At 41.7% G+C, this 72,089-nt stretch overlaps 1 protein-coding gene and 2 pseudogenes across 1 annotated transcript; 1 reads left to right on the forward strand and 2 right to left on the reverse strand.

Annotated features, from left to right (window-relative positions):
- Nucleotides 1-9,804: 9,804 nt before the first annotated feature.
- COQ2 (coenzyme Q2, polyprenyltransferase) lies at nucleotides 9,805-30,231 on the forward strand. Its single transcript, XM_055297158.2, is given in 8 exon segments — nucleotides 9,805-9,913; nucleotides 9,916-10,206; nucleotides 15,519-15,685; nucleotides 20,853-20,974; nucleotides 21,894-21,979; nucleotides 24,071-24,204; nucleotides 26,295-26,483; nucleotides 29,688-30,231. Coding segments are annotated over 8 exon segments (1,263 nt in total). The 3' UTR covers nucleotides 29,853-30,231.
- A 15,208-nt stretch (nucleotides 30,232-45,439) lies between these two features.
- LOC129491604 (aminomethyltransferase, mitochondrial-like) lies at nucleotides 45,440-46,589 on the reverse strand (annotated as a pseudogene).
- Nucleotides 46,590-61,197: 14,608 nt separating this feature from the next.
- Nucleotides 61,198-61,706, reverse strand: LOC129491605 (translationally-controlled tumor protein-like; annotated as a pseudogene).
- Nucleotides 61,707-72,089: the final 10,383 nt, after the last annotated feature.

The raw sequence follows: 72,089 nt of genomic DNA on the forward strand, positions 1-72,089 counted from the left end.
GAACTCCTGTCCTCAAGTGATCCACCCGCCTCAGCCTCTCAAAGTGCTGGGATTACAGGCATGAGCCACCACACCCAGTAGTGTTTTATTTTTGAGACAGGGTCTCACTCTGTTGCCCAGGCTGGAGTGTAGTGGTGCAATCATAGTTCACTGCAGGTTTTTAACTCCTGGGCTCGAGTCATCCTCCCGCTTAGCCTCCTAAGTAGCTAGGACCACAGATGCATGCCATCACACCTGGCTATTTTTTAAAAATTTTTTGTAGAGATGGGGTCTCGCTGTGTTACCCAAACTGGTCCTGAACTCCTGGACTCAATTGATCCTCCCACCTTGGCCTTCCAGGTGCTGGGACTTCTCTGGGAGTACAGCATGGTACAGCAGGAGATCATTTGATGTTACCTCTGTGCAGTGTTGCTAGTCGGCAAAAGACTTTAAAACCTGTGGGGACAGTGATTAGCCACCGCACCCAGTCTTTATTTAAAGTTATTAAAAATGGCTGGGCACAGTGGCTCACACCTGTAATCCTAGCACTTTCGGAGGCCGAGGCGGATGGATTCACCTGATGTCAGCAATTTGAGACCAGCCTGGCCAACATGGTGAAACCCCATCTCTACTAAAAAATACAAAAATTAGCCGGGTGTGGTGGTGCACACCTGTAGTCCCAGCTACTTGGGAGGCTGGGGCAGGAGAATTACTTGAACCCAGGAGGCAGAGGTTGCAGTGAGCCGAGATTGTGCCACTGCACTCCAGCCTGGGTGACAGAGCAAGATTCCATCTCAAAAAAACAAAAGTTATTAAAAAATATATGTGAATGCTCCTAATATGGCCAGGAAGCAAGGAAGCAAAGGGTATATTATGATTTTTAAGAAGGTGCTTAGCTGTATATTTATCTTTCAAAATGTGTTAGAAGATTTTAGAATTCTTTCTTTCACGTGCCATCTCTACAGGCTCCCATCAGAAAAAGTGTACTGCCATTACCGTGAAACTGGTTGTAAAAGAGAAACTATCTATTTGCACCTTAAAAGAGAGCTAGATTTTGCTGCTTTTCTTCTTTCGGTTTTCTTTGTCAGCAATAATACGTGAGAGGACAGATTGTTAGATATGATAGTATAAAAAATGATTAATGACAATTCAGAGGTGAAGAGATTCTGTAAACTTAAAATTACTATAAATGAAATTGATTTATCAAGAGGATAAATTTTAGAAAACACTCAATACCTTATAACCATCTGTTAATGTTTACTTTTTCTCTACCTTTCATCCTTATTTCAGTTGGGAAGCTTTTGGCTGCAAGTAACAGAAACTCCTGATTCAAATGGCTTAAACCATAAGGAAATGTATATTCCCATGTAACTAGACGTTCAAACAGGCCAGGCTCCAGCACTTCAGTATGTCACCAGGGATCTGGGTTCTTCCCAGCTCTCTGCTCTGCCATCTTTAGTGTTGGCTTCATTCTCAGACTCTGGTAGCATGATGGCTGTAGCTGTTTCATGGGCCCCTTCAAACCACATAGCAACCAGAGGAAGAAAATGAGCCATTTTTTTGAGTCTCCTTCATAGACTTGAATAACTCTTTTTCAGAGCTTCTCACAGCAAACCTCTCCTCATGTCTTATTGTTCAGAAATGGGTAATGTGGCCATTTCACCAGTCACTGCCAACAACAATGAGGTTCCTATAATTGTCTCTGAGTAACCCTTTGGAATGGAGAGAGGGAACACTGCAGTTCTGTGCTTTTTACCAGTGACAAAATGTAATTATTTTCCCCTCTTAAGGATTAATATTCTTTAAATTTATGCCTGTTATGAATAAAGTGTCTTTAAAAATTTTTATTTTAATAGCTTTAGGAGTACACACTTTTTGCTGGCAGGGGAATTGTGTAGTGGTGAAGACTTGGCTTTTAGTGTACTTGTCACCTGAGCAATGTACATTGTACCCAACAGGTAATTTTTCCATTCATTACCCGCCTTCTACCCTCCTCCCTTCTGAGTCTCCAACATCCATTATACCACTGTGTATGTTCTTGTATACCTATAGCTGAGCTTCCACTTTTAATTGAGAACAGGCAGTATTTGGTTTTCCATTCCTGAGTTACTTCCCTTAGGATAACAGCCTCTAGTTCCATCCAAGTTGCTGCAAAATACATTATTTTATTCTTCTTTATGGCTGAGTAATAGTCCATGGTATATATATGCCACATTTTCTTTATCCACTCATCAGTTGATGGACACTTAGGTTAATTCCATTCAATTTCATTCAATTTAAGTACATTTGTAAGGAGCTAAAGCTGAAAATTAAATTTTAGATCTTTCAATACTCTTAAATTTTATATGTAAGTGGTTTTTATATTTTCACATTTGAAATAAAGTTAATTTTTATAACCTTGATATTGTATGACTATTCCTTTAGTAACGCTAAAGCCTACAGACTCCTACATTTGGAAGCCTTGTTTTCCTTCATTGCTTTGTTTATACCTGGAAACAGGATATAGAACCACTAGTGTGTTGTTTCACCCCTTGTTATACTATCAGGTATCAGAAGTGGGGGTTTTCCAATGCACAGTCTGAGACAAGGACTTGGGGTCAGGTGGGTTATTTGGGAATAAGGAATGAGAGATCAGGGAGTGTGAGAGGGAAGAGAAGAAAAAAAAATATTAATTTTTGCTGTTGAGTTTGCTGCTGTGGGCAATGAGCGTTCAGTTCCACCAGCACTACCGAGAATTGTAGGGGATGCCTCCCAAAATTTGTCTCTTATTATTCTCTTATTTCTCATCAGCTATCATTTTATAGTCACATTATTGTCAATTACAATTTCTATAAAGAACTCCAGTTTCATATAAAATTGTTTTAAGGCTGGAAGCAATTATAGTTAATGATTGTATTTGTTAAGCTTGAAAGTCACTTTAACGTCTCATTTGGGAGTCAAACGATAAATGTTTTCTTTTCTTTTTTCTCTTTTTTTGAGAAAGGGTCTCTGTCATCCAGTCTGGAGTGCAGTGGTATGGCATGCTCATGGCTCACTGCAGCCTAGGCCTCCTGGGCTCAACCCACCTCAGCCTCCCTAGTAGCTGGGACTACAAGTGCATGCCACCATGCATTTTTGTATTTTTTGTAAAGATGATGTTTTGATATGTTGCTCAGGCTGGTCTTGAACTCCATGGCTCAAGCAATCTGCCTGCCTCAGCCTCCCATAGTATTGGGATTACAGGCATAAGCCACCACACCTGACCAATAAATATTTTTTAAACCTAAAACACCTTCTCTAGGGCCAACCACAAAAATCAGATGAAACATAGTAGAGATGAAAAATATGAATGTAGAAGTGCTTCAAACATGTAAATCTACTAAAATGAAGGGTACATGTAAAGTGGAATGAATGTTCTGGTTGATGCAACATTTAAACAAATATTTGTGGGATGAATGAATTTATTCTCCATCCACTAGGTGCAACATTTCTGCATTAGGGTTCTCTAGAGAAGAGAAACAGTACCAATAGGATATATATAAAGATATAAAGAGATTTTTTTTTTTTTTTTTTTTTTGGAGACAGAGTCTTGCTCTGTCACCCAGGCTGGAGTGCAGTGGCACGATCTCGGCTCACTGCAAGCTCTGCCTCCCGGGTTCACACCATTCTCCTGCCTCAGCCTCCCGAGTAGCTGGGACTACAGGCATCCGCCACCAAGCCCAGCTGATTTTTTGTAATTTTAGTAGAAACGGGGTTTCACCATGTTAGCTAGGATGGTCTCAATCTCCTGATCTCGTGATCCGCCCGCCTCGGCCTCCCAAAGTCCTGGGATTACAGGTGTGAGTCACTGAACCCAGCTGATTTATTTTAATTAGTTCAAGCAATTATGGAGGCTGCTGAATCCAAAATCTGCAGGGTAGGCTAGCTGGCAGGCTGGAGACCCAGGAAAGGGCCGATGTTGCAGTTGAAGTCCAAGTCCAAAGGCCATTTGCTGGGAGAATTCCTTCTTGCCTGAGGTAGGTCAGTCTTTTGTTCTATTCAGGCCTTCAACAGATTGGATGAAGCCCACCCACATTATGGAGGGCAATCTGCTTTACTCAAAATCCACCAATTTAAATGCTAATTTCATCCTAAAACACCCTGTATTAGTCTGTTCTCATGCTGCTAATAAAGACGTACTGCAGACTGGGTAATTTATAAAGGAAAGAGCTTTAATTAACTCACAATTCCACATGGCTTGGGAGGCCTCACAATCATGGCAGAAGTTGAAGGAGGAGCAAAGGCACATCTTACATGGTGGCAGGCAAGAGAGCTTGTTCTGGGGAACTCCCCTTTATAAAACCATCAGTCCTCATGAGACGTATTCACTATCATGAGAACACAGGAAAGACCCACCCCCATTATTCAATTACCTCCCACTGGGTCCCTCCCACAACACATGGGAATTATGGGAGCTACAGTTCAAGATAAGATTTGGGTGGGGACACAGCCAAACAGTATCATTCCACCCTTGGCCCCTCCCAAATCTCATGTCCTCACATTTCAAAATCTATCATACCTTCCCACAGTCCTCCAAAGTGTTAACTCATTTCAGCATTAACTCAAAAGTCCACAGTCCAAAGTCTCATCTGAGACAAGGTAAGTCCCTTCCCCCTATGAGCCTATAAAATCAAAAGCAAATTAGTTACTTCCTAGATATAATGGAGGTACAGGCATTGGATAAACACACCAGTTCCAAATGAAAGAAACTGGCCAAAACGAAGGGGCTACAGGCCCCATGCAAATCTGAAACCCAGCAGGGCTGCCAAATCTTAAAGCTTCAAAATGATCTCCTTTGACTCCATGTCTCACATCCAGGTCACACTGATGCAAAAGGTGGGTTCCCATGGTCTTAGGCAGCCCCAGCCTATGTCTTTGCAGGGTGCAGCCCCTCTCCTGACTGCTTTCATGAGCTGGCATTAACTGACTGAAGCTTTTCCAGGTGTGCAGTGCAAGCTGTCAGTGGATCTACCATTCTGGGGTCTGAAGGATGGTGGCTCTCTTCTCACAGCTCCACTACGTGGTGCCCCAGTGGGGACTCTGTGTGGGGGTTCACACTGCACGTTTCCCTTCTGCATTGCCCTAGCAGAAGTTCTCTTATGAGGGCTCTGCCCCTGTAGCAGACCTCTGCCTGGACATCCAGGCATTTCCATACATCCTCTGAAATCTAGGCAGAGGTCCCCAAACATCAGTTCTTGACTTCTGTGCACCCTCAGACACAACACCACGTGTAAGCCACCAAGGCTTGGGGCTTGCACCCTCTGATGCAATGGGCTGAGCTGTACGTTGGCCTCTTTTTGCCACAGCTGGGATGCAGGACACCAAGTCCCAAGACTGCACAAAGCAGCAAGGCCCTGGGCCAGGCCCACGAAACCATTTTTTCTTCCTAGGCCTCCTGGCTTGTGATGGGAGGGGCTGCCGTGAAGACCTCTGACATGCCCTGAGACATTTTCCCCATTGTCTTGGTGATGCACATTTGGCTCCTCATTACGTATGCAAATTTCTGCAGCCCCCTTGAATTTCTCCTCAGAAAATGGGTTTTTTCTTTCTATCATATCATCAGGCTGCAAATTTTCTGAACTTTTATGTTGTGCTTCCCTTTTGAACACAAGTTCCAATTCCAAACCATATCTTTGTGAATACATAAAACTAAATGCTTTTAACAGTACCCAAGTTACCTCTGGAATGCCTTGTTGCTTAGAAATTTCTTCTGCCAGATGCCCTAAATCATCTCTTTCAAGTTCAAAGTTCCGCAAATCTCTAGGGCAGAGGCAAAATGCCACCAGTCTTTTTGCTAAAATATAGCAAGAGTCACCTTTGCTCCAGTTCCCAAGTTCCTCATCTCCGTCTGAGACTACCTCAGCCTGGACTTTACTGTCCATATCACTATCAGCATTTTGGTCAAAGCCATTCAACAAATCTTTAGGAAGTTCCAAACTTTCCCACATCTTCCTGCCTTCTGAGCCCTCCAAACTGCCTGTTACCCAGTTCCAAAGTCGCTTTCACATTTTTGGGTATCTTTACATCGGCACCCCACTATACCAGTACCAATTTACCGTATTAGTCTGTTCTGACGCTGCTAATAAAGACATACCTGAGACTGAGTAATTTATAAAGGAAAGATATTTAAGTGACTTACAGTTCCACATGGCTGGGGAGGCCTAATAATCATGAAGTTGAAGGAGGAGCAAAGGCACGTCTTACGTGGCAGCAGGCAAGAGAGCTTGTGTAGGGGGACTCCCCTTTATAAAACCATCAGATCTTGTGAGACTTGTTCACTATCTTAAGAACAGCATGGGAAAGCCCTGCCCCCATGATTCAATTACCTCCCACTGGGTCCCTCCCATGACAGGTGGGAATTTATGGAAGCTACAATTCAAGATGAGATTTGGGTGGGGACACAGCCAAACCATATCACACCTTCATAGAAACAACCAGAATAATGGTTTACTTGTCTAGTTTTTTTGAGACAGGGTCTTGCTCTGTCACCTAGGCTGGAATGCAGTGGTGTGCACTGCAACCTTGACCTCTCGGGCTCAAGTGATCCTCCTACCTCAGCCTCCTGAGCAGCTGGGACTAAAGGAGTGCACCACCATGCCCAGCTAATTTTTTTAAAGATTTTTGTAGAGATGAGGTCTCACTTTGTTGCACAGGCTGGTCTTGAACTCCTGGGCTCAAGCAATCTTGCCTCAGCTTCCCAAAATGTTGAGATGACAGGCATGAGCTACCAACCTGAGCTTCATCAGCTTCTTAACTAATATCCCTACTTATCTCACTGCTTGCCTACAGTTTACTCTCAACCCAGTAGTGAGAGTAGTTATTTAAAATATAAGTCAGTATGAGACAAGAACTATGAGAGAAAAATAAAATAAAATAGAAGTCAGGTCATGTCTCTGTTCTTCACAGTCCTCCAATGGCTCCCTCTTATTTCACTTAGAGAAAAGCCAAAGTCCTTACCATGGTATATAAGACCCCACACAAACTGGTCCCTAGTCCTCTCTGCTCTCATCCCTGATCTCTCTCCCTTTTTGCTCACTCTACTCTATCCACACTGGCCTCCTTGCTCTTATTAAGAAAACACTTCAAGCTTGCTCCCATCTTAGGGCCTTTGCACTAGCCATCCCCTCTAAGAGTATCTAGTGATATTCTTCCCTCAGATCTCTCATAGCTACTCCCTTACCTCCTTCAAGTCTTTGAGAAAGTGAGATCAGGGCTGCCCTACCACCCCAATTACCATATTAAGTATACATACAGCCTGTCCCTACTTTTCCCCATTACTCTTCTTTTCTCCATACCACTTACCACCTTCGAACATACTGCAAAATCTATTTGATTACCTTTCTCAGTCCTTGTGATGTGGGGAGGGGTTGTCTTGTTTCCAAAGCCTTGTCAGTCATTGTAATTCATTCTTCTGGCCACCATAAAAAAAGATGAAAGAGGTTTGTTGTTTGTTTTTTTGGGACAGGGTCTCTCTCTGTCACCCAGGCTGGAGTGCAGTGGCATGATTATGGCTCACTGAAGCCTCAACCTCAGGGGCTCAAGCAATCCTCCCACTTCAGCCTCCCAAGTAGCTGGGACCACAGGCATATGCCACTATTCCCAGCTAGTTTTTGAATTTTTAGTAGAGATGAGGTCTCACTATGTTGCCTAGACTGGTCCTGAGTTCCTGGGCTCAAGCAATTCTCTCACCCTGGCCTCTCAAAGTGTTGGGATCACAGGTGTGAGCCACAGTACCTGGCCAGAATAATTTTTGACCAAACGTTTTGGCACTATGGCCTAGCCAAATTGACATGTAAAATTAACCATTTCAGTTCCTGTGGGTAATAGGTTTAAAACAAAACGAGTTTCTGCCCAATCCAAAATGAGGAATCAGAGCCTTACAGGCCCTTTTAGGGAAAGCCTAGTCCCTGCCTTTTCTGAAGAGTTTGCAGCAGTTAAACGGCTTTCCCAAGGGCGTACTGTGCCTTGGCATTAGTCTAGAGGAGACTCCTGAAAGTTACTCTAAGTGACTGTTCTCTTGTCCTACAAATTAGCAGAGTGACATGTGGGTACCCATCTCAGTTTCCTGTGCACTTTAATTGGACCAAATATCTTAGGATTGAATCACCTTTGGGCAGGGTCAGCATCAGCGGTACCTGTGCAGTCACCCAGGGCCTACGCTAAGAAGGACGTTGTACTTGGTTTAACGTCCTGCTGTTGCCATCTTGAAATTCTTAATATATTTTTTTAAACAAAGAGTTTGGACCTAAACTGGAAAGTCATGGATACAATACATGACTGATATTACACCCTTTTCAGGTGTAGGTCAGATCTAAATCATCTCCAATCTAATGACTAGGAGTGTTACTAAACTGCCTGTTGGCCTTTATTCTTTGCAGGCAGGAGAAAGGCTAGGTACCCCCCGCCTCATTACACCAAAGTGGCCAGATATCCAACTTGCTGTACTTGAGCCGTGCAAGAAGTCACAGAATCATTGTACATGTTTTACAGAAAGGAGCCTAAAGACTAAGTCAACTTCCTAGAATATTAAAATCCAGGTGAGTCACTTGCCTAGGGTTACTCAGTGAGAGGTTAAATGAGTTGATACATGTAAAGTGCCTGGCACACAGCAATATACAGAGTTGCTTATGAGTAAGAGTGCTGACCATCTGAGGCAGGAGGATCTCTTTAGCCCAGGTGTTCAAGACCAACCTGGGCAATATAGTGAGACCTCGTCTCTACGAAAAATAAAAAAATTAGCCAGCCACGGTGGCTCGTGTCTGTGGTCCCAGATATTTAGAATGCTGAGATGGGAGGATCGATTGAGCCCAAGAGGTGGAGGCTGCAGTGAGCCGTGATCCCTCCACTGGTCTCCAGCCTGGATGACAGAGCAAGACTCTGTGCTGACCAGACTTTTCAGCTTCAGGTTCTTATCATCACACATGTTGGTTGTCTGCTGATTACAAAAACTCCTTTGAAGGGCTGTCAAATTTAAAATTTTCACTTGTGTAATGAACATCCCTTAACCCTGAATGCGATTTTAATTTACAGTCTTGTATGTGGCCACTTGGTGCCCTTTTTGTTTTAAAATGCTAAATGTGTATGCAAATTCTTCTTTTGGATTCAGTAGGTTTTTCAAAGATTTTTTTTTTTTCCTGGTACAACTGTTCCATATGAATAAACACTATTCATTTTGTGGAGACAGCTGATAATAGGGTTAAATTATAGGGGGCCATTGTTTTGAACTAAGTTCCTGCACTAGGTCCCAACAGATCAGACTGAGAATCAAGAGTCACCCATGCTAAAGTTCCAAGTCACCAAACTAAAACTAAGTTGTATCTGACATTCTGAGAAGTCAGGAAAGAGAGACAACAGCCAATTTTCCAACCAGGCCGTTTCAAAATGCAATCGTCATGACAATTAAGTTTCTTGTTTTAGTCCTTAACCTGGAGTAACCTAATGTTAACCAATCCGTTATTTCTCTATTGTTGTTTCCCTGTCCCCGCGGCGCAATGAAAGTAATTTGAAGTGACCAATCCGCTTTTTGTTCTCTGCTTCTGCTTTCTTCAGCCCTTTTTCTGTCTATAAAGCCAACTTCCTCCGCTCGACCCTTTGGAATACTTATTCTATTTTATGGAATAAGGTGTTGCCCGATTCTATTTTTTGTTTTTTTCCTCAGAGACCCCGTTCTGAGTGTGGCCCAATAATGGAACCACAAAGTCAATTGAGATCGAGTTGTAAAAAATTACAACTAAATTTGCTGTGATTTTTTTGCCAATAGAAATTCCTTTTTCATTAAGTATTCCTCCCTTAGAGTAAGCGACCACGATGACCCCTGTTTCACAAGTAAGGATGAGGCAAGGTTCTGCCCACACCGCGGCCCAGCCTGGCCGACTTGGATTGCATCCTGCGAATGCCACTGCGCATGCCTGCCGAGGATGACGTCAATCCGAGCTCGTCCCGGCCTCACCAGCGCCATGCTGGGCTCGCGAGCCGCGGGGTTCGCGCGGGGCCTGCGGGCTGTGGCACTGGCGTGGCTGCCGGGCTGGCGGGGCCGCTCCTTCGCTGTGGCGCGCGCCGCTGGCGCGCCCCACGGTGGTGACTTGCAGCCCTCCGCCTGTCCCGAGCCGCGCGGGCGCCACCTCAGCCTGTCGGCGGCGGCGGTGGTGGACTCTGCGCCCCGCCCCCTGCAGCCGTACTTGCGCCTCATGCGGTTGGACAAGCCCATTGGTGAGTGCGGGCGGGCGGGCAGCCCGGGAATTTGCAAGTAGCAGCCTCCGAGTCGGCTCCGCGGAGCTGTCCGCGGCGGCCGGCCGGGGCGTGATGGAAATGAGAGCCTGAAAGCTTGGGCTTGGCTGCCGGCTGCCGTGCGCTCTGGGGCGAGTCACCTCGGGACACGCAGTCGGGACAGTCTCCTAAAGGACCCGCCAGTTTCACGTCTGTCTGCATCCTGAGCACCTGAAGCGGGCAAGATAATTCTCATTCCACAAATAATTGTTTAAATGGTGACTCAAGCGGAAGGTTCCGTTCTCGTGGCCCTCCTTCATTTATTAGAATGTTTGATCCTCTCCGCAATCTTATAAGGCCCACAAAGACAATAATTAAGACAGTTAAGACGCTGAGGAAACTAAGGCTCCTCGTCAGAGCCAGACCTGAAGAACTCTGTTTTGATGCTGAGTCGGAGCTCTTTTACCTGCATCACCCATAAGGCAAAGATTTAATTCATTTGAACGCAGCAGGGACAGCGCTTACGGATTGCTTGTCAGCTCACAATCGCTCCCGACAGGAAGATTTCCCTAACCTTCCTATTTTAATTAACTCCTACCAACCTCACTTTCTATCGCTTTATCCGCAATTTTTCTTAATAGCACTCACCACTGACCTTGTGCGCTTGTTGATTGATTGGCTTCTCCAGTAGTGTTAAGTGAATTAATAAGTTCCTACTACATTGTCCGGCCATAGAGATAGAAAAAGCTATGGAAACTCTTTGCTTTCAAGGAACTCTGGTCTAGTTGAAAAAAGACTATCTGGTGAGCTAGGAAAATATGGATCAAATATGAGTGATGCAGATAGGAAGTGCTACAGGAAAAAGAGAAATTACTGTGGATCCCTTGCTGGAAAGTTTCGAGAAGAAGTTATACTCCAAAGGACAAGTTGATTTTGCAGAGGAGGGAAGAGATCTTAGTGCGGGAAGTATTTTTGCAAAGACCCAAGGGTGGAGTGTTAGAACACTAAGAATACAAGCCTGACCTGGAACACCAGGTGGGTGTGGAAAATGGGAAACGAGACTAGATAAGAACGTATCTGAAGAAGCTGGATAGCGTGGAGGAAGAAGTGAAGGATGAACTCCAGCCAATCTAGATGATGACATTTGCCTTTGCAGTGTATGGAGATGTATTCAAAGGCCTAGGTATATTTACTCCACTTTTGCCCATACAAGACCCGAATTAGGCCTTGCTTTTGGTATTCTAGATTTATTCACAACCTATTTGGGATTAGAGCACTAAGTTATAACAATCAGCTATCAAAGCATAAAAGCCTACTGAATGATAGTTACAGCCGTGCCATCATTGGGTGGCTATGTATGACCCCTATGCGTTTTGGGGCCGGATTCACGTTGAGAAGCATACATTTCCAAGCCCAGTTCCAATCTGAAGCCTGACTGTAATTCTGTTCTGGGAGTCTGTGGCATGGAGTGGCAGTGTAGCCTTATAGATGAACATCTGCCATTATTCCCATTTCCCCAGTTAAACCTCTGGCTTCTATCTTAATGGCTGGACCTTCCGCCATGTAACAGAAGGCAACAAAGGGGTTATGAGCAAAACTTTGGAGCCAGACCTCTCGGATGTGAACCTCCACCCTGCTCATCTGAGGGACCTTGGTTAAATTACTTCACCTCTCTGGGCATCCGTTTTTCATCTGTAAAATGAAGATACTATTAATGATAATATGGACTTTATGAGGTCATGAAAATTCATTAATATATGTTAAGTGCTTAGAACAGTGCCTGTCATAATACGTGCTGAAGAAATAGCCATTATTATCTTAGAAGTGGGGAATGGAGAAAATTGTACTTACAGATTGTGTATGTTAGGAAGATAACAGCCTGCATGGTTTGGTTCTAAATAAGGTGATCATTACAGAATTTTTCAGAAAACTAAATAGTACTATGTTAGAATTCACTCAACAAATGTATTTTGAACCCCTACCATACGCCAGAAACAATAATTGACAGGAGTAGAATTCCAGGTTTGATAATTCTTTATTTAAATTCTTATTTTGTGGGATAATTGTATGTTCATTGTTTTACTTTGTTGAAGTTATATCTTGTTACCTTCACTGATCAATAGTAGGTTTCATTGTTTTTGAGAAGGCAATACGGTTTCTTTCAAATGGGCTGACTACCTTATGCCAGAAATTTTCAGCAGGTGGCACTCTTTCCACCAAATTGGAAGTGTAATTTTTTGTTTTACCACATTTATGGGTGATTATGTTGTCTTAAAGATCATCTGTCTTTGATCTGTCCATCACCCCTCAGAACTTGCTCATTTTATTTCATCTCCCATAGAGTTTTTCCCTTTTCTACACGAAACATTTCTTTTTGCAATCTACTTGTCTCTTGTCTTTGCTACCTCTGCGTCTTTCTTCACAGAAAAGTATGGGGAATGAAAGTGTCATATGGAAGACAAAAAAAAAAATGTTGCGAGGAATCAGTAGGGACAAAAGAACAGGTGAAACTGTAGTGTATGGAGAGATTTAGGGAGTACAGAGTGACAGCATTGGACTTAGGACACAGACTGTAGCCAGACCGTCTGGGTTGGAATACCACCTTAGCCTTTTTTTACCTGTGTGGTCTTGGGCACAATTACTCCCTTTCTGCATCAGTTTCTGTATTTGTAAAATGGTTGTAATAAAAATAGTGCCTATCTCATAGGCTTGTTGTGAGAGTCAAAAGTGTTCTGTGAAACCACCTGGTACAGTAAGTGCCATGTATCTGTTATTATTGTTGTCATAACATCATTAATATTGTCATCTCATAACGACTCTGTGAGGTAGCTGTTCTCTTCCCTCATTTACAGATGAAACGAAGACTTAAGCCTCAAGATACTTTACTGTCTAGTGTCACTCAACTTACAAGTGGCAGACATAGAACTGAGAAGTCTTCTTACTTTCCCCTTCACTGTAGGAACCCTTGTCATCTGTAGGGGAGCTCTACAGATTCCTATCAGTAAGTGAATACAGTACTTTTAATACAGATTTTTGGCCAAGGAAGTTTTGTTCCTGACAGAAAACACTATAGGTGGTTACACGTCTTTCTGTCTAGAATTTTTTTCTTTTTAGTGGAACCTTCAGTTCTAATTGTACCAGGAAATAATAGCTGTGAAGAGGTATTCTTTCTTCTCTAGCCTAGGAGGATGGGATCAGCTATTCCTCTGTCCCTTGTGAACTATACTCATAGCTCCAGGGTAAAGAAAGTAGTTAAACCTACTGTGTTTTACTTAAACCACTCTGTTTATCTGTTTCCTCATCTGTAAGATAGGGTTATTAACAGTACCTACTATGTAAAGATGTTACTTGGGAGGCTGAGGCAGAAGTATTGCTTGAGCCTAGAAGTCAGAAGCTGTAGTGAACTATGACCTTGTTACTGCACTCCAGCCTTGGCAAGAGAGCCAGACCCTGTCTCTAATATAAATATATGAATAAATAAGTTTAATATAAAGATGTCGTTGAAGATTAAATAAGTTTAGACATATAAAGCATTTAGAACACTGCCTGACACTTTATGAACACTCCGTAAATGTTAGCCATTGTTACTGTGGAGTACACCAAGTATGAGTCTGTCCAGGACAACCTGAATTCAGGTCTGGACTGACCATTTCTCAAGGTTTTAGCTTGAGGCTTCTCCTTGACTTTTCTGTTGTGTAAATTTAGATCCCCTTTGGAAAAGACCCTCTGATTCCTCTCTCCCTCCTCCCAAAACTAGCTAACTAACTTAGATAGTTTTGTTTTATGCCTTTGTAGGACCCTGTTCTTGTCCTGTTGCTGGATTGATCTTTTATTGTTATTGCTTATTTAACTGCATTTCTTTTGATTTACGAGCTGCATGAAGGCAGAAGCCACCTTTCTCTTAGCCACCATTGTATTCCCAGTTCTTAGCACAGTTCTGGCACAGAGTATATGCTTCATAAATATGTCTAAATGAATAAAGCTTAAACTTAGTGAAGCTTAAACATGATTACAGGGACTTTAGTCATTTGACCATTTTTCTTCAGGGTCTGAACCTTCTTTAGCCCCAAATCCCTTTTCTCTTGTATCCCTCAATAGGGAAAGAAAGCTCAGAATTTATCTAATAGACAGCATATCCAAACATCAGTTGAAAGACTTTCTTTTAGAAGTAGAATATTAAAGTTCATATTTGAAGTCTTTTATATAATCTATTTGCTTTTGTCTTAATTTCATCTAGTTTATTGGTTAAGTACTAAGAACTAACCCCATTTGTACATGTAGCTGCAAAGTGCTCAGTTCAAAATAACAAAAAAACTAACAATTATAATCCCAGCACTTTGGAAGGCCAAGGTGGGAAGATTACTTGAGGCCAAGAGTTTGGGACTAGTCTGGGCAACATAATTACCTGGGCATTGTGGCTTGCACCTGTAGTTCTAGCTACTAGGGAGGTGGAGGCGGGAGGATCACTTGAGCTCAGGAGTTTGAAGCCACAGTGAGCTACGATTATGCCATTGTACTCCATCTTGGGTGACAGAATGAGACGCTGTCTCAAAAAAAAAAAAAAAAAAAACTAGACCATCTTAGTGTATTGTACTAACAATAGTAAAGGAAATTTTTGCTAGCTTTTTTGAGTAGGTAATGTGTGTATATGATACAATATTCAGAAGGTGCCAGGGTATAGAGTGAAAGGCAAGTCTCTTACCCCTGTCTCCTGTCCACGCAGTTCCCCTCCCCAGAAGCAACCATTATTATATGTTTCTAGTGTGTTCTTCGTGACACAGTCTTTGAGCATATTAGCATTCATGTATGGATGTTTTATATGTAGGTACATATATATATATATATATACACATATAAACACACAATAAACAATTTTTAAGTTGTCCTTCACAAAGGTAGGGCCATTTTGTAACCCATTAGAAATACATAAGAGTATTCAGCTCCCTAGAGTGTGTTGTCAGATGTTGGGTTTTGCCAGTGATAGGTGAAAATTTTTATCTCCATGTAGTTTTCATGTGTGTTTCTCAAAGCTGAGTATCTTTTCATATGTATAAGAGCCATTTGTATTTCTTTTGATGTGAATTTTTATTATGTGTTTTGTCTATTTTTTAATTGGACAGTTGATCTCTTTCTTCTAGGCACTCTGCATAGTAAGAGGTCCTTTGTGATTCGAGTTCAAATTTATTTTCTCGGTTTTGTCATTTTTTTTTTTTACTTATAGTGTTCTTTATTTCTTTGGTATGTGGTGTTTAAACAAATGAAGACAGTTAACTGACTTAAATTTGTACCTTTTTTGTCTTTTTATTTTTGCTTAGGAACCTGGCTGCTGTATTTCCCATGTACCTGGAGCATTGGTTTGGCAGCTGAACCAGGTTGTTTTCCAGATTGGTACATGCTCTCCCTCTTTGGCACTGGAGCTATTCTGATGCGTGGAGCAGGCTGTACTATTAATGACATGTGGGACCAGAACTATGATAAAAAGGTAATTTCATCCTGAAAAGGAATAGAGAGGCTCTTCTCAATTCTGCAGAATAACATAGTGGTATCACTTTTGAATGCCATATAAAGCAACAAGATCATTCAGTGACCACAGAAATCCAGCATGGAAAGTGCCAGGATCAGTTGAATAGCTGGTATTGCAAAGTGCAGAGTACAATACTTCCTTTCTCAACGCAAGAGTGGCCCCAGGGGCAAGGTGTGTAATTTATTATTATAAAGTGAATTGAGAATTTGGAAGACTGAGGGTGAGGGAGTTAAAGGTTAGGAGTGAAAGTGAAAAATCCATCCTGAACCTTCAAGTGTCAAAAGATCTGTCATCCCTTCCTCTGAGATGCATTTTAGAGCCCTAACTATTCTTACGTAAATCAAGTGAATCAAGGCAGCCCTTGTTAGCGTTTCCTATCATTGTTTCTTTTAAAAACATAACTTTACCAATTTTTTCTCCTTAGAAAAATAATACATGCTTGTTCTGAAAAATGTAGATAATATAGAATTGTAATCAATGAAAAGTGCAAATCATCCTTATCTCCTCCTCTTATCCCCTAGAGAAAACTTCAGTTAAGAACTTGATGCATTATTTTTCTCTGGATTTTTTTTTGTACCTGTTCTGATGCGTGTGTATAATTATTTCTTTGTTCTTCAACAGACAGTTATTTTCTCAAGGAAAGGGGCCATCTTATTTGCCTTTTTATCTTAGCAACTATGCCATAATTAGTACAAGATCATTAAATGCTTGAGTAAATAATCAATTGAAATTTGATTTTAAAAGAAACCCACACTGAATTATAAAAAGTGAATAATCTTATATAAACTTATATGAAGTTAACAATCACTCCTAGTTTACCTTTTATGTAGTCTGAATTTTCCTTACGCAAGGCATACCTGTAATAATTTTTAGTTAATAGAATAGTGTTACGTGTGTGTGTGTGTGTGTGTGTGTGTGTGTTTGAGACGGAGTTTGACTCTTGTTGCCCAGGCCTGGAGTGCAGTGGTGCGAGCTTGGCTCACCGCAACCTCCACCTCCCAGGTTCAAGTGATTCTTCTGCCGCAGCCTCCTGAGTAACTGGGGTTTCAGGCATGCACCACCATGCCCGGCTAATTTTGTATTTTTAGTAGAGATGGGGTTGCTCCACGTTGGTCAGGCTGGTCTTGAACTCCCGACTTCAGGTGATCCACCTGCCTCGGCTCCTCAAAGTGCTGGGATTACAGGCATGAGCCACCGCACCTGGCCATTAATATATTTTTTAATTCAAAAACATTTATTGGTACTTGCTATGTGGAAGACCCAGTGGCAGGTTCTAGGATTGCATCGATGAAATACAACATTCTTGACATTCAGGGTTTAGTTATTATAAAACAGTAGAAGTCTTTTGAGAATAGTGTTCACCAGAGAACTTGCTGAAGACCACTTACCTCAACCTAAGAGAGAGGGTTAGAGATAACTTTCCAGGCCAGGGTGACCTTTGAACTCTGAAAGAATAGGATGGCAAAAAAAGAATGGGCTAGAGGGTGAAGGTTTCTCTAGACAGAGGGAACAGCAGGTCCAGAGGCATGGCTGTGAGATGAGTATGTGTTTGATAGCAGCAACTACATGGTCTGCGTGTGGTTGGAGGATAGGGGGTGTAGTAGAAGAGTGGCAGGAGCTGTATGGTAAAGCATTTCTCTGACACAACTGGGATGCCTTAATTTGCCAAGAGATGCACACTGTCCTTTTTTTTTTCTTTAAAAATGTTTTTGTCTTTATGGATTTAGGGGTACAGTTACAGTCGGGTTATATGGATATAGTGTGTAGTGGTGAAGTCTGGGCTTTTAGTGTACCCATATGTAGTATGACCTAATGGGTAGTATTTCATCCTCCACTCCCCTCCCACCCTCCCACCTTTTGGAGTCTGCACTGTCTATTATTCCACGCTGTATGTCTCTGTGTACCCATTGTTTAACTCCCACTTATAAGTGAGAACATGTGGTTTTGACTTTCTGAGTAATTTCACTAAGAATAATAGCCTTCAGTTCCATCCATGTTACTGCAAATGACGTGATTTTGTTCTTTTTTATGGCCTTGTATTCCATGGTGTATATATACCACATTTTTTAATCTAGTCATCCATTGATGGACACTTTGGTTGATTCCACGACTTTGCTATTGTGAATAATGCTGTGATAAATGTATGAGTGCAGGTGTCTTTTTGGCAAAATGATTTCTTTTCCTGGGGGTAGATGCCCACTAGTGGGATTGTTGAATTAGTGGTTCTGTTTTTAGTTCTTGAGAAATCTCCATGCTGTTTTCCATAGAGATTGTGCTAATTTACAGCCCCACCAACTGTGTATAAGTGTTCCCCTTTCTCCACATCCTCACCAACATCTGTTTTTTGACTTTCTAATAGCCATTCTGACTGGCGTAGAAGATGGTATCTCATTGTGGTTTTAATTTGCATTTCTCTGATGATTAATGATATCTGACTAAGTCCCCAAAAGGAAACACAACAGAAAAAAAATAGACAAATGAGACTTAATTAAACTAAAAAGCTTCTGCATAGCAAAAGAAATAATCAACAGAACAAACAGACCACCTACAGAATGGGAGAAAATATTTACAAACAATGCGTCCAACAAAGGGCTAATGTCTAGAATCTACAAGGAGCTCAAACAACAAGAAAAAAATAACCCCATTAAAAACTAGGCAACACACATGAACAGACATTTTTCAAAAGAAGACATAACAAGCAACCAACAAACATACGAGATACACACTTTCTTGATTTGGAGGTTCACACATCCTGGTCAGTTTTATTCTCTACACTCTATGAATGAGGCTTCTGGCATATATCACTTCAAGATAATTCTTGAACATGTTAATAGTAGTTCATCACTTTAAAAAATTTCTAGCTTAGTATAAGCCTTCCAGAAAATGAAAAATAGTGCCATAAATTAGTAACAGTTTATGAAGCATGGGTCTGTTTAGATAAGTGAACATTTGAGATTAAATATTTGAAGGCAAACTGCAAAATTCTGAATTGCTTTATCTTATTTGGTAGACAGACTCTCCCCTAAACGTTTACATCCCACACTCTTGACTAGAGTTAAAACTAATTACATAGATTTTGACTTCTGCTTCCAGGAAGATGGAATAGATATATTTTCCCTATTCTTTCCACTAAGTATGACTAAAACGCCTGGACATTATACATAAAACAAACATAAGAGGACTGTGGAGAAAAGGTGGCAGACTGGCTAGGGACCTCAGGACCCAAAGAATTTGCTAGATTTTGTTTTTCTTCATATATCCCAGACTTGGAACTGAAGAAGCCAGAAATCTGGAAATGTCATTGGGCACAGACAGGAAAAAAATAAAAAAAAATTTAAAAAAAAAAAAAGCCCCTTGGCAGGGGCCAGTGGAAACCAGGTTGGGAATGTGAGCTTGTAACCCCAGCTGGTGGCAATTAGGCAGCATCTCCCACCCCCTTCTTTTGCCAGAGCAGTGTCAAAAAAAGTCAACTGAAATAAAAGGTTTAAATAAGATTCATAGTCTCATGATGTAATACTTAAATGTCCAGATTTCAGTTAAGAATCATTTGTCATACCAAGAACTAGGAAAATCTCAACTTGAGTGAAAAAAAGACGATCAGCAGATGAACGACACTGAGATGGCAGAGATGTTAGGATTTCTTAGAAAGATTTTTAAAGCAGCAATCATAAATATGCTTCAGTGAGCAATTACAAACATGCTTGAAACAAATGAAAAATACCCCTCTCAGCAAAGAAATAGAAAATATAAAGGAGAACCACATGGAAATTTTAGAAGTGAAAGATATAATAATTGTAATAATAATTCAGTGGATGGGCCCAACAGCAGAATGGAGGGGACAGAGGAAGGAATCAGTGAACTGGAGATAGAATAATAGAAATGACACCATCTGGAAAACAGAAAATAGACTGAAAAATTGAAGACCTTTGGACTGTAACAAATGATCTAATATTTGTTTCATGAGTCTTGGAAAAACAGGAGAAAGGGGTTGGGGCTGAAAAATGGTTGAAGAAATATTGGCTATAAAAGCCCCAAATTTAGCAAAAGACATAAACCTACATATTTAAGAAAGCGAGCAACCTCCAGACATGATAAACACACAGAATTCTCACCTCAATACATTATAGTCAAACTTCTGAAAACTAAAGAAAATTTTAAAATCTTGAAAGCTGTGAGAAATACGAAAAGCACAACCCATAAGAGGAAAAATTGAATTTGCACTTCATCAACAAATTTTTATCTGTTAAGGACCCTGTTAAGATTAAAAGGGCTGGGCACCGTGGCTCATGCTTATAATCCTGCCATTTTGGGAGGCCGAGGCAGGCGGATCACTTGAGGTCAGGAGTTCGAAACCAGCTTGGCCAATATGATAAAACCTTGTCCTTACTAAAAATACAAAAAATTAGGCAGGCGTGGTGGTGGATGCCTGTAATCCCAGCTACTTGGGAGGCTGAGACAGGAGAATTGCTTGAACCCGGGAGGCAGAGGTTGCAGTGAGCTGAGATTGTGCCAGTTCGTAAATATTTTAGGCTTTCTCTGTGGAAATTGAACATGTTATAGCTAAATAGCTTTGTTTCTTATTTATTTGTTTGACACAGGGTCTTGCTGTGTCACCCATGCTGGAGAGCTTGGTGCAATCATGACTCACTGCAGCTTCAACCTCCTAGGCTCAAGCAATCCTCCTACCTCAGCCTCCCCAATAGGTGGGGCTACAGGCACACATCACCATACCTGGCTAATTTTTTTTTTTTTTTTTTTTTTTAATAGAGACAGCACCTCCCTATGTTGCCTAGGCTGGTCTTGAACTCATGGCCTCAAACAATCCTCCCACCTCAGCCTCCCAAAGTGCTGGGATTACAGGCTTGAGCCACTGCACCCAGCCAGGAAGTTCCTTTGTTTTGTTTGTTTAGAGCTGGGGATGGGAGAAAAGAGATGAGTGATGGGAATTTTTAGTTCTTTTCAAAGCTATTTTAAATATGAAGTTTTGATTCCTGACAGTACTTAAAATGTTGATTTCTCTCTTCATTCATATTTGTGCCTACCGTGGGCCAGTCTCTTCATTAAATGTTTAAATAAATGATTGAGTCATTACGTGAAGCTAAGGTGTCTGTTTTTATGTTTGAAGGTTACAAGAACAGCCAATCGTCCAATAGCCGCTGGAGACATTTCCACTTTTCAGTCCTTTGTTTTTCTTGGGGGACAGCTAACCTTGGCACTGGGTGTTCTTCTGTGTCTAAATTACTACAGGTATATTAAACGTTTTCCACATCATGTATAAAATCTCTCCTTTGAAATGGAGAAAGTAGGAATAAGATGAAATATCTTTATCACAAAGTTGTTCATTTGCTACTTATTAAGCATCTGTAAGTTAGCAAGTGTAAGTAACTCACCACACATTTTTAAATCTGCTTCAAGAATGCTTTCAGCCAAAGGAGTTAAGAAATGAACATTTAATTTGTTTTGAACCACCTTCAGTATTTGTACTACATTCCCTAAGGGACACAAGGCAATTTCATAGGTTTTCTAAGTGTGTGCATGGATGTGTGTGTATACACCCACACATATATGTATAATTTTATTTATGTTGACAGTATCTCTAAAGTAGACTTCAAGCAGAGGTGATTATACTCATTTTGCAAAAAGAGGAACTATGTCTTTCCCAGGGTGGTGTTAGTAATCAATGACTGAAGAAAGAAGTGGGAGGACTCATTCCTATATCTCTTAAACAAGACAAAACGAAACTTTTGTGTTATCAGATTGCGGTTTACAAAGTGCTTCAATGGGAGAGAAGAAAGACAAAAAGAGTTACTTTACATGCCTTGCCCTGATAGCATCAATTACATGAAAATACCTTTGGAAGGTTAGAGTCATTGTGAAGATTATAATGAATTAACAAGTGTGATTCACTTAGAATAGTGCCTAATACATGATAGTACTGTATGTGTTAGCTATTATTTTGTTTGATTGTTTTATAATATTTAAAGTAGTTTTCTACTCATCCTTTATAATAGGGAAAGTCAAAGTCTAGGAAGATAACTTACATAAAATATAATTTAAGATAAAATATATTTTCCGATTAGTATTACTTACGTCGTTGTCTTAAAGTATTTCGTGGTTTCTAAGAGGTAGTGGTAATAATCACTTTAATCGTTTTTCCTCTTTTCAGTATAGCTCTGGGAGCAGGATCCTTACTTCTTGTCATCACCTACCCACTAATGAAAAGAATTACATACTGGCCTCAACTAGCCTTGGGTGAGCTTAAAATAACTAAAAGTATTTCCTTTGATACTTGCAAACTACACTTTTATGGAGAGATAGGTAAATAGGTAAAGATGAAATGACAAATCAGTCATGTAATTTTCCTAACCAATAGTAGATTTTCATATTTTAAAGGAGAGCAGTTAGCTATTTTTATTAGCTAAGAAATATTCCATATTTATTAGGGTTATCATCATCATCATTTTTTTTTCCTCTCCTCTCTCCCCCACTCCTCCCCTCCCCTACCCTCTCCTCTCCCCTCTTCTTCTCTGAGACAGGGTCTTGATCTGTTGCTCAGGCTGGAGTGCAGTGGCACCATCTCAGCTTACTGCAGCCTTGACCTCCCAGGCTCAAGTGATCCTCCCACCTCAGCCTCCTGAGTAGCTAGGATTACAGGCATTCGCAACCCTGCCTGGCTAATTTTTGTATTTTTTGTAGAGACAGTGTTTCGCCATGTTGCCCAGGCTGGTCTCAAACCCCTGAGCTCAAGCGATCTGCCTGCCTTGGCTTCCCAAAGTGCTGGGACTATAGATGTGTGCCATCACGCCTGGCCATTGCTTTCTGAAATGCTTTTTTAAAAATCTAGATATGTCATGAAAAAATGTTTGATCTAGATGCCCTGAAGAATTTGGAGAATGGGGTAGGAAGCACTCTGTGGCGGGAAAACAAGGGTTAAAGTGTATGTGATAGCTTAGACAGCTCGTATTCTGTGAAGCCTCTCAGGAAGAAGTTAGACCGTCTCTTCTGGGCTACCATAGGATTCTAATCCGGCACTTACTCATTTCAGCAGCATTAGTTCAACCAAGAATATGTTGAGAGCTTGCTATGGTCTCCGGTTAATAAATTGTGGCCCAGCATTTAGCATAGCACTTGGCACAGTGTAGGTATTGAATACATACTTGTTGGTGAAAAGAAAGGTAGTTAGGTAAGCAGGTATCAGAATCTGTTGCAAAAATATCTATTCCCATACTTTTCTATTCTATTCCTAGAATGATTCTAGTTCTTTGAATCATTTTTTTCAGTGAATGAAAGAAATAAAAGCAACTCAAGAAATTGATGTGAGCCTGATGTGCGGGAAAGTTGTGGTAGAATATTTATCTTTTTCTAAGATCCTCTCATTGAATGTTCTCTTTATTAAATTTGAAATTATATTCTCAATATAAGCATTTCCTATCTATAAGATAATATTAAGAAGCTGGTATATTTACTTCAAACATTTGCCGAACCCCTACATTTACTTTGTGCCAGCAATTGCAGCAGGCCTGGGGAAATAAAAATGACTAAAACACACTGACCATCTTTAAGGAGGTGGAGATGGAGATGACAGATAAACAGGTCATTGCAGTACAATGTGGCAGGCAGGAGTGCTATGGGACCACAAAGGAGAGGCACTTAATCAGTTAAGGAGGGGACATGAGTGGAAATAGGTAATATAGGAGGAGAAAAGGGGTTTCTGAGAAGAGAGATCTGGGACACATTGAGTTTAAGGTACGTGAGCAACTTGCAGGCAGAGAAGTCCAGCAGACGGTTCAGTATGCAGTCTGGAGCTTAGGAGAGTTATCAGGCTTGCAAGTGGAGATTTGAGAGCTGTCAACATGTAGGTGTTTGTTTACAGTCCTCAGAGATGTTGCCCTTGTGGAATAAATCAGTGTTCCTATGTATATTCATGTTTCTGTAGCTGATAGGGGAGGCAGAGTGGTAACAGAAAGAACATGGGTTTTTGAGTCAGATAGATATAAGTTCAGGTCCCAGCATCTACTGTTATTGGTAGTGCCGTGCACCATACTAGGTGGGATAAATCTTCTCTTTAAACCTCCTATTTACTTAATTAGGGGATTTTATTCTTTTTATTAGCTCTGTTACTTTAGTTGTTAATTAACCTCTCTGAGCCTGTTTTCTTTTTTGTAAAATGGAGCTAATAATTACCACCGAGAGTTGAAAGGGTTTAAGGAAGGAACCCACAGAAAGCAGCACACACAGAGTCTGATACCCAGGAGCACTGAACGTGCTCCGATGCCACTCCTTCCCTTTAGGATTCTCAAGTACATATAGACTTTCCCCCTTTTTGTGTTTTGCTGATTGCAGGCTTGACATTTAATTGGGGAGCGTTACTTGGATGGTCTGCTATCAAGGGTTCCTGTGATCCATCTGTTTGCCTGCCTCTTTATTTTTCTGGAGTTATGTGGACACTAATATATGATACTATTTATGCCCATCAGGTAAAGAAATTATCGTTTCTTAACTTTGGTTTAGCTGTTGCTGTTTTTAAAGAACCAAATTAAGGAGAAAGCATTTTTTCTAAAATTTGTTGTTGTTTTTTAAGAACTTTAAGAACCAAATTAAGGAGGAAGAATTTTTTTTTCTAAAAAGAAAGTCATTCACAGTTCCATGGCTCCAACAAAATTTTTTTTATGTTTATGTGTGTTTACCAAAATTCAACTCATTTATTTTATTTACAAGCAATAAAGTAGTATTTACTATATGCCAGGCACTGTTTTAAGTACTTTACAGACTTAATCCCCCAACAGCCTTTGAGGAAAGTACTTACATTATCCTCATTTAACAGAAGAGGAAATATGTGAAGAAGTATTTGTCCATGTCACACAGTTAGTGGGTGGCAGAACTGCGATTCGAACCCGTGTTCAGAGACTGCTTTTAACCACTACATTCTCCTGTCCCTCTAATCATTGAATTATGCAACTTTTTTACTTGGTACAGTTAGTGACATTCTCCCATATTTTTACCAATTCTTTGTCATTGTCGCTTTAAGACTATGGACTATGAGATAGTCCATGCCCCAATTTAACATGCCATAAATTTCAGGTACCATAATTGAAAAAAATTTCACAGTTTCTCTATTTTGGCTACTTAAGTTGTTTCTGAGTTTTCACAATTGTAAGTAATATTGTTCTAATCATTAATACTTCTTGAATAGGGGTTTTTCAGTTAAATTTTTAGAAGTAGTATTATTGACTTAAAGGATTATATGCATTTTTATAGCTTTTGATATTGCCTTTTTGATAAATTCCATTTTAAAAACTCATTTTTTTCTTTTACATTTGTAAACTCTCCCCCAGCTTTAATGAGGAGTAATTGACAAATAAAATTATGCGTATTCAAGGTATACAGTGTGATGATTTGATAGTACATGTTCTGAGAATACACTTATAAACTTTTCAACAAAGTTTTTCTCAGTATTTTTCTGAAATATGATTATGTATTCTCAATCATTTACTTGAAGAATATGTCTGGATTTCATTCGGTTTTCTTCCACTAAACCCCCTATGCCCTGCTGCATTTGTAGTATCATGAAAAGGCAGATCTGTAATCAGTCTTACTTCCAAAGTGAAACTTGACTTACAGGTTAGAAAAGATGCCTGTACTTTTTGCAGTAAGGTCTGGAATGAGTGCTTAGGATACCAGTACTCCAATTAGATTAACAACTTCAGGAAAACAGCACATACTCATTGGCACTTTTGTGGTTCACATGGTAACTATAGACACAGTTTGCACCCTGAAGGTGATTCTAGTATGAAAGGAAAAACAGAAACACCCACAGTCATTGTTATTTGGATTTGGGCCCCAAAAGAGAGCCTGTCAGGTTGCTGTCTGCCTGCCGGTAGGTCAGTGCAGAGAGTTCAGCATGCAGCCACTGATACCACATGACCATCATTATTTACAACAGTATATGGAGATGCTTACAGGTAAACTTGCTGGGAGAAACCAGGCAGCTACATGTGGCTATATCATCAAGACCTAGCTCTACCTAAACAGGATTTGATAGGAAAGGCAAGGGATAGATTGGGCTAGAAGTGGAAAATGAGTGGATGTGGTTAGGTGGTAAGTGAGCATTTTTCTACATCTGTGACTTTTGCAAGATTGAAACTAAAATGTATAGGAGATTATTGAGATTTGAGAACTCTGAGGTAGAGAGGAGCTATGGGAAGAATTAGAGCTTAATTTTAATCCCAACACTAAAACTATAGTTAAAAGTCATTATAGGATTATAACAAATATAATGGTATATATAAATGAAGCTGGATGGTGATTTTAGGAGTGGTGTTTAGCTTTGATTGGCCTGCACATTCATTACTGATCAGCCTGTTTCTGAGTTACTGTCATCTTTCACCGCTTATGGTATATCTGCATGTTCTTTAAAAGACAATTTCTTCTGAAAGTAGTTAGTGGTAATTGGTTGCACAACCTTGTGAATATACTAAAAAACACTAAATCTGATACTTCAAAATGTGAATTTTATGGTGTGTGAACTAAATCTCAAAAAACAGTTTACTTTTCTTTCTGATATTAGGACAAAAGAGATGATGTTTTGATTGGTCTTAAGTCAACGGCTCTGCGGTTCGGAGAAAATACCAAGCCGTGGCTCAGCGGCTTCAGTGTTGCAATGCTGGGGGCACTGAGCCTAGTGGGTGTGAACAGTGGACAGACTGCTCCCTACTACGCTGCCCTGGGTGCTGTAGGAGCCCATCTGACTCACCAGGTTTGACCTTTTTCTTATTTGTCCCTCATATTTCATTGGTATAAATTATAAAAGTTATTTAAACCATATGCCCTCTGTGTTTACCTGGCAAGGAACTTCTTAAACATCTGCTTGGCTTGCACTACCTTTAACAGACCCCCCTGCCCTCCAGCCTCAACTTATAAGAAAGCTAGCTATAGTATTTTATTTTATTTTTATACTTTTTTTGAAACAGGGTTGTCCAGCCTGTCATCCAGGCTGGAGTGCAGTGGTGCAATCACACCTCACTGCAACCTCTAACTCCTGGGCTGAAGCGATCCTCCCACCTCAGCATCCTGGGTAGCTGGGACTATAGTCATGCACCACCATTCCTGGCTAATTTTTTTATTTTTTGTAGAAATGGGGTCTTGAGATTTTGCCCAGGCTGGTCTCAAATTCCTGGCTTCAAGCAATCTTCCTGCCCTGGTCTCCCAAAAGTGCTGGGATTACCAGTGTGAGCTACCAACCTCAGCCAAGGTAGATTATTTTTTAAAAATAATATAGGCCTAAATCCAAATTTTCCCCTCTGATTTTCCTGGAATTACTTCTGATTCATGTCTGGAAAAATTTCAGTGATATCTGAAGCTTGTGGTTTGAGTTGAATTACTCTAAAAGCAAACTGACAGATAAAAGCTTTTAAAAAAAAAATCTGGGTTTCTAGTGATGGTTAGTAGACTAATTATTCATAAATTTGGTTTCTGCTGGCATAAAGACCAAGGCCAGATAAGACATGAAATGCGGAACATGTCAAAGTTCTGCCCGTAGAGAGCAGGAAGCTGTCATTTCAGGATATTCACCCACACCACATCCCCTACCTGTCAGAAACTTTTGTTGAGAATCTACATTGTTGACTTGTAAATGAATGAACTAAATCTAATTTTGATTAAATCACTTGCTAACAAATTGACTATATTTTTATATCAGTGTTATTGTTATTTTCATTAAACAGAATCAAAAAGGTATTCATGGTGGATCACCTGAGGTCAGGAGTTTGACCAGCCTGGCCAACATGGCAAAACCCCATTTCTACTAAAAATATAAAAGTTAGCTGGGTATGGTGGCAGGCACCTGTAATCCCAGCTACTCGGGAGGCTGAGGCGGGAGAATCACCTGAACCCAGGAAGCAGAGGTTCCAGTGAGCTGAGATCGTGCCACTGCACTTCAGCCTGGGCGACAGAGCAAGACTCCATCTCAAAAAAAAGAAGGTATTCATGAAGCTGTATTTAGATGACTGATTTTATACAGATTATTGCCAATTACTATCAGTATAGGCAAGACTCACATAACATGGTATGAAGGAAATCAGAATTTGATGTCTATAAAGTAAACCATATGCTGTGTCCCCTCCGCTGTTTTCCTCACTGTGAAAACTAAAATGTGAATTGGTGACTCTCCAGGATGTCACCATTTTTCCCTTCAGAATTTCTCAGCATCCCTTTTTGGTCATAGCTCAGCTCCATGAGGGCTGACATTGTCATTTGATTGTCTGGTCTGGATAATGGGTATATGTTAATATTTAAACACCTGAATATTAAATAGTACAGGAAGGCAAAAATTATTAAGACAATCACAAATATTATAAGGAATACTCGGCCAGGCGCAGTGGCTCACGCCTGTAATCCCAACACTTTGGGAGGCCGAGGTGGGCAGATCACTTGAGGTCAGGAGTTCAAGATCAGCCTGGCCAACATGGATAAACCCTGTCTCTACTAATAATACAAAAATTAGCTGGGCATGGTGGTGTGCACCTGTAATTCCAGCCACTCGAGAGGCTGAGGCAGGAGAATCACTTGAACCCAGGAGGCAGAGGTTACAGTGAGTCAAGGTGGTGCCACTGCACTCAAGCCTGGGTGACAGAAGGAAACTGTGTCTCAAAAACAAAGGAAGAAAAAAGAAATACTTGGAGCCCACTTTATATTTTAAATCGCATTTATGGTCCTCTGTCCAGTTTTTTGTTGTTGTTGTTGTTGTTTATTTTGAAACAGAGTCTTTCCTCTGTCACCCAGGCTGGAGTGAAGTGGCACGATCTTGGCTTAGTACAACCTCCACCGCCTCCTGGTTTCAAGCGATTCTCGTGCCTCAGCCTCCTTAGTAGCTGGGACCACAGGCACATGCCATCATGCCCAGCTCATTTTTGTATTTTTTTAGTAGAGACAGAGTTTTGCCATGTTGGCCAGACTGATCTTGAACTCTTGGCCTTAAGTGATCCACCAGCCTCAGCCTCCCAAAGTGCTGGGATTACAGGCATGAGCCACCACGCCTGGCCTCCCCGTCTGGTTTTCGATACAGTGTTTAAAGATGGACGTAGCCTTTTAGTATTTAAAGAGAAAGGAACTCATGATAATTGTAAGTCTGCAGACCACATAATAAAGAATAGTCCCCCATGCCTAAGGAAGATAGGAACATACATGAGACTTCCTTAGTGTATTTGCAGGGCTACCATGGGGAAAAAGGAGTACGCTTGTTCTAGATTACTAGCAACAGATTTAGATCTCTAGCTCCCCTTCCCTAAATGTAGGTGCCTGAACAGGAGAGATTTAGAAATGTGGGAGGGCATTTTTGGTTATCATAATAAACTAGGAGGGGTGACTATATGGATGATGGCCAGATACAGTCAATATCTTGTGCTGCACCAGATTGTCCTGCATTATACAGAGTTGTCCTGCCCAAATGGGACTTGTTCTCCATTGAGAAACTTTGCTCCAGACACTAAAACCAGAACTGGAGGGTAGGAGTTGCAGGGAGACAGATGTTAGATAAGTCAGTATAAGGAAGAACTTTCTAAATAGTTAGAACTAAAAATAGTATGGGTTGCCTCACAAGCATTCATGCAACCCTCAACCAAAGTTCTTAGGAAACAGCTTGGATGATTCCAAGTGAAAAATATGGTAAATTTTTCTTTTTCTTTTTTTTTGAGATAGAGTCTCACTCTCTCACCCAGGCTAGGAGGGTGCAGCAGGGTGATCATGGCTTATTGCAGCCTTGACCTCTTGGCCTCAAGCAATCCGCCCACTTCAGCCTCTTGAGTAGCTGGGACTACAGGCATGTGCCACCGTGCGCAGCTAATTTTTCATTTTTTATATTTGTATTTTTTGTATTTGCTGTTTTCTCCTCTGTGTTAACATGTTTGTTATGACCCAAAGTCCAGACTAAGTATTAATATAACTTTGTATTCCTGTCTTGCAGATTTACACTCTAGACATCCACAGACCTGAGGATTGTTGGAATAAATTTATCTCCAACCGAACACTGGGACTAATAGTTTTTTTAGGGATTGTCTTTGGGAATTTGTGGAAAGAGAAGAAGACAGATACAACAAAGAAGAGTATAGAGAATAAAATAGAAAATTAATGAATGAAATTTATCTAGGAATGATTAAAGCTTTTTACAAAATATAATTAGATTTGAATACAAAATCTGATACAATATGTTAAAGAATTAAGAACCTGAAGATGAAGATTTAGAGCATATTTACCTGGATTTTAATTCAATTATTTGCTAGCAAAATTCCCCCTTGTCACAGAAACCAGGGACTCTTCAGGATTTGAGATGGCCTTGAGTATTTTAGTTGATACACTCTTCTGCCCATTATAATTCTCACCTGAAGTTATGAGGATTGTACGGGTTTTGGCACTTTAGAAAAAGCCTGATGTGGGTCTTACATAAATGAATGTCTGTATAAGAAAATGGACTCTTTTTTTTTAGGGAAAAATAAAAGCTATGGAAAGTTGGGGCTTACTGTTCTTTATTGTGACCTGTAGTCACTGCCAAAAACTGTAATTTAGGAAACCAATTCTGTTTTTTTATGTTTTAGGAGAATTTAAATAAGCAAATAGAAGTATTTAGCTATTATAGCCACACGTACCACTGTTTACCAAGCCTGACTTTTATTTGGGAGATTTGGTCTCTGTGTGCAGTTACAGTGACCAGAACAAACAAGTGGGCAGTCACCAGAGACTACCTTGATTTTCTGTCTGTATCTTTTTTATCTTATCCCATTATAGTTTATAGGATAGTGATATTTAAATGTTTACTGTTTTTTCCTTTACCTGCCCTCACCTTCACAATGTTCTCAACACAGTAGCCAGAGTAATTCTTTTAAAACCTGAGTAAGGTCATGTCATTCCTCTCCCCAGAACCCTCCAGGATCCCCCTAGGTCACTCAGTACAAAACAAAAGTCCTACCACCTTCCAGGCCCCCCATGATCTGGCCTCATGTCTGACTTCTCACACTCACACCTGCAGCCCCACTGGCCACACTGTTCCTTAAACAGGCTGGGCAGACTCCTACCCCAGGGCCTTTGCATTTACTGTTCACTTTGTCTGGAAAGTTCTCCCCAGATCATGTCTTACTCCTTCACTGCAGAACCTTTCTTAAATGTCACCTTCTCTAAGAGGCTTTTCTTGGCCATCTTCAAAAATCTAACATACAAATACCACCCATACTTCTATCCTCTTGTTTGTTTTTTTTTTTTCTCTTCAGCTCTTAACATTAGCAACCTAAAATATACCTTACTTGATTTAAATTGCTCTCATAGACAGTAGGCTATAGGGCAGACAGTCATTTGTATATGTGGGTGTGGGCAGCAGTAAATATAAAATTGCATGATGATGGCGACGACAATGATGACGATGAAGATGATGATGGCAGCTAACATCATTTACATATACCAGGCACTGATAAGCATAGGAAAAATTATTTAACTGTTTACTCAGCAAATACTGAGCCACTGAAAATGACTTGGGTCAGTTGTTGCAGCTGTAACTTTGCTATAGCAGCAATGAGTTGAAGGGGAGAAGAATTAGGAACATAGTACCCGACTTTTGAGGAAATATGATTGGCTTTGATTTTAACAGAATAGACAGTTTAAATCTATGTTGATTTCTGTTTTCTTACAGATATGACCCTATATTTTAAAATGCTTAAAACATCTTAACCCATTGCACTGGTTCCAATTAAAGAAGGGTGAGTACAATGTACTTCAATTTTACAACATTCTCCTTAGTTTATGAAAGTTAAAAATGGAACAAATTTTAAAATCACTAAAAATCCTGCAGCTATTTTGTGATCCATGGGACAAGAGAACATAACATTAGTTCATACACACTCAAAAAGCTTATTCTCAAAAAGCTGCTTAAACGTAATTGAATTATTTTCGTTCTTTTTCATTTTTCCTTCCTTCTCCCAGTAGAAACGCTGAAAAAATACTATAAATGGGTAAGGAACAGATTTTTAAAAAAGAAAAAATGATGAAGTAGATTATTAGTCTCTAGAATCACAGACTTACAACTCGAGTTGGAAAGACACACAGTAGTCATCCATCTAGATCAGGAGTATCAGTCCCTGGGAGAGTTGAAAGGATCATTGCCAGGAGTTTGTGATAGTTGAAATGACCAGCATTGCCTTGGGAATTTATTCAGCGGGGAGGGCTTTTGCCCTACTCTTCTGCTTCAAAGTCACTGTGAGTTTTTCAATAGAAATCATGTGAAAGAACTTTTTAAACTGTAGACAATTATCTACCACAATTTCATGATGGAGTGGAGATAGGATGGGAGCTACAGGGTCTAAAAAGTAAATGAATACAACTATTCCAGCTCTAACTGACCTGCCCTCTGAATTTCCAGAGCACTTGGTGGGTACCAGTGGAGCAGGAGCTGTGAATGCCAGTCACAGCCACAGCTTGCCAGGGTTGGAACCTGCTTTAACACCTATCAGTTGGGTGATCTTGGGCAAGTTCCCTGACCTCTCTGTGGCTCACTCAGGGATAATCATAATACCTTTGTCATGCATTTCAAAATTTTCTGTCTTCCCCTGCTAATGGAGATTTCATGGTAAGTGGGACCTTGTTTGTCTTATTCATTGAAATATCCCCAATATACCACATCACAAGTGCTGCCCCTCCCTCTTCCCGGATTTCTTTGCTAAATTGTTTAATGACTGTACCTGATTTTTATAATCTGGCCTCATCCTAATGTTTCCTCCAACTCAAAGTACACCCTCCACCCTCTGGGCCGGTTCTCTCTCTGGGCTGATGGGTGCCAGTGGAGCAGGAACTAAGAACGCTATCATGACGACAGTTTGCCAGGGTTGGAATCTACTGTAACACCTGCCTACCAGTTGGGTGATCTTGGGAAAGTTCCCTGACCTCTCGGTGGCTCAAATACTCAAATAGGTATAATCCTAATACCTTTCTCATGGATTTAAAAATTCTCTGTCTTCCCTTGTGAGAATGGAGACTTCATGATAAGTGGGACCTTGTTTGTCTTATTGAAATGTCCCCAATATACCACACTGTAAGCACTCAGTAAACATTTGTAATTTTTGTACATCAGGTGAACTAACATTAGAGTTACTTGTCAGACCTGGTGTTAGGTGCAACCATTAGAAATTACTAATGCTGGCCGGTCACAGTGGCTCACACCTGTAACCCCAGCACTTTGGGAGGCCGAGGCAGGTGGATCACGAGGTCAGGAGATCGAGACCATCCTGGCTAACACTGTGAAATCCCGTCTCTACTAAAAATACAAAACATTAGCCAGGTGTGGTGGCGGGTGCCTGTAGTCCCAGCTACTTGGGAGGCTGAGGCAGGAGAATGGCGTGAACCTGGGAGGTGGAGTTTGCAGTGAGCCGAGATCGCGCCACTGAACTCCAGCCTGGGCGACAGACCAAGACTCTATCTCAAAAAAAAAAAAAAAAAAAAAAAATTATTAATGCTGTTCAACAACATAAAAAGTTGACTATGTGAGGTAACATTATAAAAACATTTTCATGTACATATCATCAAAACTATTTAAGAATATAAGTAATGCTATTCTCTGCCCACCAGGTGGCCTTGCTCTGCAGGAGCAGTCACAACTCTAACAACACTGCAGCATAACACTGCGTTTTCGATAAAGCTGTTTTATTCTGTCTCTGGCTTGCCCTTTGCCCTTCTTTCCTGGGCAAAGCCAAAAACTCTCGTGGACTAAGCTCCACTTTGGGGCTCATTTGCCTTGTATCAATGGTGACACCTATTTCTTAGGGTTAATGTATAATTTAGATACTATGCGACACATTTAATATAGGTGCTGGCATACAGTAACTAATTTTTAACCTTAGAAATTAATCAGGCCAGGAATGGTGGCTCATGCCTGTAATCCCAGCACTTTGGGAGGCCAAGGCAGGTGGATCACTTGAGGTCAGGAGTTCGAGACCAGCCTGGCCAACATGGTGAAACCCTGTCTCTACTACAAATACAAAAAAAATTAGCCGGGCTTGGTAGCACGCACCTGTAATCAATCCCAGCTACTCAGGAGGGTGAGTGAGACATGAGAATTGCTTCAACCTGGGAGGCAGAGGTTATACTATACTTCTTTTGTAAAATCTACTTTTTTCACTTAATATTTTCCCATGTCATTAATGCTTCTTTCAATACATTGGTGTTTTTTGGCTGCATAGGTTTTTATTATATGTATGCACTGCAATTTAATTAATCCTATCATGGAACACATAGGATTTCAATATTTGCATTTTTTCCTTCTCACAAGCACTAGGGCCATGAATAGATTTGTATCATTGGGCATATCTGTGAATATTTCTGTAGGAAAAATCCTAGAAGCAGAATGTCTTTGTGTATATGCATGTACATTTCCAGGGATTGGAGGGTAGGTGTGGAGGGTGGAGTATGGTGGTATGCACATTTTAAAGGTTTTGGATTCATTTTCTCAAATTACCCTACAGAAAGGTACACATTGCTAATAGCAGTGCATGACAGCCTCTTTCTCAGACCTTGGCCAATATGAAGAGATACTATTTTTAAAACTTTGACACATAGGCAAGAACAATATGTGGTTTCACGCACAACTCTGTGATCACTAAAGTAGTTGATGTTTTTCAAAATGTTTTTAGAGCATTTTTATTTCTTCTGTGTGAGTTGCCTTCATGTCTTTGCCCATTTGGTTGTTGTTGTTGATGTGTGCTGCCTCGTTCATTGATTATATCCCCAAGATCTGATATCTGACATACTTAGACTTGTGCTCTCATTTTATAAGATCATCGTGTTATTAATTGTGATGGGATTTTGGATTTCTTGCTTTCTACTGAACTATCTCTTCCATGGAGAAGGTAACATTAAACATTTTTATAGTTGTTCCAATTAATATGTATTATTCAGACAGTCATTAAACATTTGTTGAACATCTGTGTGCAGGCACAGGCTAGTTGCTGCAAATACAGAGATGACTTAGACAGTTGCTAACTTCAAAAAGCTCAGAATCAGTAGCTGGGATTACAGGCATGTGCCACCATGCCTGGCTAATTTTTGTATTTTTAGTAAAGACGGGGTTTCACCATGTTGGCCAGGCTGGTCTCCAACTCCTAACCTCAAGTGATCTACCCACCTTGGCCTCCCAAAGTGCTGGGATTACAGGCATGAGCCACTGCACCTCTCTGTCTTTCTTTCTTTCTTTCTTTCTTCTTTCTCTTTCTTTTGCTCTTTTTGTAGAGAGAGGATCTTGCTTTTTTGCCTCTCTCTTTCTTTCTTTCTTTTTGTAGAGACAGGGTCTTGCTTTGTTGCCCAGGCTGGTCTTGAACTCCTAGGCTCAAGCAGTCCTCCTGTCTCAGCCTCCCAAGTTGCTGGGATTAGAGACGTGAGTCACCCCATTCAGCATAAATACTTTTTTTTTTTTCAAATAAAATTGTACATAAAACCCCAACAAATACGTACAGATGGAAATCAGAGACAGTCCCCTTAAACTGAACCTTCCTTTCTTTTAGGATTGTCACAGAGCCCAATTTGAAAACTATCTCTTAGAGATAAGAATGAACATTGGAGTCCCTACAGTTACTAACTGAATGACTTAGAGTGAACTATTTAAACCTCTCCAGCCTATCTCTTTATATCTAAAATGGGGATTAAAATAATATCTACCTCATGCTGGTGTTTTAAGAATTGCATGAGAAAATGATCTCATCTAAACTCTTGACTTTAAATGTCATCTGTATACTGATTACTCCCAAATGTGTACCTCCAGCCTAAACTTCGCTTTTGAACTTGCACTTGGCAGAATTGAATATTGAACTGCCTACTTGATATTTCAACATGAATGCCAAATAGGCACCTCCAATTCAATATGTTCAAAACTGAACTCCTGATCTCAGCCTTAAACCTCTTCCTCCCACCCTTCTTGCCATCTCACTAATGGCATCTACTTTTCCTTTTGCTCTGACCAAAACCTTGGAATCAACCATGACTCCTTTTTCCCACATTCCATATTCAAGACATTAGAAAAGCCTATTGGTTCTACCTTCAAAATACATGCAGAATCTAATCTTTTCCTGCCACCTCCACAGCTGCCACCCTGGCCCAAGTCCCTATCTTCTCCCCACTGGATTAAAACATTAGCCTCCTAACTGGTCTCCCTCCTTCTCCCTTGCCCACTTTCATGTGTCCTCACCATAGCAGCCAGGCTGATCCTGCTACAACCAAAGCCAGCGTATGTCATTCCTCTAACTCAGAACCTCCCCATACCTCCCCATTTCTCCCAGTGTAAAGCCAAAGTCCTTAGCATGGCCAAAGGACCCTCAGTGCGCGGGCTCCTGCTGCCTTCTGGCTCTTCTTCCACTCCCTCCCTCGCCAGTGCCGCTGCAGCCTTCTGGCCTCGTTGGGGTTCCTGGAATGCTTTCCCAGATGTTGCCATGGCTACTTCCTCACCTCCTTCAGTATTTGCCCAAAAGTCACCAACTCAGTGAAACCATTGTCTTCATTTTCTAAAACTTAACAAACACACACAATTACACAAACTTTTTTTTCTCTCTCACTGCCTTATTTTTCTCCATATTAAAACATATACAGTCATGTGTCACTTACAGATGGAGATACGTTCTGAGAAATGCATCATTAGGCAATTTCATCCCTGTGCAAACATTATAGAGTTCATGTACACAAACCTAGATTGTCTAGCCTACTACACACCTAGGCTATGTGGTATGTAGTCTATTGCCCCTAGGCTACAAACCTGCGTAGCATACTGTACTTCATGCTGTAGGTAATTGTAACACAATGGTAAGTATTTGTGAATCTAAACATATTTAAACACAGAAAAGGGCTGGGTGTGGTGGCTCACACCTGTAATCCCACCACTTTGGGAGGCCAAGGCAGGAGGATCACTTGACCCAGAAGTTCAAGACCAGCCCAGGCAACATGACTAAACCCCATCTCTACAAAAAATACAAAAATTAGCCGGGTGTGGTGGCGCATGGCTGTAGTCCCAGCTACTTGGGAGGCTGAAGTGGGAGGATTACTTGAACACAAGAGGTAGAGGCTGCAGTGATCGCGCCACTGCACTCCAGTTTGGGCAACAGAGTGAGAACTTGTCTAAAAAAAAAAAAAAACACACACAGAAAAGGTACAGTGAAAATACAATATAATCTTATGGGACCACTGTCCTATATGTGGCTCATCATTGACTATAGCATTGCTGTGTAGCACATGACTGTAATTTGTTTTACTTATTTTCTTTGTTGTGTGTCCTCACTAACAAGAACCTAACTTCATGAGGGCACAGATATTTTCTCTTTGAATCATCATACTTTATTTCCAGGGTCTGGAATACTGCCTAGCACATAGTAAGTTCTCAAAAAATATTTGTAGAATGAATCACGTATATAAAGCTTTTAACAGCACAGTATGTGATTCATTGCCTTCAGGCATTTTTAGCACTCTTTTTCTTCTCCAAAAGATTTGTCTTTCCAGAAACCATCTATGAGGAACTGTTCACTTAACAGGAAGCTGAGGCCGCGTGCGGTGGCTCACGCCTGTAATCCCAGCACTTTGGGAGGCCGAGGCGGGCGGATCATGAGGTCAGGAGATCGAGACCATCCTGGCTAACATGATGAAACCCTGTCTCTACTAAAAATACAAAAATTAGCCAGGCGTGGTGACGGGCTCCTGTAGTCCCAGCTACTCGGTAAGCTGAGGTAGGAGAATGGCATGAACCCGGGAGGCGGAGCTTGCAGTGAGCTGAGATGGTGCCACTGTACTCCAGCCTGGGTGACAGAGCGAGACTCCGTCTCAAAAAAAAAAAAAAAAAGAGGAAGCTGATTTTTCAGGTTCTATTTCAGGAGAACAATTTTAACATTCAGTTTCTAAGCCTGAGTTTTTTAAATGGTGTCAGTTTAGAGGGGTGGGGGACAGGTGGGGACAAAATTGGAGAATTTGTAAAAATTATAGATGAATTTTAAAAGGGATATCCCACTGGCTCTGATCAATATTTTTTAAATACTGCTAAAAATACACACTAAATATTTTATTTTATTTTATTTTATTTTTGAGACAAAGTCTCACTGTCACCCAGGCTGGAATGCAGTGGCATGATCTCATCTCACTGCAACCTCTGCCTCCAGGGTTCAAGCAATTCTCGTGTCTCAGCCTCCCAAGTATCTGGGATTACAGGCACATGCAACCATGCCTGGCTAATTTTTTATTTTTAGTAGAGGCAGGGTTTCACCATGTTGGCCAGGCTGGTCTCGAACTCCTGACCTCAGGCAACCTGCCTTCCTCGGCCTCCCAAAGTGCTGGGATTACAGGCATGAACCACCGTGCCTGGTCAAAATACACACTGAGTATTTTAAACAAATCCACTTAAAAACATGTTACAAATAAAAAAGTTTTTAGCACAGATTAATTACTAATTGAAAATTGTTAAGATCTCTGAAACATGGAAGAATGTAGGGAAAGGCATATAATTTTATAATTTTTTCTCATTCATGTATTCATGTTTCTGATTTTCTTCATTCTGTTTTTAGCTGGTCTTTATGTGTGCATAGATAGGCTCTCCTTTAAAATAAAATGTGAACGGAAGTTACGCTAACACACGTGAACGTGTTCCAAGAAGATGGAACAGCAAGTGCATAATAAGCCTTGACATAGGGATGAATGAAGCAGATTCGGGTAACAAGAAGGCCAGATTTCTAGTCTTGTTTCCATAGTCCATAGCCATCCCATATTATAGCAAGTGGTAGTGAAGATGTAGAGTAACTGGAACTCTTATACATTGCTGGTAGAAATGCAAAGTGGTTTTGTCACTTTGGAAAACAGTTTGGCAATTTCTTTTTTTTTTTTTTTTTTTAAGACAGAGTCTTGCTCTGTCACCCAGGCTTGAATGCAGTGGCGTGATCTTGGCTCACTGCAACCTCCACCTCCCAGGTTCAAGCGATTCTCCTGCCTCAGCCCCCCAAGTAGCTGGGACCACCCACCCCAAATTCCTCAAGTGATTTGCCCACCTCAGCCTCCCAAAGTGCTGGGATTACAGCCATGAGCCACCATGCCCGGCCTGGTTTGGCAATTTCTTATCATTGACTATGCACTGAGTATATGACCCAGTAAAATCACTCCTAGGTATTTACCCATGAGGAAAGAAAACTTATGTTCACACAAAAACTTGTCCATGATGTTAATAATAGCTTGATTCATTATAATCCCAAATTGGAAAAAAAAAAAACTTTAATGTCCTTCAGCTGGTGAAAGAATAAACAAACTATGGTACATATATAATGAAATACTATACAGCAATAAATAAGAACAGACAACTGATAGGTGTAGCAAAATGCATGAATCTCAAATGCATTATGCTAGGTGAAGGAAGGCAGACCCAAAAAACTATATACTACATGATTGCATTTGTGTGATAATCTGAAAAAAGCAAAGCTATAAGTACAGAAAACAGATCAGTGGCTGCCAGGGACTGGAGGTCAGAGGAGTATCTGACTACAAAAGGGAAGGAGGAGATTTTGAAGGATGATGGAACTGTTCTATATCTTGATTGCAGTGGTTTTACATAGTTATAGGCATTTGCCAAAACTCTTAGGATTGTACCCACACACAAAAGGTGAATTTTACTGTATGCTAACTATACCACAATTTTTAAAAAGTGAACAAAAGTCATTTTTACCAAGTTAGGGTGAGAATAATCAAAACAGAATTATATTGTTGCCATCCTAATTAAGTTTAGAGGCTAAATTTTCATTGCTGTAGATATGCCTGCATATGGAGTTGTGTTCTGGAAAAACTAACTCTTTTCTGAAACCTACAGCCCTTCACTTAATCAATATTTATCAAGTACCTATTATATGCCATACACTATTCTAGGTTCTGAGGATACCTCAGTGAACAAGACATATCCCTACCCTCCTAGAACTTGCATTTTAATAATAAGTGAGTAACTCTGTAGGTAAATAAGTGCATAGGCTACTTTAAATAATATAATGTAGTGGTAAGTTGTTATAAAGAAAACTAAAACCTGGTGAAAGAGAGTTATGGGGAAAGGAGGCTATTTTTGATAGAGTACTAAGGAAGGATTTCCGAGTGACAGTTGAACAGAGGTTTAATTGATGTGATGGAGGAAGCTATGTGAATACCTGACGGAAGAGAGTTCCAGGAAGGAGGAAAAGCAAGTGTATCAGCCTTGAAACAGGTATGAACCAGGCAGATACAAGGAACAACAGGAAAGCTAGATTTCTGGTCTTGTCTCCATAGCCCATTACCATGCCATGTTAAATGGAGATAATTTTAATTTATACTTATCATAATAGTAAAATTCCAGGGAAAATTTGTTTATTTCTCCCAAAATGAGAACGTGAAGGTACCATAATGCACAACTACTGTCAAAAAAAAAAAAAAAAGTGGGAAACTACAAATTTGCCAGTGTTCTCAGTTGTAAACCAGTCAGTTTAGGCACACATTTTCTCTAGAGAACATTAGAAAACTCACAGAAATGCTGGGAAAGCTGAAGAACCAGTGTGCTTGTTATTAATTTATTGCCTCTCAGCTCTAAATCCGTCCTTCATTATCTACTCTGCAATAGTGGAGTTGAATCCTGTAGACTTTTCTCCTTTGCAGTGAGCGGGATGTCAGACTTTTTCAGTAGAGGGCGCTGAAGGGACCCTGCAGGAGGAAGGGGGCTTCTTCCTGGTCGGGCGTGTTTCCATTTGCTTCTTGCTTCTCTGCTCCTGGCTGTAAGCAACATATGGCAGGGACATCCAGTAATGCTCCTCCCCAACTATTACAGGCTAAATTGTGTCCCCCCGAATTCATGTTGACATCCTAACCTGCAGTACCTCAGAATATGACTGTATTTGGACATAGGGTCTTTAAAGAGGTGATTAAGGTTAAATGAGGTTACTAGTGTGGGCCCTAATTTGATATGCCTGGTGTCCTTACAAGAAGAGGAGATGAGGACACAGAGTCACACAAAAGGAAACACGTGAAGGTAGTGGGAGAAGACAAGCCAAGGACAGACGCCCCCAGAAGAAATCAGCCCTGCCAACACCTTGATCTTGGACTTCTAGCTGCAGATTGTGAGGAAATACATTCTGTTGTTGAAGCCCCCCAGTCTGTGGTACTTTGTTGTGGGAGACCTAGCAAACTAACATACCAGTGTGCACAGAGAGGGCACAGTCCCTTGGCAAGCCACCAGCCCCAGCTCTGTGACCACCTGGCTGCAGCCCTCCTAACACCAGGCTTCATGACAAGCAGTCAGTAAAGGGGTTCTTGATGCCCTCAATCCCTGCACAGGTCCATCCGCTAGCCTCAGCCCTCTCCTATACCTTGGAGTGGTTTGCCAGCCTTCTCACGTGCGTCCCAGAGGCATGTTTCCCACTTGCTAGTCCTAACTGTGGTTTTCTGGCCAGCCTCCGTCCCCCTGCTCCCTAGAAGAATATTACCTGCCTGTCCAGTGACTTAGACTGGCTCTGGCCTGGGTCAACCCAGCAAACTTGTCCACCCTCCAGTGGACTGCAGCCACACCTTCTCCAGCAATGCTTGAATTCCAGCTTGACGAGAGGAATCCCTTCCAAGTTTGCTTCTTCCTCAAGTACTTTTCTCAGCTCTAGAGTATTCTTTGGCATTCTGCTTACCCCTTTTAGTTATTCCCCTCCTCTAGTTAATAATTCTATTTATTAAACTTTCCCTGTTCAAATTATACTCCAATTCTGGACTAGTACAGAATCCAACTGCCACAAAATGGTGCTGGGAGTAGTCCTAGGAGACAGACCTGCGGAGATGGGATTTGAGGGCTGACCCTGTCCTTGGAGTTCAGCACAGTGCTGAGCTCCTTAGCAATGGGAAATGGGAAGCTAGTGACCTGTGGCATGCAGGGACATCACACATCAAGCTAGCACTTGTGGCTAATTGTAATGAAGTTGTAACTGAAGCAAGTGTCTTAGGAGCCCAAATGGCGGTTGCAACTAACTGTTATGGCAGTACATGATGACTGTACGGAATGTGCTATGAGACGGATTTTTCTGAGCATACTTGAGTACTAACAGAAAAATGACAAACCCAAATCCTTTAACTCTAAGCTCAAGTCATTGTTAGAGGACCACAGAGCTTTGAGGATAGCCCTAAAAGAATCTTTTATTGCTCACAGCCAGAGGGCTGATATTGCTAAAAAATTAAACATAAAATTTAAGAGTGAGGGTTGCTGACTTACAATAGTTGAATGTATAGTTTTGAGCTTCCCTCTCCTGTGGAAGTAGCTTGCTCTTGGTAGAAGACTAGCCTTCCTCTGCTTAAATATCTGTGATAAGCTCATCTGGGGACAGATGCCTTAAAAGGAGTTACTCATTCTTCTCTAAATCTACCACAACCACCCCTTGTTGCCACTAGACTCATGATTATTGCCAAATCTCAGCAAGTTCCAGTAGGACAGGGACCCACCATGACCCAGGAAGAAATAGTTTATACGCCAAAAGAATTGCCACACTTTTCTAATGTGTGTCTTCAGAGACCTGGGGAACATGTGTGGAAGTGCATCCTAAAGATGTTCGAAGGAGAATAGTGGGATAGAACACTAGAGCAGGCTAAATTCATTCATATGAGTGCACTTTAACTAGACAGCTTTCCTGTCACAATATGGAAGAGAGACTCCAAAAGCTTAGGGAGATAGGCACATAGGACTGGATTTACCAAGTGCAACCTGCACACCCAGCCCCCAGCATGTTTCAGAAAAAGAGTCAGGAGACAACTCCCTGCACTAAGGCACCTGCAGACTGGAAAAGCTCTGTGGGTGTCTCCTTTGCAGGCTAGGTGTGACTGTAAGGAATGCAACCATTGAGAGAGGCTTCCTGATTTCAATGGGGATGATGGAATCCCAGAGAGGCAGAGTCAAAGTGACTGCATTTAACCACCAAAGACAAGAAGCATGGACACATTTACAATACAGGGCAGCAGGAACATATTGCTAACCAGTTGCCTTAGCTCACAAAGATCTGTGGTGGTAACTGATCACAGTGTTCCTAGGAACAAAATGGATGGGTAGTCAAAAATGTAGCTTGCATCATCATAGTAGAAAGTCACAGCCTTTTACCCAGTTTTCAGACTTAATAAATTTACAGATGCAGAGGGTCTTGATTGAAGAATGTCTCTGGTGGCCCACCCTAACCAGAGCCATGCAGGCAGGAGAACTGTGAGACATGTAGTTCAGTCTAGCTAAGTTGACAATTATAAAGCCACCACTCCTAAGGAAGGCGCAGAGCAGCGATTTGACCGTAGGTGGTCAGGAGTCGCAGCCTCCACTCTTGACTGTTACTCTATTTTACCTCCTTGGGGTACAAGGTGAAAAAACCCTCAACCCTGGTCTGGAGGGCCTGGAACTCCAGCTGACACCCACCACAGTGTGAGTGATGAGGAAAACACAAGGCAACTGGATCCAGTGGCAAATCTGCCATTTTAGGGGGGGCGATTATCTTGTCTTTTCTTCTCTGCGAAAAGAGGCTTCTAGGAAGCTGTACCTGGTGACTGTTTGTTCATGATGCTACTGTACTGATAAACTCAGACCTTCCTAGGTGGGCATGTAAGGCCTGCTTATCCCCCAGCTAGGGTGAGAAAACCTGGTTTGCCAGGGCATGGGAGTATCTGCACTCAACTATGAAAATACTGGGCAAACCAGCACCCCCAGAATCCGGCAATCCAGCCACCACTCAGCTGCTGCATTGTTTGGGAGGGAGGAAAACAAAACAGTACGATGATTTGCTCGTATTTTCTCTCTACTATTTTGAATCTATTAAACAGATTACGGGGACTTTTGGCTCTACTTCAGGATAGAATCAGGTGTGTTAATATAAGTGTAATATTTTGTAAAGCATACATACTTTTGCTGGGCGCGGTGGCTCACGCCTGTAATCCCAGCACTTTGGGAGGCCGAGGCAGGTGGATCACCTGAGGTCGGGAGTTCGAGACCAGCCTGAGCAACATGGAGAAACCCTGTCTCTACTAAAAATACAAAATTAGCCGGGCGTGGTGGTGCATGCCTATAATCTCAGCTACTTGAGAGGCTGAGGCATGAGAATCGCTTGAACCCGGGAGGCAGAGGTTGCGGTGAGCCGAGATCGTGCCATTGCACTCCAGCCTGGGTAACAAGAGTGAAACTCTGTCTCAAAAAAAAAAAAAAGAAAAGCATACATACTTTCGAGTCTACATATTATTTGGCCGTTAGTGTGGATTCCAATTAGAAGATGGTGGAACATTTACCATAAGCTCAATAGATGGAGAGTTCATTGAGGCAGCCTCATGGCCCAGAACTACATAAGGTGTGTCATACATTTTCTTTGTAAATAAACCTGAGTTAAAAATAACTTTATGAAAAAAATAAAAATAAAAAATTAACTTTATGGCTGGGTGTTGTGGCTCATGCCTGTAGTCTCAGCACTTTGGGAAGCAGAGGCAGGAGGATCACTTGAGCCCAGGAATTCAAGACCAACCTGGACAACATGATGAGCCCCCATCTCTATAAAAAAATACAAAAATTAGCCAGGTGTGGTGGTGCATGCCTGTAGTCCCAGCTACTTTCAGGGCTGAGGCGGGAGGATCGTTTGAGCCTGGGAGGTTGAGGCTGCAGTGAGCCGTGATCGTGCCGCTGCACTCCAGCCTGGGTGACAGTGAGACCCTGTCTCAAAATAATAATAATAATAATAATAATTTCCTCAGAATTTTTAGAATATTTATTTTTAAGAAGGAAGTGTGTTTCATTTTTTTTTTTCAGGATTTAGTGGAGGCCATTATTGGATACCAGGGGCAAAGGTCAGCCCAGGGTAAGGTGAGTCCAGGAGGAAGCCCAGCCTGTCCTACAACAGCCCTGTGGCACAGAACTGGTGGTGAGCCTGCCATGGTTTGCTTCTGGGCAGCAGGCTGGACCAACTAGGGAGCGTGGAAGACTGCGTCTGTGTTCCCTCAACCATCCCCAAGTTTACAGCAGCCCCACTGCGAGTTAGGAGTCATTCCTGACTCACAGTAGGGACAATTTGCATTTACGGAAAGCAAACTGGAAGGGGTGGCCTGAGCCCATACTGCCCATGGTAATGACTCCTTGCAATGCGAATAACCAAGGTGAGGCAGGTTGGGCAGGTTTTATCCTCCCCACAAAGGCGAGCCTTTGGCCGGGCGTGGTGGCTCACGCCTGTAATCCAGCACTTTGGGAGGCCGAGGTGGGCGGATCACGAGAACAGGAGATCAAGACCATCCTGACTACCACAGTGAAACCCCGTCTCTACTAAAAATACAAAAAATTAGCCGGGCGTGGTGGCGGGCGCCTGTAGTCCCAGCTACTCAGGAGGCTGAGGCAGGAGAATGGCGTGAACCCAGGAGGCGGAGTTTGCAGTGAGCCGAGATCACGCCACTGCACTCCAGCCTGGGTGACAGAGCGAGACTCCGTCTCAAAAAAAAAAAAAAAAAAAAAAAAAAAAAGGTGAGCCTTTGTTCCACAGCCGGCACCTGGCAGAATGGGAGAGATAGCAGAACCAGAGCTTCTCATTTCCCTCCATCAGGCTAGAGTGGGCCAGTGGGATCATGGACCGAAAGAAGACATTGAATGGGCTGGTCTGTCGCTCGGAAGCAGGGTCCTGGAGCTGGAGTGGCCATGGGTTGGGTGGAGAGAGTAGGTGGTATGGCCCCCTTAACCAGACAACTAAAACCAACCTCCCCCTTAGCTGCCCACCCCCAGTGAGTTCTGCCTCAGCTTCCTGCCTAAGCCCTTGTAGGATGCCCTCTAGGGCAAGACTTCTGGGGGGGATGGCCCTGCCCTGAGCTATCCTCACATGAGGTAGAGTATTTCATGGGCGCAAAGGGCATCTTGCTGACTGTGCCCATCTGCTGCTCCCACCGCACCTCTACCAGCAGCATTGTCCCTGGCTGCCCACCAGGGCATGTAACCCATTGCCACATTCTTCTTCAGGTAGGGCAAGGGACAGCCACTGGGCACAGTACCAATCATGGACCCTCGATGCTCAGGTGGGACTGTGTGCCTGCATCGGGCCCCCTCACACATCAACCCCACACGCCTCCACTGCACTTTCCCTTCAGCTAGGGAACAATGACCTTGGCTCCAGGGAAGTCGAGAGCAGCTCAGTGGCACTTCCCCAATGTCCAACTGAGGCTGCCCTCCACAGAGGTAGTGTGTTCATCAGTGTCACTCCTGTACAGCCAGAGGCCTGCCTCCAGGCGCAAGCTGCCAGCACTGCCAGCTTTGCTTCTGGGTTTTCCAGAAGAGCTGATGCCGGGTGAACTGCCCCCGCTGCTGGCACCAAAATGCCCATGCCATTCTCTCCTGTGCAGCCACAGTGGGTAAGGTGGCGGCCAGACACGTCAAACACCTCCATCACAGCACTAGTCATGAAGGCAGTTTCCTCAGGTCAGCTGCTGTGCCGGCCTGTAGCACCTGGGCCACAGGGGACCCTTGCAGGGCTAGCAGGGCATTATCCACCACCTCCAGGCCCACATCTCTGCCCTGCCTCTGAAGTTCTCTGACCTTGTCCTGCATGAAGGCCAAGTCTTTTTCCCAGCAGCCAGTGTTGGACATCACATATAGGTGCCCCTCAGAAGTGCTGGTCACAATCAAGTCATCTAAGGTGCCTCCAGCCTCATTGGTAAACAGCAACAGTGTCCTCTGGTTTGGCCTCAGCTCTGCAATGTCTCCAACCACTAGACTCTGCATCAGCTTCACTGGGTCACCACCACGTATCTCAGTCTGTGCACAACTAAGCGGATGACACAAGGCAGGAGGGAATGCCTGCAGGAGAAAACCCCGATTGGCCACGGTGCTCACAGCCCACTGCATTGTCGCCTCTGACGGGTGCAGATGGTGCACAGAGGCCACCACTCTGCCACACACTCTGGGAGATGTAGTTCTTAGAATATTTAAACACCAGCAAAAACTACAGTTATTAAAGGGAACAGGTAAGTATGTAGATAAACTTAATGCACAGGAGCTCGGGAACTCTCTTTTAGACTTTCTTTCAAAAGCTGGCCACTGAGCACTTTTTTCTTTTAAAAAATTATTGCTCTTTTTTTTTTTTAATTATACTTTAAGTTCTAGGGTACATGTGTACAACGTGCAGGTTTGTTACATAGGTACACATGTGCCGTGTTGGTTTGCTGTACCCATTAAGTCATCATTTACATTAGGTATTTATCCTAATGCTGTCCCTCCCCCAGCCCCCAACCCTACAACAGGCCCCGGTGTGTGATGTTCCCCTTCCTGTGTCCATGTGTTCTCATTGTTCAATTCCCACCTATGAGTGAGAACATGTGGTGTTTGGTTTTCTGTCCTTGTGACAGTTTGCTCAGAATGATGGTTTCCAGCTTTATCCATGTACCTGCAAAGGATACGAACTCATCCTTTTTTATGGCTGCTTAGTATTCCATAGTGTATATGTGCCACATTTTCTTAATCCAGTCTATCATTGATGGACATTTGGGTTGGTTCCATGTCTTTGCTATTGTGAATAGTGCCACAATAAACATACATGTGCATGTGTCTTTATAGTAGCATGATTTATAATCCTTTGGGTATATACCCAGTAACAGGATGGCTGGGTCAAATGGTATTTCTAGTTCTAGATCCTTGAGGAATCGCCACACTGTCTTCCACAATGGTTAAACTAGTTTACACTCCCACCAACAGTGTAAAAGTGTTCCTATTTCTCCACATCCTCTCCAGCACCTGTTGTTTCCTGACTTTTTAATGATTGTCATTCTAACTGGTGTGAGATGGTATCTCATTGTGGTTTTGATTTGCATTTCTCCAATGACCAGTGATGATGAGCATTTTTTCATGCGTCTGTTGGCTGCATAAATGTCTTCTTTTGAGAAGTGTCTGTTCGTATCCTTTGCCCACTTTTTGATGGGATTTTATTTTTGTAAGTTTGTATAAGTTCTTTATAGATTCCGGATATTAGCCCTCTGTCAGATGGGTAGATTGCAAAAATTTTCTCCCATTCTGTAGGTTGCATGTTCACTCTGATAGTAGTTTCTTTTGCTGTGCAGAAGCTCTTTAGTTTAATTAGATCCCATTTGTCTATTTTGGCTTTTGTTGCAATTGCTTTTGGTGCTTTAGTCATGAAGTCCTTGCCCATGCCTGTGTCCTGAATGGTATTGCCTAGGATTTCTTCTAGGGTTTCTATGGTTTTAGGTCTAACGTTTAAGTTTTTAATCCATCTTGAATAAATTTTTGTATAAAGTGTAAGGAAGGGATCCAGTTTCAGCTTTCTACATATGGCTAGTCACTTTTCCCAGCACCATTTATTAAACAGGGAACCCTTTCCTCATTTCTTGTTTTTGTCAGGTTTGTCAAAGTTCAGATGGTTGTAGATGTGTGGTGTTATTTCTGAGGCCTCTGTTGTGTTCCATTGGTCTATATCTCTGTTTTGCTACCTGTGCCATGCTGTTTTGGCTACCATAGCCTTGTAGTGTAGTTTGAAGTCAGGTAGTGTGATGCCTCCAACTTTGCTCTTTTTGCTTAGGATTGTCTTGGCAATGCGGGCTCTTTTTTGGTTCCATATCAACTTTAAAGTAGTTTTTTCCAATTCTGTGAAGAAAGTCATTGGTAGCTTGATGAAGATGGCCTTGAATCCATAAATTACCTTGGTCAGTATGGCCATTTTCATGATATTGATTCTTCCTATATGTTTTTCCATTTGTTTGTGTCCTCCTTTATTTTGTTGAGCAGTGGCTTGTAGTTCTCCTTGAAGAGGTCCTTCACATCCCTTGTAAGTTGGATTCCTAGGAATTTTATTCTCTTTGTAGCAATTGTGAATGGGAGTTCACTCACGATTTTGCTGTTTGTCTGTTATTGGTGTATATGAATGCTTGTGATATTTGCACATTGATTTTGTATCCTGAGACTTTGCTGAAGTTGCTTATCAGTTTAAGGAGATTTTGGGCTGAGAGGATGGGGTTTTCTAACTATACAATCATGTCATCTGCAAACAGGGACAATTTGACTTCCTCTTTTCCTAATTGAATACCCTTCATTTCTTTCTCCTGCCTGATTGCCCTGGACAGAACTTCCAACACTATGTTGAATAGGAGTGGTGAGAGAGGGCATCCTTGTCTTGTGCCGGTTTTCAAAGGGAATGCTTCCAGTTTTTGCCCATTCAGTATGATATTGGCTGTGAGTTTGTCATAAATAGCTCTTATTATTTTAAGATATGTCCCATCAATACCTAGTTTATTGAGAGTTTTTAGCATGAAGGGCTGTTGAATTTTGTCGAAGGCTTTTCTGCATCTGTTGAGAAAATCATGTGGTTTTTGTTGTTTGTTTTGTTTATGTGATGGATTACATTTATTGATTTGCATATGTTGAACCAGCCTTGCATCCCAGGGATGAAGCCAACTTGATCATGGTGGATAAGCTTTTTGATGTGCTGCTGGATTCAGTTTGCCAGTATTTTATTGAGGATTTCGCATCGATGTTCATCAGGGATATGGGTCTAAAATTCTTTTATTTTGTTGTGTCTCTGCCGGGCTTTGGTATCAGGATGATGCCGGCCTCATAAAATGAGTTAGGGAGGATTCCCTCTTTTTCTATTGATTGGAATAGTTTCAGAAGGAATGGTACCACCTCCTCTTTGTACCTCTGGTAGAATTCGGCTGTGAATCCGTCTGGTCCTGGACTTTTTTTGGTTGGTAGGTTATTAATTATTGCCTCAGTTTCAGAGCCTGTTATTTGTCTATTCAGAGATTGAACTTCTTCCTAGTTTAGTCTTGGGAGGGTGTATGTGTCCAGGAGTTTATCCATTTCTTCTAGATTTTCTAGTTTATTTGCATAGAGGTGTTTATAGTATTCTCCGATGGTAGTTTGTATTTCTATGGGATTGGTGGTGATATCCCCTTTATCATTTTTATTGCATCTATTTGATTCTTCTCTCTTTTCTTCTTTATTAGTATTGCTAGTGGTCTATTAATTTTGTTGATCTTTTCTAAAAACCAGCTTCTGGATTCACTGATTTTTTGAAGGGTTTTTGTGTCTCTGTCTCCTTCAGTTCTGCTCTGATCTTAGTTATTTCTTGCCTTCTGCTAGCTTTTGAATTTGTTTGCTCTTGCTTCTCTAGTTCTTTTAATTGTGATGTTAGGGTGTTGATTTTAGATCTTTCCTGCTCTCTCTCGTGGGCATTTAGTGCTATAAATTTCCCTCTACACACCACTTTAAATGTGTCCCAGAGATTCTGGTACGTTGTGTCTTTGTTCTCGTTGGTTTCAAAGAACATCTTTATTTCTGCCTTCATTTTGTTATTTACCCAGTAGTCATTCAGGAGCAAGTTGTTCTGTTTCCATGTAGTTGTGTGGTTTTGAGTGAGTTTCTTAACCCAGAGTTCTAATTTGATTGCACTGTGGTCTGACAGACAGTTTGTTGTGATTTCTGTTCCTTTATATTTGCTGAAGAGTGCTTTACTTCCAACTATGTGGTCAATTTTGGAATAAGTGCAATGTGGTGCTGAGAAGAATGTATATTCTTTTGATTTGGGGTGGAGAGTTCTGTAGATGTCTATTAGGTCCTCTTGGTGCAGAGCTGAGTTCAAGTCCTGGATATCATTGTTAACCTTCTGTCTCTCTGATCTGTCTAGTATTGACAGTGGGGTGTTAAAGTCTCCCATTATTATTGTGTGGGAGTCTAAGTCTCTTTGTAGGTCTTTAAGGACTTGCTTTATGAATCTGGGTGCTTCTGTACTGGGTGCATATATATTTAGGATAGTTAGCTCTTCTTGTTGAATTGATCCCTTTACCATTATGTAATGGCCTTCTTTGTCTCATTTGATCTTTGTTGGTTTAAAGTCTGTTTTATCAGAGACTAGGATTGCAACCCCTGCTTTTTTTTTGCTTTCCATTTGCTTGGTAGATCTTCCTCCATCCTTTTATTTTGAGCCTATGTGTGTCTCTGCACGTGAGATGGGTCTCCTGAATACAGCACACTGATGGGTCTTGACTCTATCCAATTTGCCAGTCTGTGTCTTTTAATTGGGGCATTTAGCCTATTTACATTTAAGGTTAATATTGTTATGTGTGAATTTGATCCTGTCATTATGATGTTAGCTGGTTATTTTGCCTGTTAGTTGATGCAATTTCTTCCTAGCATCAATGGTCTTTACAATTTGGCATGTTTTTGCAGTGGCTGGTACCGGTTGTTCCTTTCCATGTTTAGTGCTTCCTTCAGGAGCTCTTGTAAGGCAGGCCTGGTGGTTACAAAATCTCTCAGCATTTGCTTGTCTGTAAAGGATTTTATTTCTCCTTCACTTATGAAGCTTAGTTTGGCTGGATGTGAAATTCTGGGTTGAAAATTCTTTTCTTTAAGAATGTTGAATATTGGCCCCCATTCTCTTCTGGCTTGTAGAGTTTCTGCCAAGAGATCCGCTGTTAGTCTGATGGGCTTCCCTTTGTGGGTAACTCGACTTTTCTCTCTGGCTGCCCTTAACATTTTTTCCTTCATTTCAACTTTGGTGAATCTGACAATTTTGTGTCTTGGGGTTGCTCTTCTCAAAGAGTATGTTTGTGGTGTTGTCTGTATTTCCTGCATTTGAATGTTGGCCTGCCTTGCTAGGTTGGGGAAGTTCTCCTGGATAATATCCTGAAGAGTGTTTTCCAACTTGGTTCCATTTTCCCCGTCACTTTCAGGTACACCACAATCAAACGTAGATTTGGTCTTTACACATAGTCCCATATTTCTTGGAGGCTTTGTTCATTTCTTTTTACTCTTTTTTCTCTAAACTTCTCCTCTCACTTTATTTCATTAATTTAAACTTCAATCACTGATACCCTTTCTTCCACTTGATCAAATTGGCTACTGAAGCTTGTTCATGCATCACATAGTTCTCATGCCATGGTTTTCAGCTCCATCAGGTCATTAAAGTTCTTCTCTACACTGTTTATTCTAGTTAGCCGTTCTTCTAATCTTTTTTCAAGGTTTTTAGCTTCCTTGCTATGAGTTCAAACATCCTCCTTTAGCTTGGAGAAGTTTGTTATTACTGACCTTCTGAAGCCTACTTCTGTCAACTCGTCAAAGTCATTCACTGTCCCACTTTGTTCCGTTGTTGGCGAGGAGCGGCAATCCTTTGGAGGAGAAGAGGTGCTCTGGTTTTTAGAATTTTCAGCTTTTCTGCTCTGGTTTCTCCCCGTTTTTGTGGTTTTATCTACCTTTGGTCTTTGGTGTTGGTGACCTACAGATGGGATTTTGGTGTGGATGTCCTTTTTGTTGATGTTGATGCCATTCCTTTCTGTTTGTTAGTTTTCCTTCTAACAGTCAGGTCCCTCAGCTGCAGGTCTGTTGGAGTTTGCTGGAGGTCCACTCCAGACCCTGTTTCCCTGGGTATCACCAGCGGAGGCTCAGTTGGAAATGCAGAAATCACCCGTCTTCTGCATCAATCACACTGTGAGCTGCAGGCCAGAGCTGTTCCTATTTGGCCATCTTGGAATGGGAAAAACTTTTTTTTTTTTACCCCATTTATTCCTTTATGTAGGAAGACTGATAGTTAAATGTCTAAAAGACAGACAACAGATAAAAGGCAAGAGAAAAGTAATTTTTTTTTATCCTGGCATCACAGGCTTAATCATGTAAGTTTCAAAACAACCCCAGCAGCCATCTGACCCTGTTCCTGCGGTTACCTAGTGGAAGGGTAGTGTCAAGAGTGATAAAGTGTAAGAGTATTTACCTGTGGTTTCCTTCTTAAAATAAAGTGGAGGCCAGGCACAGTGGCTCACACCTGCAATGCCAGAGCTTTGGGAGGCCAAGGCAAGATGATCCGTTGCAGTCAGGGGTTCAAGACCAACCTGGACAACATAGCAAGACCTCATTTCTACAAAAATTTAAAAATTCTCTGGGTGAGGTGATGCATGCCTGTAGTCCTAGCTACTCGGGAGGCTGAAGCAGGAAGATTGCTTGAGCTCAGGTGTTTGAGGTTACAGTGAGCTATGATTTGCTTCACTATACTCAAACCTGGACAACAGAGTGAGACTCTGTCTTTAAAAAAATTAATTAATTAATTAAAACAATAAAATAAAATGAAGAAGATTCAAAGTTCCACTATCTACAGGTCTGTCAGGAGAAACAGATAATAGAGAAATGATAACAGCCAGCACCCATAGAGTTCTACTTACTACATGCCAGGTGCTGTCCTAAGCACTTTACATCTGCCAACTCATTATTCAGATGAGGGAACTGAAAGAATCTTTGCTTTCAACCATCAGTTATACTGCCTTTTCACAGGCAAGGCAATTGCAGTTATGTTGCAATTTTCAATTGCATCTGCAATCAGATGCAAAGGAATTGCTAAAGACTCAGTAGCTGAGGGCTATATTTTGAGCCAGGGCCAAAGCAAAGAAGAACTACTTTCATTTATAATAAGGGCCCAGATGCAGGAAGTAGACACCTCAAACAGTGTGGTGTGAGAGCAGTGTGGGATGGCAAAAAGAGGATCCAGGCCATCCTGGAAATAGTCCCTTGGCCACAGAAGTTAATTGTTACCATCAGTGCCTTAGAAAGTAAGAAGTAGTGACTGACATCAGGACTCCAGAATTGGGTAAAGTTCAGAATAGATGCAGTCATTCTTTACTTCTTTTGTCATCTTCATGGAATCCTGAATTATGAAATTCCTCTGGGAATATTTATATGTTTATACCTGCACAAAATAGACCCTCCCTGATAATAATCGTCTCTATTTTCGTGCATAGTTTTCTGTATTTCCTGTGTGCATGTGTGTGTGTGTGTGTGTGTGCATGTGTATGTGAGTGTGTGTGTGTGGTGTGAATGTTTTCAATATGCATCAAGGGCCTGGACAATGTGATATATACGTGTTTGTTACTTTTAATCTAGAAATAGGAATTTAGCATTTGAAGTGCCCTAATCAGGAATATACTCTCCAGGATAGGTTTGAAATGTTTTTCTCAGGTCTCCACATTCCAGAGGGCCTATTACAAGTGGTTTGACTATTGCCATCTCAATGTACTAGTTGTTAATATACTTTTAAATGATAGAAATAGTTTTTAGTTGGCAAAATGTGTGGTGTTTAAAATATGTGGATTAGCCAGGCACAGTGGCATGTGTGTGTGATCCTACTCAGGAGTCTGAGGTGGGAGGATTCCTTGAGCACAGGAGGCTTTTGTCTGTTTGTTTTTGTTGTTGTTTTCTAGAGAAGGTGTCTTGCTATGTTGCCCAGGCTGGTCTCAAACTCCTGGCCTCAAGCGATCCTCCTGCCTTGGCCTCCCAAAACATTGGGATTATAGGAATGAACCACCATGCCCAGCCAAGCCCAGAAGTTTGAATCCTGCCTGGGCAACATAGCAAGACCGCATCTCTAAAAAAAAAAATAAACTTAAAAAAATAAAATGTGTGAGGCTGGGTGAGGTGGCTCACGCTTGTAATCCCAGCACTTTGGGAGGCTGAGGCAGGCAGATCACGAGTTCAGGAGATCGAGACCATCCTGGCTAACACGTTGAAACCCCGCCTCTACTAAAAATACAAAAAATTAGCTGGATGTGGTGGCAGGCGCCTGTAGTCCCAACTACTCGGGAGGCTGAGACAGGAGAATGGTGTGAACCCGGGAGGCAGAGGTTGCAATGAGCTGCGATCACGCCACTGCACTCCAGCCTGGGCGATAGAGAAAGACTCTGTCTCAAAATAAATAAAAATAAAATAAAATATGTGGATTAATTAGCAATACTGTAGAAGAATCTGTGTCCTTATATGTATAGGAGTGCATAAAATTTATGAGCCCAGCAGCCTATCTATATCTTTCAGAGTGGTCTTTGTGGCTCAGGCTCTGATTTGGACCTGAAGATTCTGCTACCTATTCTGAATAGTAAGGGAGCTTAACTTGCCTCTAGAATATTATTGCATCTGCCTTGATTAATTCTTTCCTGCAAGATACTTGGCAGTGTGCCAATGGTGGAGACAACCGGTTTTCTACCAAATAGTCCATTCTCCTCTTCTTCCTAAGTGCTTGACTACACCACCCATCCAGCTCACCCAACAGATAGCTGTGGTCATGTGGCTAAGTTTCACCTGATGGCATGTGAGTAGAAGAATGTATACCTAGATTTCTGTGTCTACACCTTAAGAACATGAATATGCCTCTTCTGAATTCTTGTTCCCTTCTTGCCATTTGCTTGGCTAGAACTTTGCTATGCAGACAACAAAAGGCCCAGAGAGTAGTGCAGAATCATGTTGGAAGGAACCTGAGCCCCTGAGTGGCTCATGAAGCAGACCACCTGCCACCTTGGAACATTCACCTCGGACTGTTGCTTTAAACCACTGTATTATTATTACAGCAGCTTTTCCTTATCTCAACCAATACAGTGCCTAAGGGACTGAGCTGAGCTTGTAAGAAGAGCATGCCTGCTTGCTAATGATGACAGAGGTAGCAAAATTCCATCTAGGGCTGGATACCAGGGTAACATGCCAACATTTAGTGAGTTTGGGGGGAACAGCAACACAAAGCCCTACCCTACCTCTTACATTTAGAGGCCTTCAACATCTCCCAGTAAGAATCTAACAGGTATTTTAAAATGCAGATTTTGTTCAAAGCTAATATTATACACTACAGTGAAAATGGAAAGCCTTTCTTCTAAGATCAGAACAACACAAAGATGTCCATTCTTGCGACCTCTATTCAACATAGTATAAGAAATCCCAGCTGGGCGCGGTGGCTCACGCCTGTAATCCCAGCACTTTGGGAGGCTGAGAAGGGTGGATCACGAGGTCAGGAGATTGAGACCATCCTGGCTAACACAGTGAAACCCCGTCTCTACTAAAAATACAAAAAAAATTAGCTGGGCGTAGTGGCGGGCGCCTGTATTCCCAGCTACTCGGGAGGCTGAGGCAGGAGAATGGCGTGAACCCAGGAGGCGGAGCTTGCAGTGAGCCGAGATTGCCACTGCACTCCAGCCTGGGCTACTGAGCGAGACTCCGTCTCAAAAAAATAAAATAAAATAAAAAAATTAAAAAATAAAAAATAAAAAAGAAATCCCAGCTACAGCAATTAGGCAAGAGAAAGAAATAAAAGACATCCCCCAAATAGGAAAGAGAGAAGTTAAATTACCTCTGTTTGCAGATAACATGTCCTTATATATAGAAAACCCCAGGGACTCCACCAAAAAACTGTTAAGATAAACAAATATAGTAAAGTTGTAGGATCCAAAATCAACAACAAAAATCAGTACACTGAAAACTGTAAAAAATTCATTAGAAAGTAGAAGACACAAATAAATGGAAAGATAGCTCATGCTCATGGACTGGAAGGATTAAAGTTGTTAAAATGTCCGTATTACCCAAAGTGATCTATACAATGGAATACTATTCATCTACGTCTGGGTGCCTTAGACTGCAGAATTGTCTGCCCAAACCACTTGGAGCCTATTTACAGGGCCAGTACATCCTCTTTCCTGATTAAGTCCTCCTAAGGGCAGACTACACAGCTGGAGTGCACAACCCTAGTGGCTAAGGCTGCCCAAGGGACACATTTTATGAAGTGGGTGTGGTTAGAGCTTAGCTATGCAGCATCAGGTGTCCACACATGTGTCCACAAAGCCCTTTGCAGTGTAGGATGGGGCATAGGTAGAAATAAAAAAGGAACTGCCCTCAGACCAGGGATGGACAGCCAGGGAGCCAGCTGTCTCCATAATCCGGAGACCCCAAGGAGTCTGAGAATTCTAAATAGGAACCTGGCCTTCCAGGTCATTATAAAAGTATATTTGTCAAGATGTAAGGGTAGAACATATTTTATTTAACAGTTTGTTACAAATATTTAGACCTGGCTGGGCACTGTAGCTCACACCTGTAATCCCAGCACTTTGGGAGGCCGAGGCAGACAAGTCACTTAAGGTCAAGAGACCAACCTGGCCAACATAGTGAAACCCTGTCTCTACTAAAAATACAAAAAAAAAAAAAAAAATAGCTGGGCATGGTGGTGGGCACCTGTAATCCCAGCTACTTGGGAGGCTGAGGCAGGAGAATCACTTGAACCCAGGAGGCAGAGGTTGTAGTGAGCCAAGATTGCGCCACTGCACTCCAGCCTGGGTGACAAAGCTAGACTCTTGTCTCTAAATAAATAAATAAATATTCAGACCAATGTTATGTTGGCTTCTAGGTCCAAAGCAAGACTCTTGTCTCAAAATAAATAAATAAATATTCAGACCAATGTTATGTTGGCTTCTTGCCCCAGACCTAGAGGTGTTGAGGGAAACAGGCTCCCAGAGGAAAGACGGCATTGGTGAGCCCTGATTTATAGCCTTTGCCAATTTACACACTATAAATACCCATCGGTGATTTCGCACTATCCACATGATGTCATTGAACGTGGAATTGACCCAATTGGCTCTCCTGAGCCAGTATGAACAGGCCAAAACTCATAAATGTTAGGGGCTGATGTCTTAGTCTGTTCCTGCTGCTAACAAAACACCTGAGACTGGGTAATTTGTAACAACATGCATTCAATACTGACGGCTCTGGAAACTGGGAAGTCCAAGATGAAAGCACCAGCAGCTTCTGTGTCTAATGAGGGTTCAGTCTCAGCTTCCAAGATGGAGCTTTGAATACTGTGTCTTCACATGGTGGAAGGCAGAAGGGCAAAAGGGGCAAATACTGTGTGAAGACTTTTTTATAAGGTATAAATCCCATTCACAAGAAAAGAGCCCTCATGACTTAATCACTTCCTGAAGAACACACCCCTTGATATTATATATTGGTGACTAAGTTTCAACATATGATCTTGGGACACACATTCAGATCATAGCCACTGGATTGGTCCTGCATTCTATCCTCTTGCTTGCTTCTCTTCTTATCCAACTTTTTCTCTTCCCTCCTTTTCCACCTCTTTTCCCTCTTAGGAACAACTTGGCTTCTTCTCCAGAATGATGCACAATAATTCTGTAACTATCTTCTGTTGCTTGAGTTAGACCTTGGTCTTATCCTTTACCCTCACTGGCTCTTTAAAGGACTTTTTTTTAGGATTTCAGGAATTTTGTCATTGATACATAATAATTATACAAATGCGTGATATTTTGATACATGCATACAATGTATAATGATCAAATCAGGGTATTAGGATATCCATCACTTCAAACATTTATCATTTCTTTGTGTTGGGAATATTTCATATATTCTCTTCTAGATATCTTGAAATATGTAAGTTATTGTTAACTGTAGTAACTTTACTCTGCTGTCAAATACTAGAACTTATTCCTTCTGTCTAGCTGTATGTTTGTACCCATTAACCAACTCCTCTTCATCTCCCTACCCACTACCCTCCCTAGCCTTCAGTAACTGTCATTCTGCTGTCTACCTTCATGAATCACCTTTTTTATTCCCACATATGAATGAGAACATGTGATATTTATCTTTCTGTGTTTGGCTTATAATTTATTTAACATAATGACCTTCAGTTCTATTCTTTTTGCTGTAGATGATGGGATTTCCTTTTTTTTTTAATGACCAAATAGTATTTCATTGCGTATATATATATATATACACACATATATATACACATTATATATATATACATATATACACACATATATATATATATATATATATATACACACATATACCACATTTTCCTTATCCGTTTATCAATTGATGGATAGTGAGGTTGATTTCATATCTTGGTTATTGTGAATAATAATGCAAAAAAACAAAGGTACAGATATCCCTTGTATATACTGATTTCCTTTCCTTTGGATAAATACCCAGTAGTCTGATTGCTGTATCGAATAGTAGTTCCAGTTTTAGTTTTTTGAGAAACCGCCATACTGTTTTACATAATGGCTGTAACAAATTATCTTCTCACCAACAGTGAGAAGGTAATTCATCTTCTCATGTTTTCACCAATAAAGAATTGGAGTTTTTTATTTTTATTTTTTGAAATTAGCAAGGGTGTGCTTGATTGGTTCTCCACATCCTCACCAGCATTTTTTTTTTTTTTTTTTTGCTTTTTTATAATAGCCATTCTAATTGGGGTGAGATGTTATCTCATGGCTTTGATTTGCATTTCCCTGATGATTAGTGACGTTCTACATTTTTTTCAAATACCTGTTGGCCATTTGTATGCCTTCTTTTTTTTGAGACAGGGTCTCACTCTGTCACCCAGACTGGAGTGCAGCGGCATGATCACTGCTCACTGCAGCCTTGATCTCCCAGGGTTAGCCTCCTAAGTAGCTGGGACCATAGGCATGCACCACCTCAAGTGATCTTCCCACCTCATCCTCCCAAATAGCTGGGACCACAGGCCATGCCACCATGCCTTTTTTTTTTTTTTTTTTTTGGTAGAGACAGGGTCTCACTATGTTGCCCAGGCTGGTCTGGAACTCCTGGGCCCAAGAAATCCTCCTGCCTTGGCCTCCCAAAGTGCTGGGATTATAGGTGTGAGCCACTGTGCCCAGCTTGGATGTCTCCTTTTGATAAATGTCCATTCAGATCCTATGCCCGCTTTTTTTTTTATTAATTTTTTTTGCACACAAAACAATAAACATTTTCTAAAAATACATACAAACAAAAAGATGCATATCAAACATATTAGGAAGGTTGCACATGGGAAGACGGGGAATAGAAATGGGGAGTGGGAATTAAAGAAAATAAATGAGAGAGGGACTTTGTATGGATCAATGATAAAAACTCAATCCTCTATTTGACAAAGAAGAAGGAGAAGGAAGAGGAAGAAAAAGAAAGTGGGATAAAGGATCAGAAAGGGAGGAAAATAGAAAAAATTAGAGTATGACTCCAGGGTAGACCTGTTTTGTTGTCGCTGGGTTGGTTGGTTGGTTTGTCTGTTGTATTTTTCATATGTTTCGCCATGTTGGCCAGGCTGGTCTCGAACTCCTAGCCTCAAGTGATCAACCCGCCTCGGCCTCCCAGAGTGCTGGGACTACAGGCGTGAGCCACCATGTCCAGCCCCCACATTGCTTCTGGCCTCTGTGGTAGACCTCCCAGAAGGGGCGGCCGGGCAGAGGCGCTCCTCACTTCCCAGACGGGGTGGCCGGGCAGAGGCGCTCCTCACATCCCAGACAATGGGCGGCCAGGCAGAAGTGCTCCTCACTTCCCAGACAATGGGCGGCCGGGCAGAGGCGCTCCTCACTTCTTCCCAGATGGGGTGGCCGGGCAGAGGCGCTCCTCACTTCTTCCCAGATGGGGCGGCCGGGCAGAGGTGCTCCTCACTTCCCAGATGGGGCGGCCGGGCAGAGGCGCTCCTCACATCCCAGACGTATGCCTGCTTTTTAACAGGATTATTTGAGGGTATTTTTGTTTTATTTTGTTTTTACTGTTGAGTTGTTTGAGTTCCTTATATATTCTGGATATTAGTCCCCTGTCGTATGAATAGTTCAAAGATATTTCTCCCATTCTACAGGTTGTCTCTTCACTCTGTCTTTTCACTCTGTTGATTGTTTCATTTGCAGTGCAGAAGCTTTTTAGTTTAATATAGTCTCATTTGTCTATTTTTTTGTTGTTGTTTCTTGTGTTTTTAAAGTCTTAGCCATAAAATCTTTGCCTAGGCCAATGTCCCAAAGCATTCTTCCTATGTTTTATTCTAGTAGTTTTGTGTTTCAGATCTCATGCTTAAGTCTTTATTGCATTTTGAGTTGATTTTTATAAGTAGTGAGAGATAGGAGTCTAGTTTCATTCTTATGCATATGACTATCCAGTTTTCTCAGTATCATTTATCGAAGAGGGTATCCCTTTCCCAGTGTATGTCCTTGGTGCCTTTGTCAAAATCAGTTTGCTGTAAATACATTGATGTATTTCTGGGTTCTCTATTCTGATCCATTGCTCTATATGTCTATGTGTATACCAATAGCATGTTGTTTTGGCTGCCATAGCTTTGTAGTGTGTTTTGAAGTCAGGTAGTGTGATGCCTCCAGCTTGGTTATTTGTTCAGTATTGCTTTGGCTATTCAGAGTCTTTTGTGGTTCCATACCAATTTTAGGGATTTTTTTTTTTCTATTTCTGAAAAGACTGTCAGTGGTATTTCAATAGGAATTGCACTGAATCTGTAGATTGCTTTGGTAGTATGGTCATTTTAACAATATTAATTCTTCTGATCCATGAGCATGGTATGTTGTTCTGTTTTTGTGTCCTCTTCAATTTCATCAGTATTTTACAGTTTTCCTTATAGAAGTCCTTCACCTCAGTTAAATGTATTCCTAGGTATGTTATTTCTTTCTTTCTTTAGCTATTATAAATGGAATTGCTTTCTTTTTTTTTTTTTAGTTTAAATACATTTTATTTTTAGACAACCTTACATAGTTTTCTTAAAAACTGCCTTCACTCCAAATAAATCATAGTCAAAATAAATGAAGAGCTCAAGATTATATCAGCCCCATCCACCTTAATTACTGGTATTGTATGGATGACAAGCAGCAGCCAGTTATGATGGCAGGTGATAGATCCAAAGTAATTGCCAACTTTGTTACCATTTTTTTTCCATTTCTAAATCATCCTTAAAGGAAATCATATATGGAGTCATACCATTCTCGTGGTAGTCCAGCAGGGCAACCATGCCATCTGGATTCATGTTTTCACCACTAAAGAATTGGAGTTTTTGAAATTAGCAAGGGTGTGCTTGATTGGTTCTGTAGCCTCTGTTACAGAACGTTTTACTCTTTCTGGTCTCTATTTTCCAAATTTGCCTTTGATTGATTTCATGTAATCTTTGATGTACTTCTTGTAGGCTTCTTTTGTGAAGCTGGTTTCCTGTAAGTGAGATTCCTGACAATATCAACACCAGTGATTACTGTGCTTTAGGTACCTTTGCCCTAGGCGCCTTCAGCAGAGACATTTCCACCAATGAACAAGTCATCAGTGTTACCCTCCGTCCTACTTACCATCTTTCCCTCCACCTCCAGGCAAGCCTGTCTGCAATCTCCCAAATCTTATACATGTTAGAGAACTATTGTGGCTGATGATGCCAGGGTAGATAATCACGAGAGCGGCTAAAGGGAGACCATGGTGACGCTAACTTAGCAGGAGCCTGGAGCTCAGAGCGAGTGCAGGGTAGCCAGAGTGGCACTGGGTGGGGAAGTGGGTGGAAATGCGGGATTGCTTTCTTGATTTTTTAGTTAGTTCATCCTTGTTATATAGAAACACTACTGATTTTTGTATATTGGTTTTTCTATCCTTCGAGTTTACTGGATTTATTCATCATTTGTAAGAGTTTTTTGGTAGAGTCTTTAGGTTTTTCTAGGTATAAAATCATGTCATCTGTAAAGAAGGACATTTTCACTTCTTTTCCAACTTGGATTATGCTTTTATTTCTTTCTCTTTCCTAATCGATCAGGCTAGGACTTCCAGCACTATGTTGAATAAGAATAGTAAAGGTGAGCATCATTGTCTTATTCCAGTTCTTAGAGGAAAGGCTTTCAGCTTTTCCCCAGATGGTATGATGTTAGCTGTCGGTTTGTCATATATGGCTTTTGTTATTTTGAGGTATGTTTCTTTTATGCCTAACTTGTTGAGAGTTTTTATCATGAAGGATGTTAAATTTTATCAAATGTTTTTCTCTGTTTATTGAGATGATCATATGGTTTTTGTCCTTCCTTTGGTTAATGTATCACATTTATTGATTTGCATATGTGGAACCATTTTTTGCATTCCTGGGATAAATCCCACTTGATCATGGTGTATTATATTTTTGATGTGTTGTTAGATCTAGTTTGCTAGTATTTTGATGAGGATTTTTACATTTATGTTCCTGAGAGATATTTTCCTCTCATAGTTTTCTTTTTTTGTTGTGTCCTTGTCTGGTTTTAGTATCAGGTAATGCTGGCCTTACAGAATGAGTTGGAAAGATTTCCCTCCTCTTAAATATTTTGGAATGATTTGAGAAGAATTAGTGTTAGTTCTTTATAAGCTTGATAGAATTCAGCAGTAAAGTGATCCAGTTCTTTGTGGGGAGACTTTTTATTACTGATGTAATCTCATTATTGATCTGTTCAGGTTTTCTGTTTCTTCCTGGTTCAATCTTAGAAGGTAGTATGTTTCCTGGTATTTAATCAATTCCCTCTAGGTTTCCTAGTTTTTGAGCATATAGTTGTTCATAATTCTCGCTGATGACCTTTTGCATTTCTGTGGTGTCTGTTGTCATGTCTCCTTTTTCATTTCTGATTATGTTTATTTGGATCTTATCTCTTCTTTTTTTGGTTATTCTAACTAGCAGTTTATCAATTTTGTTTTTCTTTGCAAAGAACCAACTTTTCGTTTCATTGATCTTTTGTATCTTTCATTATTTATCATTGTGGTTTGGTGGTTTTCTGTAGTGGTAACATTTGATTCCTTTCTCTTTCTCATTTGTGTATCTGTTATGCCAGTGAGTTTTACACTCTTATGTGTTTTCTTGATGGTAGACATCATCCTTTCTGTCATGTGCGTCCATGTGAAGAGACCACCAAATAGGCTTTGTGTGAGCAACAAGGCTGTTTATTTCACCTGGGTGCAGGCAGGCTGAGTCCGAAAAGAGAGTCAGCGAAGGGAGATGTGGTGGGGCTGTTTTATAGGATTTGGGTGGGTAGTGGAAAATTACAGCCAAAGGGGGTTTTTCTCTTAGGGCAGGGGCGGGAGTCACAAGGTGCTCAGTGGGGGAGGTTCTGAGCCAGGAGGAGGAATTTCACAAGGTTAATCCTTCAGTTAAGGTGGGGCAGGAACAAATCACAATGGTGGAATGTCATCAGTTTAGGCAGGAACAGGCCATTTTCACTTCTTTTGTGGATCTTCAGCTGCTTCAGGCCATCTGAATGTATATGTGCAGGTCACAGGGGATATGATGGCTTAGCTTGGGCTCAGAGGCCTGACAATTTCACTTCTAGATGGAGGACTCTCAAACATTTCTTGTAGGACTGGTCTAGTGGTAATGAATTCCCTCAGTTTAAAGTATTTCTTTTAAACAAACGAACGCTTTTCTCTAGATAGTGAATCTAAATCTCCTCCAGCTTGTTCCATTGCAGATTGACTTATATAATTTGGTCTCAAGATAATTCATCTTAGAGAAGATGATGCACTCAAAATAGAGAAGATGTTAAGAGGCTTTTGAAACTATAAAGCAGTCCCACTGCTGTTGTCCGAATTTATCAACTCTTTGCAAATTATGTATGCATCAACACTACAGCTTACCTGGCTTCCACTTTATGAGTAACAGCTAAATAAATGAGTCTAACTTGGAGAAAATCAATGTTCATCTTCTTTTGCAGTTGTCATCTGCAGCAGGACTTCACTTGAGTACTGCGTCTGAGCCTAGGTTCTGAAAGCTAGTTTAAAATTCCCTCTTTAAGTTTGTCTGCTGAATGTTCTGTGACAAATTCCCTTTCACGCGCACCCGTGTGAAGAGACCACCAAACAGGCTTTGTGTGAGCAACAAAGCTCTTTATTTCACCTGGGTGCAAGCGGGCTGAGTCTGAAAAGAGAGTCAGTGAAGGGAGATGGGGTGGGGCCATTTTATAAGATTTGGGTAGGTAAAGGAAAAAGGGGGGTTGTTCTCTGGCGGGCAGGGGTGGGGGTCACAAGGTGCTCAGCAGGGGAGCTTTTGAGCCAGGATGAGCCAGGAGAAGGAATTTCACAAGGTAATGTCATCAGTTAAGGCAAGAACAGGCCATTTTCACGTCTTTTGTGGTGGAATGTCATCAGTTAAGGTAGGAACAGGCCATCTGGATGTACACATGCAGGTCACTGGGAATATGATGGCTTAGCTTGGGCTCAGAGGCCTGACATTCCTGTCTTCTCATATTAATAAGAAAAATGAAACTAAATAGTGGTAAAGTGTTGGGGTGGTGAAAATTTTGGGGGGTGGTATGGAGAGATGATGGGCGATGTTTCTCAGGGCTGCTTTGAGCAGGATTGGGGTGGCGTAGGAAACTAGAGTGGGAGAGATTAAGCTGAAGGAAGATTTTGTGGTAAAGGGAGATATTGTGGGGTTGTTAGAAGAAACATTTGTCATGTAGACTTATTGGTGATGGCCTGGATATGGTTTTGTATGAATTGAAAAACTAAATGGAGTAAGAGAAGGACAAAATCAGATATTAAAGGACTAAGAATTGGGAGGACCTAGGACATCTATTTAGAGAGTGCCCAACGGGGTTCGGCATAATTACTTGCTTGGTTGGGAAGTTTTTGGGCTCTATCCTTGAGTTTTTTTATGTTGTCATACACCAGGCCAGATTGATTTAGGTAAAAACAATACCCTTCATTTAAGAATATACAGAATCTTTTTCAGCAGTGAGTAAGTCAAGGCCTCGGCAGTTTTGGAGGACAACTGCAGCTGAAGAGTCAACTTGGGCCTGGAAGACTGATAAAGTTTGTGATATGTCTGTGATGCTAGCAGAGAAGTCATTAGAGAGGCTTTGGAAGGTCATGATAGAGGTCGAAATGCCTGCTATTCCAGTACCGAGAGCAATAGTGGAGGCAGAAAGTCCTAAACTGACAAGCAAGGGAATTAGTGGAATAACTCTTTTTTGTCATGTTGGTGTCATGAGGGGAACAGGGAGCTCTTCGGTCCTATTCGCAAATTGAATTTTGGGAGTAAGGAAAACTAGTGTGCATGTGCCTGTCAAATTAGCAGGTAGACACATGTAGGTAGACGATCCACAGAGGAAGAAGAGACCTTGTGCGAGGCAAAACTGGAGATGCAAAGTAAAAAGATGAGAAGGAGTGCTGAAAGGAGTGTCTTGTACCTAGACTCCTAGGGATCCAGCTAGGGTGGCAGCCATCAGAGATTGTAATGGGGACTGATGAGGTAACTGTGTAGAGGGGGAGGTTCGATTTTCATGGTGTAGGAGAAAACGTTGAGTGTCTATGAGCAACCTTTCACTGTTATTTTCAGGGCTGGGTATAAGTAAACAAGAAGAGGGCCTGGGAGGAGAGTCTGATGAGCAAGGGGAAGGTAGGCAAGGATGGAGTGAAATACAGGGTAAGTGTCTGTCTAAGCAATAATTACTGCTAATGTTTTTAAGTTTGCCAGTATTGATAGAAGGCTTGTCTGTAATACGGAGCTGGAAGTCTCCAATTGTTTCGTTGATTTGTGTAATTGGGCTTTGGAGATGAACAGTAAAGGAACATTGAGAAGGTGAAAGGTTACCTAGGGGAATTCCAGTGGGTCTTTGCCGAGAGATACATAAAGGAGCGGCCACAGGAATAGTAGCTGGTGTTGTGAGAGGTCCAAATATGGGGGGAGTAGAGTTGATATAAGGAGAAAGGTTTTTTAAGTGAGTGTGGAGGAGAGAGCAGCTTGCTGATGTGAAATGTCTGGGGAGCTTTTGCTGGACCTGTCTAGAAAGTAAATGAGTTCTTCAGGAGGGTAAAGGTGAGGGCTGTTGAAGTTCAGAGGTGTAGGGAGACAGGAGATGTTGCCTAGTCTGTATGTAAGGCGGGGAGAGCTGTGTAGGTGCTGGAAGAAAGGGAAATGCAAAGCCAGTGGTTGTTCACTAAGGAGGGATTAGAAACAGCTAGGAGAGAATGAGTAAGGTTGATAGTGTGGTGGAGATAGCTGGGGAGAGGTAGAGGGTGGCATAAGAATGGGAATGAGAATAAGAGTGAGTATAAAAGTAAAGAATAGAACTTCATCAGGGCAAAATTATTGGAGAGTCCCCTGCCAGCAAAGATCATCTATCCACTCCAAGAGGGATTCAGAGTTGCCAGTCCTGGGCGGGGGCAAATCATCGAGCTTGATGTGTAGGGAAGGGAGGGGGCCTGAATAATCCCTGAGGAGTAGTAGAATAGCAGATGGAACACTGAGAAGTTATTTCCTTGAGGATAGGTTTCCATGATGGAAAGGAAATTAGAGGTTCTAAGAGGCGGGCTGGTGGCTTGTATTATAGCATAGCCTGCCTTTGTTGGTGTGTGGCAATTAGGCCTGGTGAACTACCATCAATAAACTAAATGTGATCAGGGTGAGGAACAGGAAAGAAGGAAATATGGGGAAATGGGGTGAATGTCAGTTGCCTCAGAGAGATACAGTCATGAGGGTCAGGTGTGGTATCCAGAATGATGTGGAAGCTTGGATTGAAGTCCAGGCCAGGAACAATGGTAATTGTGGGAGACTCAACAACAAAGAGTGAGTATAGCTGAAGAAGCCAGGGAGCAGAAAGTATATGCAGCAGGTATGAGGAAGAAAATAGATTTTGGAAGTTATGAGAACTGTACAGAGTGAGCTGAGCATAGTTTGTGATGTTGAGGGCCTCTAAAAGTATTAAGGCAGCAGCAGCCGCTGACACGGACATGAGGGCTAGGCTAAAACAGTAAGGTCAAGTTGTTTGGACAGAAAGCCTACAGGGCATGGTCCCGGCTCTTGTGTAAGAATTCTGACCGCACTAATCATGCCTAGGAAGGAAAGGAGTTGTTGTTTTGTAGAAGGGATTGGGGTTTGGGAGATTAGTCGGACACAATCAGCAGGGAGCGCACGTGTGTTTTTAGGAGAATTATGCTGAGATAAGTAACAGATGAGGAAGAAATTTGGGCTTGACTGAAGTAATGGGGGATGTCTGTGAAGCCTTGCAGCAGTACAGCCCAGGCGATTTGCTGAGCCTGATGGGTGTCAGGGTCAGTCCAAGTGAAAGAAAAGAGAGGCTGGGATGAAGGGTGCAAAGGAATAGTAAGAAAGCATGTTTGAGATCCAGAACAGAAAAGTGGGTTGTGGAGGGAGATACTGAGGATAGGAGAATATATGGGTTTGGTACCATGGGGTGGATAGGCAAAAACAATTTGGTTGATAAGGCACAGATCCTGAACTAACCTGTAAGGCTTGTCTGGTTTTAGGACAGGTAAAATGGGGGAATTGTAAGGAGAGTTTATAGGCTTTAAAAAGCCATGCTGTAACAGGCAAGTGATATCAGGCTTTAATCCTTTTAAAGCATGCTATGGGATGGGATATTGGCATTGAGTGGGATAAGGGTAATTAGGTTTTAATGAGATGGTAAGGGGTGCACGATCGGTCACTAAGGAGGGAGTAGAGGTATCCTATACTTGTGGGTTAAGGTGGGGAGATATAAGGGGAGGATGTGAAGGAGGCTTTGAATTGGGGGAAAAGGCAGCAATGAGGTGTGGCTGTAGCCTAGGAATAGTCAGGGAAGCAGATAATTTAGTTAAAGTGTCTCAGCCTGATAAGGGAACTGGGCAGGTGGGGATAACTAAAAAGGAGTGCTTAAAAGAATGTTATCCAAGTTGGCACCAGAGTTGGGGAGTTTTAAGAGGTTTAGAAGCCTGGCCGTCAATATCTACAACAGTTATGGAGGCAAGGGAAACAGGCCCTTGAAAAGAAGGTAATGTGGAGTGGGTAGCCTCTATATTGATTAAGAAGGGGACAGACTTACTCTCCACTGTGAGAGTTACCTGAAGATCGGCATCCGTGATAGTCTAGGGGGCTTCCGAGGTGGTCGGGCAGCATTAGTCTTCAGCTGCTGAGCCAAGGAGATCTGGGAAGAAGTCAGTCAGAGAGCCTTGGGCCAGAGTTTCAGGGGCTCTGGGAGTGGCTGCCAGGTAAGTTGAACAGTCCGATTTTCAGTGGGGTCCTGCACAGATGGGACACGGCTTAGGAGGAATCCTGGGTTGCAGGCATTCCTTGGCCCAGTGGCCAGATTTCCGGTACTTGTAGCAAGCTCCTGGGGGAGGCAGGCCTGGAGGAATGCCTGGCCGCTGCGGTTTAGGTGTTTGGAGGTTCTTGTGTGCTAGAGATGTAGCTGGGGTTTGTCTCACAGTGGAGGCAAGGAATTGCAACTCAGAAATACATTGCTACTAGGCTGCCTCTAGTCTAATATTGTACACCTTGAAGGTGAGGTTACTTAAGTCCTGTTGTGGGGTTTGAGGGCCAGAATTTAATTTTTAGAGCTTTATTTAATGTTGGGAGATTACGTAATAAAATAAAATGCATACGGAGAATAAGACGGCCTTCTGACCTTTCAGAGTCTAGGGCTGTAAAGCGTCTCAGGGTTGCTACCAAACAAGCCATGAACTGGGTTGGGTTTTTATATTTGATGAAAGAGCCTAAACCCTAACTGATTTGGGAAAGGTTGTATAAAGAAAAAGGAGCATTAACCTTGACTATGCCTTTAGTTCCAGCCACCTTTTTAAGAGAAAATTGCTGGGCAAGTGGGGGAGGGCTAGTTGCGGAACAAAACTGTAAGCCGAACCAGGTGTGAGGAGGGGAGGTGATAAAAGGATTATAAGGTAGAGGATCAGAGGCTGAGGAAGAATTGAGACCTAGCTCAGCCTGGCAAGGAACAGCCTGGGGAGGAGGGGAGAGGTCAGATGGGTCTGTAGAAAAGGAAGATTGGAAAGAGGAAAGACTCGGCGAAGCTTGGAGTTGGGACTGAGGGGACAGGCAGGAGGGAAAGAAGGAAGATTTGGGATGAGTTGCATTGGGAACAGAGACTACGGAGGGACCCATGTGTAAAAGAATGCCTGGACATCGGGCACCTCAGACCATTTGCCTATTTTACAACAAGAATTACTTAGATCTTGTAGGATGGAAAAATCGAAAGTGCCATTTTCTGGCTATTTGGAACCATTGTCGAGTTTGTATTGGGGTCAGGCGGCATTGTAGAAGAAAATAAGGTGCTTAGGCTTTAGGTCAGGTGTGAGTTGAAGAGGTTTTAAGTTTTGAGAACACAGGCTAAGGGAGTAGAGGGAGGAATGGAGGGTGGAAGGTTGCCCATAGTGAAGGAGGCAAGCCCAGAGAAAAGAGAGAGTAGAGACATGGAGAGATGGGGTGGGGGGTGCTTGCCCCCCAGGAAAGTGGAGAAAGGGTAGAGACACAGAGAGAAGGGGGTCGGGAGGTTCATGCCCCCATGAAAAGCAGAGAAGGGGTAGAGACACGGAGAGAAGGGGTTGGGGGGTTCTTGACCCCCAAAAATGCGGTACTTGCCGCTAAGGGTGAAGGACCAAGGCAGGCATCCCCGCGTGGTCAGACACCTCTGAAACATGGGTGAATAATCAGGCAGATGTCCCCACAATGATTAAACACCAAGGGAAGGCTACCTTCCTGAGTCCGTGACCGGCGCTGGAGTTTTCAGTTCACAGATAAAATGCATCTCCTGAGTTGTCTCTACCAGAAAAGGAAAGGAACTGAAGTTAAGAGAAAGGAGAGATTGAAAGATGGCGCCAAGATTGAAAGGAGAAAGAGGTTGAGGGATAGTGAGAGAGGTTGGAGAAGAGAGTAAAAAGAGGCCACTTACAAAATTTAAAATTGGTGAGATGTTCCTTGGGCTGGTCGGTCTGAGGACCAGAGGCTGTAGGTGGATCTTTCTCATGGAGCAAAGAGCAGGAGGACAGGGGATTGATCTCCCAAGGGAGGTCCCCTGATCCGAGTCACAGCACCAAATTTAACTGCGTCCCTGTGAAGAGACCACCAAACAGGCTTTGTGTGAGCAACAAGGCTGTTTATTTCACCTGGGTGCGGGCAGGCTGAGTCCAAAAAGAGAGTCAGCAAAGGGAGATAGGGGTGGGGCCATTTTACAAGATTTGGGTAGGTAAAGGAAAAAGGGTGGTTGTTCTGTGGCGGGCAGGGGTGGGGGTCACAAGGTGCTCAGCAGGGGAGCTTTTGAGCCAGGATGAGCCAGGAGAAGGAATTTCACAAGGTAATGTCATCAGTTAAGGCAAGAACAGGCCATTTTCACTTCTTTTATGGTGGAATGTCATCGGTTAAGGCAGGAACTGGCCATCTGGATGTATATGTGCAGGTCACTAGGGATATGATGGCTTAGCTTAGGCTCAGAGGCCTGACATTCCCTACTTCATCTCTCATGCTGAATATAGTCCCTTCAGAGATGCTATGTGGATACTTTAATTTTTTTGAATGATTTTTAAAGATTGGTGTTATTTTGGTAATAATAATTGTTTTTACTTTGGTGAATATTTAACTTTAATCAGGTCATTAGACTTAAACTAGTTGACTTCAATAGTCATGGAATGCCTTTAATATTCAAGAAAATAAAAAATAGCCTGGGTGTGGTGGCTTATGCCTGGAATCCCAGCATTTTGGGAGGCCAAGGCAGGAGGATTGTTTGAGCTCAGAAATTTGAGACCAGCCTGGGCAACATGGCAAAATCCTATCTTTACAAAAATACAAAAATTAGACAGGAATGGGGGCATGTGCCTGTAGTCCCAGCTACTCAAGAGGCTGAGTATTGCTTGTGCCCCGGAGACTGAGGGTACAGTGAGCCGAGATCATGCCACTGCACTCCAGCCTGGGTGACAGAGTGAGTGAGACCCTGTCTCAAAAAAAACAAAAAAACAAAAAACAAACAAACCAAAAACTAAAACAAAACAAAACAAAAACAAAAACCAAGAAACTGAAGAAAATAAAAACGAATATAAAATTCTAGAAAAATACTATAGCTCATATGTTAAATGTAACTCAATAATAAAGTTTTTATGAAATGTTATCCCTTTTAAAAGAGTTCTTCTTATGAATATAGGTTTCTTAGTGTATATTTCAAGAAAAGACAGTAAGACAGTTTGTTTCTGCCATCCCAAGCTACCTGAGATTAAAAACTATATTTTCTAAAATTTAGTTGCTGGCAAGGAATTTGTCTTATTGCACTTCTTCAGAATTTGTTTTTCTAGGCCAGTAAGGCCTGTAATCTCAGCAATTTGGGAGACCAAAGTGGGAGGATCACTTGAGCCCAGGAATTCAAGCCCACCCTGGGCAACACAGCAAGACCCTGCCACTCTATTATTTTTTAAAATAAAAAAAAAAATAAATAAAAATTTGTTTTTCTATAGCCTAAAGAAAAATAATTGCCTCTGTTAGCATTACATTTCCAAGAAAAATTGTCTGCAAATAGTTTAATTTTAGATGATTACCTCTCCAAGGTAGGGCTGGAAGGAGGATAAATTTGGCAGAGACATAAGTTGCACATACTGATCTCAGTTTGTGTTAGGTGCATATAAATAAAAAAAGTTTCTTCATTTTATTAAAGCCCTATTTTTGTATCATTTCTGGTAATGTAGATACCAACATAAATGCTTGATCTCAATCTCTCCTGATAATTACAAATCAACATATCCAATGCTTAAAATTACTATTAAATTAATGTACAATTGTCAGGTCTTCATTAGAAGTAGTAACTAGAACATAAAGATTGGTTAAATTTTTCAGTACTTATAATTTTCAAAAAAAGGGAAGAGTATTCTATTCCTGCCAGTAGTATAGTCTTTAGCCTGATAAACAATGTCAATATCCATTATGATTTTAATTATAAACCCCCTGGAGACAGCAAGTATGTTTATATTTTATTAGTCATTGTACTCAAGAAGTCCCAAAGTTCTCTATTCCTATTCCTAGTTCAGATTTTCTTTTGTTTGTGTGTTGTTTTTTTTTTT

This window comes from Symphalangus syndactylus, chromosome 10 (genome assembly GCF_028878055.3).
Source record: "Symphalangus syndactylus isolate Jambi chromosome 10, NHGRI_mSymSyn1-v2.1_pri, whole genome shotgun sequence".
Lineage (NCBI taxonomy): Eukaryota > Metazoa > Chordata > Mammalia > Primates > Hylobatidae > Symphalangus > Symphalangus syndactylus.